Source organism: Moschus berezovskii, chromosome 4 (genome assembly GCF_049115385.1).
Source record: "Moschus berezovskii isolate FMDL1 chromosome 4, NW_MosBer_1.0, whole genome shotgun sequence".
Lineage (NCBI taxonomy): Eukaryota > Metazoa > Chordata > Mammalia > Artiodactyla > Moschidae > Moschus > Moschus berezovskii.
The window spans coordinates 113,489,093-113,561,181 of record NC_142463.1 but is presented as its reverse complement, the minus strand read 5'-3'; the positions used below and the strand labels follow the sequence as shown (position 1 = coordinate 113,561,181).

Genomic DNA, 72,089 nt, shown 5'->3' with positions numbered 1-72,089 from the left:
CTACTCCTCCTGTCTTCACTTTTACCCAGCATAGAAGTCTTTTCCAATGAGTCAGTTCTTCACCTCAGGTGGCCAAAATATTGGAGTGTTAGCTTCAGCATCAGTCCTTCCAGTGACTATTCAGGACTGATTTCCTTTAAGATTGACTGCTTTGATCTCCTTGCTGTCCAAGTGACTCTCAAGAGTCTTCTCCAACAGCACAGTTATAAAGCATCAATTCTTCAGTTCTCAGCTTTCCTTATGGCCCAGCTTTCACATCCATACATGACTACTGGAAAAACCATAGCTCTGATGAGATGGAACATTGTTGGCAAAGTAATGTCTCTGCTTCTTAATATGTCGTCCAGGTTTGTCATAACTTGACTTTCAATGAGTAAGTATCTTTTAATTTCATGGTGCAGTCACCATCTGCAATGATTTTAGAGCCAAAGGAAATAAAGTCTGTCACTGTTTCCTTTGTTTCCCCATCTATTTGGCATGAAGTGATGGAACCAGATTCCATGATCTTAGTTTTTTGAATGTTGAATTTTAAGCCTTTTTTTTTTTTTTTTTACTCTCCTCTTTCACTTTCATCAAGAGGATCCTTAGCTCTTGTTTACTTTCTGCTGTAGGGGTGTTGTCATCTGCATATCTGTTCAGTTTAGGTCAGTTCAGTCATTGAGTCATTTCCAACTCTATGAGACCCATGTACTGCAACACTCCAGGCTTCCCTGTCCATCACCAACTCCCGGAACTTGCTCAAACTTCTGTCCATCGAAACCGTGATGCCATCCAACCATCTCACCGTATGTTGTCCCCTTCTCCTGTGACCCTCAATCTTGTCCAGCATCAGGGTCTTTTCTAATGAGTCAGTTCTTTGCATCAGGTAGCCAAAGTATTGGAGTTTCAACTTCAGCATCAGTTCTTCCAATGAATAGTCAGGACTGATTTCCCCTAGGATTGATGGGTTGGATCTCTTTGCAGTCCAAGGGACTTTCAAGAGTCTTCTCCAACACCACTCAAAAGCATCAATTCTTTGGTGCTAGGCTTTATAGTCCAACTCTCACATCCGTACATGACTACTGGTAAAACCATAGCTTTGACTAGATGGACCTTTGTCAACAAAGTAATATTTCTGCTTTTAACTTAGATGCTGTCTAGATTTGTTATAGCTTTTAATTTAATGGTTGCAATCACCATCTCTAGTGATTTTGGAGCCCCCCAAAATACAGTCTCTCACTGTTTCCATTGTTTCCCCATCTATTTACCACAAAGTGATGGGACTAGATGTCCATGATCTTAGTTTTCTGAAGTTGAGCTTTAGGCCAACATTTTCACTCTCCTCTTTCACTTTAATCAAGAGGCTATTTAGTTCTTCTTCACTTTCTGCCATAAGGGTGGTGTCATCTGCATCTCTGAGGTTATTGATATTGATATTTTGATATTGAAATATTGATATTTCTCCTGGCAATCTTGATTCCAGCTTGTTCTTCATCCAGCCTGGCATTTCACATAATATATTCTGCATATAAGTTAAATAAACAGGGTGACAATATATAGCCGTGACGTACTCTTTTCCTATTTGGAACCAGTCTGTTGTTTCATGTCCAGTTCTAACTGTTGCTTCTTGACCTGCATGCAAATTTCTCAGGAGGCAGATAAGGTGGTCTTTTATTTCTATCTCTTTAAGAAATTTTCACAGTGTGTTGTGACCCATACAGTCAAAGGCTTTAGCATAGTCAATAAAGCAAATGTTTTTCTGGAACTTTCTTGCTATTTTGATGGTTCAGCGAATGTTGGCAATTTGATCTCTGGTTCCTCTGCCTTTTCTAAAAACAGTTTGAACATCTGGAAGTTCACATCTCATGTATTGTTGAAGCCTGGCTTGAAGAATTTTGAGCATTCCTTTCCGACATGTGAGATGAGTGCAACTGTACATTAGTTTAAACATTCTTTGGCATTGCCTTTCTTTGGGATTTGAATGTAAATTGACCTTTTCCAGTCCTGTGGCCATTGCTGAGTTTTCCAAATTAGTTGGCATGTTGAGTGCAGAATTTTCACAGCATCATCTTTTAAGAAATTGCTCAGCTGGAATTCTATCACTTTCACCAGCTTTGTTCATAGTGATGCTTCATAAGGCACACTTGACTTTGCACTCTAGGATGTCTGGCTCTTGGTGATTAGTCACACCATCATGGTTATCTGGGTCATTAAGATGTTTCTTGTATAGTTCTGTGTATTCTTGCCACCTCTTCTTAGTATCTTCAGCTTCTGTTAGGGCCATATTATTTCTGTCCTTTATTGTGTCTATCTTTGCATGACATATTCCCTTGGTATCTCTAATTTTCTTGAAGAGATCTGTAGCCTTTTCCATTCTATTGTTTTCCTCTATTTATTTGCACTGATCACTGATTAAGGCTTTCATATCTCTCCTTGCTATTCTTTGTAACTCTGCATTCAGATGCTTTTATCTTTCCTTTTCTCCTTTGCCTTCACAGCTCTTCTTTTCTCAGCTATTTGTAAGGCCTCCTCAGACAGCCATTTTGACTTTTTAAAAATTTCTTTTTGTTTGGGATGGTATTGGTCATCATCTCCTGTACTTTTGTTCATAGTTCTTCAGGCACTCTGTCTATCAGATCTAATCCCTTGAATCTGTTTGTCTCTGTCGCTGTATAATCTTAAGGGATTTGATTTAGGTCATACCTTAACTGTCTAGTGGTTTTCCCTACTTTCTTCAATTTAAGTCTGAATTTTTCAAAAGAAGTTCATGATCTGTGACAGAGTCAACTCCTGGTTTTGTTTTTGCTGGCTGTATAGAGCTTGTCCATCTTCAGCTGCAGTGAATATGATCAACCTGATTTCAGTATTGAACATCTGTTGATGTCCACAGTACTTTCAAAATTATGTTGAATAATAGTGGTGAGATTGTGTACCCTTGTATTATTCCTTATCTTAGAGGAAATGCTTTAAAGTTTTTCACTGCTGAGAGTAGTGTGTGCTGTGGGTTTGTCATACATGACTTTTACCATATTGATGTATATTTTCTCTACACCCACTTTCTGGGGAGGTTTTTCTTAAAATCATAAATAGGTTTTGAATTTTTTCAAAAGCTTTCTCTGCATCTATTGAGATTATCATATGGCTTTTATCTCTCAATTTATTAATACGAGGTATCACATTGTTTGACTTATATATTGAATAATCTTGACATCCTTAGGATAAAGTCCACTTGATCATCATATTTGATCCTTTTATTGTATGTTGGATTATTTGCAAGAATTTTGTTGAGCATTTTTATGTCTATATTTACCAATGATATTAGCTTTTAATTTTATTTCTTCTTCTTTTTTTTTTTTTGGTGGTATCCTTCTCCAGTTTTGGTGTCAGGGTAATGATGGCCTCATAGAATGGTTTTTGACGTTTATTTCCCTCTGCAAATTTTCTGGAAAGTTTGAACCATATCGGTTTTAGTTCTTAGAATGTATGGTAGAATCGCCTGTGAAGCCATCTGGCCCTGGACACTTTTTGTTGGAAGATTTTGATGACAGTTTCAATTTCAGTGCTTGTGATGGTCTGTTCATATTTTCCATTTCTTCCTGGTTCAGTCTTGAACTGTTATACTTTTCTAAGAATTTGTCCATTTCTTCCAAGTTATTCATTATATTGGCATATAGTTGCTCATAGTAGTCTCTTTTAATCATTTGTATTTCTGTGTTGTCTGCTGAAACTTGTCCTTTTTTATTTCTAATTTTATTGATTTGAGTCTTTTTTTTTTTTTTTTCTTGATGAATCTGGCTAATGGTCTGTCAGTTTGGTTTATCCTCTCAAAAAAAAAAAAAAAACAGCTTTTAGCTTTATTAATTCTTGCTATAGTCTCCTTCACTTCTTTTTCATTTATTACTGTTTTATCATTTCTGAACCCAGGTCTTCTGCACTGCAGGCAGAGCCCTCACTGTCTGAACCTCCAGGGAATAGGGGAAACATCTATAGATATCAATTAGGGCTGGTCCAATTTATCATTTAAAGCTTGTTTTTCCTTGTTAATTTTCTTTCTGGATTATCTATCCATTGGTATGATTGGGATGTTAAAGTCCCCCACTATTGTCATGTTATTGTCAATTTCCCTTTAAATAGTTGTTAGCATTTGCTTTATGTATTGAGGTGCTCCTGTTTTGGGTGCACACATGATTATAATTGCTATATCTTCCTCTTGGATAGATCCCTTGATCATTATGTAGTGTCCTTCCTTGTCTCTTGTAATGGTCTTTTTCAAAAGTCTATTTTATCTGATAGGAATATTGCTACTCCACTTTTTTGATTTCTGCTAGCATCGAATACCTTTATCCAGCCCCTCCTTTTCAGTTTGCGTTTGTCCCTCCGTCTGAAGTGGGGCTTATGTACACAGCATATATAGGGGTCTTGTTTTTGTATTCATTCAGCTAATCTGTGCCTTTTGGCTGGATCATTTAGTCTATTTAAATTTAAGGTAAATTATTGATATGTACATGTGATTACATTGGTTAGTTTTCTGTGATGGTGATTTTCATCCTGTCTTCCCTCTGATTGAGAAGGATAAGAGGCTTATGAAAGCTTCCTGATGGGATATGAAGACCTACAATACATTCTAGAATTAACACACAAAAAAAGATGTCTTTTTCATTTTAGGGGACTGGAATGCAAAAGTAGGAAGTCAAGAAACACCTGGAGTAACAGGTAAATTTGGCCTTGGAGTACAGAATGAAATAGGGCAAAGGCTAATAAAATTCTTCCAAGAGAATGCACTGGTCATAGCAAATACCCACTTCCAACAACACAAGAGAAAACTCTACACATGGCACCAGATGGTCAACACTGAAATCAGATTGATTATATTCTTTGCAACCAAAGGTGGAGAAGCTCTATACAGTCAGCAAAAACAAGACCAGGAGTTGACTGTGGCTCAGATCATGAACTCCTTATTGCCAAATTCAGACTGAAATTGAAGAAAGTAAGGAAAAACATTAGACCATTCAGGTATGACCTACATAAAATCCCTAACGATTATACAGTGAAAGTGAGAAATAGATTTAAGGGACTATATCTGATAGACAGAGTGCCTAATGATCTATGGATGGAGGTCATGCCATTGTGCAGGGAGCAAGACCATCCTCAAGAAAAAGAAATGCAATAAAGCAAAATGGCTTTCTGAGGAGGAGTTATAAGTATCTGTGAAAAGAGGAGAAACCAAAACCAAAGGAGAAAAGGAAAGGTATACACATTTGCATTCAGAGTCCAAAGAATAGCAAGGAGAGATAAGAAAGCCTTCCTCAGTGATCAGTTAGAGGAAATAGAGGAAAACAATAGAATGAGGAGGACTAGAGATCTCTTCAAGAAAATTAGAGATATCAAGGGAACATTTCATGAAAAGATGGTCTCGATAAAGGACAGAAATGGTATGGACCTAACAGAAGCAGAAGACATTAAGAAGAGGTGGCAAGAATACACGAAGAACTATACAAAAAGGATCTTCGCAACCCAGAAAATTCCGATGGTGTTATCACTCACCTACAGTCAGATATCCTGGAATGCAATGTCAAGTGGGCCTTAGGAAGCATCACTACAAATAAAGCTAGTGGAGGTGATGGAATTCCAGTTGAACTATTTCAGATCCTAAAAGATGACGCTGTGAAAAGTGCTACACTCACTATATCAGCAAATCTGAAAAACTCAGCAGTGGCCACAGGACTGGAAAAGGTCAGTTTTCATTCCAATCCTTAAGAAAGACAATACCAAAGAATTTTCCATCTACCACACAATTGCACTCATCTCACATGTTAGCAAAGTAATGCTCAAAATTCTCCAAGCCACACTTCAGCAATACATGAACCATGAACTTCCAGATGTTCAAGCTAGCTTTAGAAAAGGCAGAGGAACCAGAGATCAAATTGCCAACATCCATTCATCATCATAAAAGCAAGACAGTTCCAGAAAAACATCTATTTCTGCTTAATTGACAATGCCAAAGCCTTTGACTCTGTGGATCACAATAAACTGTGGAACATTCTGGAAGAGATGGGAGTGTCGGACCACCTGACCTGCCTCTTGAGAAACCTGTATGCAGGTCAGGAAGCAGCAGTTAGAACTGGACATGAAACAGCAGACAGGTTCCAAATAGGAAAAGGAGTACGTCAAGGCTGTATATTGTCACCCTGCTTATTTAACTTATATGCAGAGTAAATCGTGAGAAATGCTGGGCTGGAGGAAGCACAAGCTGGAATCAAGATTGCTGGGAGAAATATCAATAACCTCAGATATGCAGATGACACCCCCGTTAGTGGCCAAAAGTGAAGAAGAACTAAAGAGCCTCTTGATTAAAGTGAAAGAGGAGAGTAAAAATGTTGGCTTAAAGCTCAACATTCAGAAAACTAAGATCATGGCATCCAGTCCCATCACTTCATGGCAAATATATTGAGAAACAGTGGAAACAGTGTCAGACTTTATTTTTTGGTTCTTCAAAATCACTGGAGATGGTGATTGCAGAAATAAAATGAAAAGATGCTTACTCCTTGGAAGGAAAGTTATGACCAATATAGAGAGCATTTTTAAAAACAAAAACATTACTTTGTCAACAAAGGTCCATCTAGATGACTATGGTTTTTCCAGTAGTCTTGTATGGATATGAGAGTTGGACTATAAAGAAAGCTGAACACCGAAGAATTGATGCTTTTGAACTGTGGTGTTGGAGTAGACCCTTGAAAGTCCCTTGGTTTGCCAGAAGATCCAACCAGTCCATCCTAAAGGAGATCAGTCCTGGGTGTTCATTGGAAGGCCTGATGTTAAAGCTGAAACTCCAATACTTTGGCCATCTGATGTGAAGAGCTGACTCATTTGAAAAAACCTTGATGCTGGGAAAGATTGAAGGCGGGAGGAGAAGGGGACAACAGAGGATGAGATGGTTGGATGGCATCACCAACTCAATGGACAAGAGTTTAAGTAAACTCTGGGAGTTGGTGATGGACAGGGAGGCCTGGCATGCTGCAGTCCATGGGGTCACAAAGAGTCATGCACGACTGAACGACTGAACTGAACTGAACGGATTGATATGTACAGTCCTGTTACCATTTACTTTATCATTTTGGCTTTGTTTTTGCAAGTCTTTTCTTTCTTTTGTGTTTTCTATCTAGAGAAATTACTTTTGTCTGTGTTGTAGTGCTGGTTTTGTGATGGTAAATTCTCTTAGATTTTGTTTATCTGTAAAGCTTTTGATTTCTTCTTTGAATCTGTAAGATATACTTGCTGAATAGAAGAATCTTGGTTGTAGATTTTTTTTTTCTTTCATCACTTTAAGTATATCCTTCTACTCCTTTCTGGACTGCAGAGTTCCTGTTGAAAGATTAGCTGTTAGCCTTATTGGGATCTCCTTATATGTTATTTGTTGCTTTTCCCTTGTTGCTTTCAATACTTTTCCTTTGCTTTTAATTTTTGTTAACTTGGTTAATACATGTTTTGGCATGTTTCCCCTTGGGTTTATCCTGTATGAGACTTTTGGGCTTCCTGGAGCTGAGTAGTTATTTCCTTTCCTATGTTAGAAAATTTTTCAGCTATAATCTCCTCAAATAATTTTTCATACCTTTTCTTTTCCTTTTCTCCTTCTGAGACCACTATAATTTGAATGTTGGAGCACTTAATGTTGTTACAGTGTTAGTTGCTCCATTGTGACTCTTTGTGGTCCCATGAAGTATAGCCCACCAGCTCCTCTGTACAGAGAATTCTCCAGAGATCTCTGAGATTGCCCTAATTTCTTTTCATTCTTTTCTCTTTATTCTGCTCTGCTTAAGTTATTTCCACCATTCTATCTTGCAGCTCAGTTATCCATTCTTCTGTCTCAGTTATTCTGTTATTGCTTCCCTCTAGTGTATTTTTATCTCAGTGATTGTCTAGTCTCTATTTTTTCTAGGTCCTTGTTAAACATTTTTTGTACCTTCTTAATCCTTGCCTCCATTCTATTTATCTGTTCAGTTCAGTTCAGTCGCTCAGTCGTGTCCGACTCTCCGCGACCCCATGAATCACAGCACGCCAGGCCTCCCTGTCGATCACCAACTCCCGGAGTTCACTCAAACTCATGTCCACAGAGTCGGTGATGCCATCCAGCCATCTCATTCTCCGTCGTCCCCTTCTCCTCCCGCCCCCAACCTTTCCCAGCATCAGAGTCTTTTCCAGTGAGTCAACTCGTCGCATGAGGTGGCCAAAGCATTAGAGTTTCAGCTTTAGCATCAGTCCTTCCAATGAACACCCAGGATTGATCTCCCTTAGAATGGACTGGTTGGATCTTCTTGCAGTACAAGGGACTCTCAAGAGTCGTCTCCAACACCACAGTTCAAAAGCATCAATTCTTCGGCGATCAGCTTTCTTCACAGTCCAACTCTCATATCCATACATGACCACGGGAAAAACCATAGCCTTGACTAGACGGACCTTGGTTGGCAAAGTAATGTCTCTGCTTTTTAATATATTATCAAGGTTGGTCATAACTTTCCTTCCAAGGAGTAAGCGTCTTTTAATTTCATGGCTGCAATCAGCATCTGCAGTGATTTTGGAGCCCCCAAAAATAAAGTCTGACACTGTTTCCACTGTTTTTCCATCTATTTCCCATGACGTGATGGGACCAGATACCATGATCTTTGTTTTCTGAATGTTGAGCTTCAAGCCAACCTTTTCACTCTCCTCTTTCACTTTCATCAAGAGGCTTTTGAGTTCCTCTTCACTTTCTGCCATAAGGGTCGTGTCATCTGCATATCTGAGGTTATTGATATTTCTCCCAGCAATCTTGATTCCAGCTTGTGCTTCTTCCAACCCAGCGTTCCTCATGATGTACTCTGCATATCTGTACGTTCATTTTATTTCCAAGATTTTGGATCTTCTTTACTACCATTACTCTGAATTCTTTTCAGGTAGACTGCCTCTGTCTTCTTCATTTATTTGGTCTTGTGGACTTTTGCTATATTCCTTCCTCTGCTGCTTGTTTTTCTGTCTTTTCATTTTGCTTAGATTACTGTATTTGGGGCCCTCTATCTACAAGCTGGAAAGTCATAGTTCCTCTTAATCACGGTGTCTGCCCCTTGTTGGTGGGGTTGCACCAGTACCTTTTGAAGGTTTTCTGGTTGGAAAGACTGGTACCTGTGTTCTGGTGAGTGGACCTGAATCTTGTCTCTCTGAAGGGTAATGCTGCATCCAGTGGTTTGTTTTGGGATGTCTTTGGATTTTGTATGCTTTGGACAGGCTGTCTACTAATGGGAAGGATTGTGTTCCTATTTTACTGATGGTTTGGCATGAGGATTCTAGCAGTGGAGCTTACTGGCCTTTGGATGGGGCCTGGTCTTAGTGTTGAGATGGAGACCTTTGGGAGAGTTCTTGCCAATTAATGTTCCATGGTATTGGGGTTTCTCCATTGGTCCAAAGTCCTGAATTCAGGCATCCCACCTCAGAGGTTCAGGCCCAACCCCTTACCCTAGCAATTAGACTCCAGAAGGCACCCAGCACAGAAGATAAAGAGAAATACATATAGGAGGGGAAAAAGGAAAAAAAAAATCATGTAAACAAACAAAACAGAAAGGAACAGACAGATTAAACCCCAAATCAAATGGTGAAAGCAACACTCATCAGACAAGAACACCCAAAGAGGCTCACACACTCATAAAAAGGAAAGAAGAGAGGAAAAAGAATAAAAACAGAAACCAGAGAAGAAGTGAGCAATCAAACCAATAATCAAACCTATAAGTGAAAGTGAATACTAAAAACTAGGCTAGCAAAAATACAAAATCAAAAACATGGGAAAGTGCAACATAACTAAAGAGTACCTAAAAATAGGAGGGAAAGATAAAATAAATTTTTGCAAAAAGCTTTTTATAAAGGAAAAAGTAAGTTAAAAGTGAAAATGAATGGAATCATAAAAACGAACAGTAGAACAATTAAAAAAAAACATAAACTATATAGAGAGATAGAGTGGTAGTGAGAAGAGTATTCTTCTGTGTCCTCCATTGCGCTAACCACACATTGAGCATAAGCCAATCTGCCTACTCAGGAAGTCCTCTAGTATTTCTAGGAAGGTTTCTGGACCTGCTGTGGGTGTTACGAGGTCAGCTCAGGCTCGTATCTGGCCTTACTCCAGCTTGTACTTGCTTCCAAAGTCCACAGTTGTTCCCAAAGTCCAGAGTGTCAGGCTAACTGAGGGGTAAATTTTCTGTACCTTTTGCTGCAGGAGCAATTTACCCTTTCCTTTGGTCACACAATCTCTGGTGTGACCAGCTTTGATATTTTGCCCTCCCTCTGCTTATAAGCCTCCTCCAAAGTCTGCTCCCTACCCAGACAAGGAAGGGTGAAAGTGACAGCTTATGAGGGTTTATTTGCTCCTTCAGCCTGGGGAGAGGAAGAGATACATTAGACACAATTGGGATGTGCATATGATGCCTGTTGCAGTCAAGGCCTGTGGGAAGTTGCTACAGTTCAAGCTGGTTTGTGTGCTCCCCCAGGGAAGTTGGCCCCAGGTTGTGTGTTCCTCAACAGAGCCAAGCTTCTTAGGCTCCCAGGAATGTGTGAGGAATGACCTGTGCCTGTTAGTGGCTTGGTGGCAGCTACTACTTCTGGGGTTGGAACCACAGAGCCATTTTTTATTCCACCTCTGAAACTTGCCCTGGCTTTGGAAGCGACCAGCTGACCTGCATTTACCCCTCGGGGATCTCACACTGTAATCACAGGTAGTCCAACCTCTGGCATTCATGGCAGCTTTGGCAGTCTACCTCTGAGTTTGCAGTCCACACCATGGCTTATCACACCTACAGCACTTGAAAAGTCAGGGTCCTGTGATCTGTGAGTGTGTGAAGGGACAGGGTCCCTGTGACAATGATCTCTTACCTCTCTGGCAGGCTCAGGCTTTTCTCTGGACTCCCTCAGCTCTGTTAAATTAGCCCCCTCAGAAAATCTTCATGGCAGTCAACCCCAGTCCTCTCCCTGAAGTCCAACCCCTGGAGCCCGAGCCTCAGCATCCAGTCCCTGTTTGCCACGATAGGCTTGCGAACAGCGTCTCAGCTTGGAAATGCTGGTCAACAACAATCCCTGTGATGAATTATCTCCATTTTGCCTTCTGAGCGCCTGTTGTATTCTCCTCAGAGGCTCCAGAGCTTCCCCTTTCCCCACCCATGAGAGGGTTTCCAAGTGTGAGGAAACGTTCCTCCTTCGTGGCTCCCTCTCTGAGGCACAGGCGCTTGTTCCAATTCCTTTGTCTGTTTATTTTCATATATATTTTGCCCTACTTCATTCTGTGGAGATTAGTTTGCCTTTTTGGAAGTCTGGGGTCTTCTGCCAACTTTCAGAAAGTGTTCTGTAGGAGTTGTTTCACATGCAGATGTATTTTTGATGTAACACATTCCCTATGTTATATAAGGAGTAGTTCAAATGGCTGTTCAGAAAAGACATCTAGAGGAGAGGAAACAAGATGGCGGAGGAATAGGACAGCAAGACCACTCTCTCCCCCACAAATTCATCAAGAGAACATTTGAATGCGGAGTAAAGTCCACAAAACAACTTCTGAAGGCTGGCAGAGGACATCAGGCACCCAGAAAAGCAGGCCATTGTCTTCAAAAAGAGGTAGGAAAAAACATAAAAGATAAAAAGAGAGACAAAAGAGGGAGGGACAGAGCTCCGTCCTGGGAAGGGAGGCTTTAAAAAGAAGTTTCTGAACACCAGGAAACACTCTCACTGGCGAGTCTGTGGCAAGCCTTGGAACCTCAGAGGGCCACATAACCAGGAGGAAAAAGAAAGAAATAATTAAAACTGACAGATTACTGGCCAAATGGTAACTCCCAGCAGAGGCAGCGCAGACACCCGCATTCGCCATTAGCAAGCAGGGACTGGGCAGGGAGGAGCCAGCTGAACTGCTTAGAGAAAGGACTGGGCTTGAATGCCGCGAAAGCAATCTGAGAGAACTGGGGATAGCAAAGCATACTGTGGGATAGCTTCCCCGCGAAAAGGCGGAAAGCCCTAACATAAGACTCTGCCAGCCCCACTCACAAAACAAAGGACTGAGAAGAGCGAGCCAGCTGCGGTCGGCCCATCCCCCATCCCCCGCCAAGAAAGGCAGGGAAGCACAGCCAGAGCCGGAAGGGGGCAACCACGGCACCAGAAAGGCATCCAATACCAAACTGCAGGCAGGCTTCATTGCTAATAAAGACTTCTTGGGCTCTGGTCAGTTGATATCGGCCTGAGAAGGTGCGCCAGTTGTAAACCAAGAAAACCGAGTGGCAGAGACCAGGGAGGCGATAAGTCACAGCGACCATGCTCACCAAACACCAGGTCACCTGAGCTGCTTGGACCGGGGAAGGCACAAAACGCAGGCCCAACCAAGTCTGCACCTTTGTGGAGTACCCGAGAACCTGAACTTGAGCCGCTCAGACCTGGGAAGTGCATACAACCCAGCACAGTTCTCGGATAGTGCCCGACAGAGCAACCTAGAGCCTGTGCAGTGTAGACATGGACAGCAAACGTGCTGTGAGTGGGGGCAAACCAAGAGTGGCCAAGGCACTGCGAGGACACCCCACAGACTCCAGAGATATTTGTCTGCAGTGTTCCTCCCTTCCCAGAAAGGACTGAACAACTAAGCCTTAAAAACTGTTCATCACCTCTCCCTAGTATCAGGGCGGAAATTAGACACTGAAGAAACCAGCAAAGAGAAGAAGCTAAAACAGGGAACAACGTTGGAAGTGACAGATAGAGAAGTCTAGAGACTACTCCAAGAATAATACCGAAAACCAGAGGCAAGAGGCTTAAGCCCAAATCCTGAGAACACCAGAGAACTCTTGACACCAGGGAGCATTAATTGATAGGAGCTCATCAAACGCCTCTATACCTACACTAAAACCAAGCACCACCCAAGGGTCAACAAGTTCCAGAGCAAGACATACCATGCAAATTCTCTAGCAAAACAGGAAAATAGCCCTGAACTTCAATATACAGGCTGCCCAAAGTCACTCCAAACCCACTGACATCTCATAACACATTACTGGACACTTCATTGCACTCCAAAGTGAATAAATCCAGCTCCACCCACCAGAACACCGACACAAGCTTCCCTAACCAGGGAACCTTGATAAGTCACCCATCCAACCACACACACAGCGAGGAAACTGCATAATTAAGAGAACTCCACAAATGGCCAGAAAACGGAAAGGCCACCCAAAGCAAAGCAATATAAGCAAGATGAAGAGGCAGAGAAATACCCAGGAAGTAAAGGAACAAGATAAATGTCCACCAACACAAACAAAAGAGGAAGATATAGGGAATCTACCTGATAAAGAATTTCGAATTTTGATGGTGAAAATGATTCAAAATCTTGAAAGCAAAATGGAGGTACAGATAAATAACCTGGAGAAAAGGATTGAGCATATGCAAGAAAGGTTTAATAAGGATTTAGAGGAAATAAAAAGGAGTCAATATACAATGAATAATGCAATAGATGAGATCAGAAACACTCTGGAGGGAACAAAGAGTAGAATAATGGAGTCAGAAGACAGGATAAGCGAGCTAGAAGATAGAATTGTAGAAATAAATGAAACAGAGAGGAAAAAAGAAAAAAGAATTAAAAGAAATGAGGACAATATTAGAGACCTCTGGGACAATGTTAAACGCCCCAACATTCTAATCATAGGAGTCCCAGAAGAAGAAGACAAAAAGAAAGACCATGAGAGAATTCTTGAGGAGATAATAGTTGAAAACTTCCCTAAAATGGGGAAAGAAATAATCCCCCAAGTCCAAGAAACCCAGAGAGTCCCCAACAGGATAAACCCAAGGTGAAATACTCCAAGGCACATATTAATCAAATTAACAAAGATCAAACACAAAGAACAAATATTAAAAGCAATAAGGGAAAAACAACAAATAACACACAAGGGGATTCCCATAAGGATAACAGCTGATCTTTCAACAGAAACTCTTCAGGCCAGGAGGGAATGGCAAGACATACTTAAAGTGATGAAAGAAAATAACCTACAGCCCAGATTATTGCACCCAGCAAGGATCTCATTCAAATATGAAGGAGAAATCAAAAGCTTTACAGAAAAGCAAAAGCTGAGAGAATTTAGCATCACCAAACCAGCTCTCCAACAAATGCTAAAGGATTTTCTCTAGACAGGAAACACAGAAAGGGTGTATAAACTCGAACCCAAAACAATAAAGAAAATGGCAGCAGGATCATACTGATCAATAATTACCTTAAACGTAAATGGGATGAATGCCCCAACCAAAAGTAAAAGACTGGCTGAATGGATACAAAAACAAGACCCCCATATATGTTGTCTACAAGAGACCCACCTCAAAATGAAGGACACACACAGACTGAAACTGAAGGGCTGGAAAAAGATATTCCACGCAAATAGAGACCAAAAGAAAGCAGGAGTAGCAATACTCATATCAGATAAAATATACTTTAAAACAAAGGCTGTGAAAAGAGACAAAGAAGGAAACTACATAATGATCAAAGGATTAATCCCAGAAGAAGATATAACAATTATAAATATTTATGCACCCAACATAGGAGCACCGCAATATGTAAGACAATTACTAGCAAGTATGAAAGGGGAAATTAACAACAACGCAAAAATAGTGGGAGATTTTAATACCCCACTCACACCTATGGATAGATCAACTAAACAGAAAATTAACAAGGAAACACAAACTTTAAATTATACAATAGACGAATTAGACCTAATAGATATCTATAGGACATTTCACTCCAAAACAATGAATTTCACTTTTTTCTCAAGTGCACACAGAACCTTTTCCAGGATAGATCACATCCTGGGCCATAAATCTAGCCTTGGTAAATTCAAAAAAATTGAAATCATTCCAAGCATCTTTTTTGACCACAATGCAGTAAGATTAGATCTCAATTATGGGAGAAAAACTATTAAAAATGCCAACATATGGAGGCTGAACAACATGCTGCTGAATAACGAACAAATCATAGAAGAAATCAAAAGAGAAATCAAAATATGCATAGAAATTAATGAAAATGAAAACACGACAACCCAAAACCTCTGGAACACTGTAAAAGCAGTGCTAAGGGGAAGTTCATAGCAATACAGGCACACCTCAAGAAACAAGAAAAAAGTCAACTAAATAACCTAACTCTACACCTAAAGAAACTAGAAAAGAAAGAAATGAAGAACCCCAGGGTTAGTAGAAGGAAAGAAATCTTAAAAAATAGGGGAGAAATAAATGCAAAAAAAACAAAAGAGACCATAGCAAAAATCAACAAAGCCAAAAGCTGGTTCTTTGAGAGGGTAAATAAAATTGACAAATCACTAGCCAGACTCATCAAGAAACAAAGGGAGAAAAACCAAATCAATAAAATTAGAAATGAAAATGGAGAGACCACAACTGACAACACAGAAATACAAAGGATCATTAGAGAATACTATCAGTAATTATATGGCAATAAAATGGATGACTTGGAAGAAATGGACAAATTCCTAGAAAAGTACAACTTTCCAAAACTGAACCAGGAAGAAATAGAAAATCTGAATAGACCCATCACAAGCATAGAAATAGAAGCTGTAATCAAAAATCTTTGAGCAAGCAAGAGTCCAGGACTAGATGGCTTCACAGCTGAATTCTACCAAAAATTTAGAGAAGAGATAACATCTATTCTACTCAAACTCTTCCAGAAAATTGCTGAGGAAGGAAAACTTCCAAACTCATTCTATGAGGCCACCATCACCCTAATCCCATAACCTGGTAAAGATGCCACACAAAAAAGAAAACTACAGGCCAATATCACTGATCAACATATATGCACAAATCCTTAACAAAATTGTAGCAATCAGAATCCAACAACACATTAAGAAGATCATACATCATGACCAAGTGGGCTTTATCCCAGGAATGCAAGGATTCTACAATATCTGCAAATCAATCAATGTAATACACCACATTAACAAACTGAAAACTAAAAATCATATGATTATCTCAATAGATGCAGAGAAAGCCTTCTACAAAATTCCACATCCATTTATTATCAAAACCCTTCAGAAGGTGGGAATAGAATGACATACCTCAACATAATAAAAGCTATATATGACAAACCCATAGCAAACATTATCCTCAATGGTGAAAAACCGAAAGCATTTCCCCTAAAGTCAGGAACAAGACAAGGGTGCCCACTCTCACCACTACTATTCAACAAAGTTCTGGAAGTTTTGGCCACAGCAATCAGAGCAGAAAAAGACATAAAAGGAATACAAATTGGAAAAGAAGAAGTAAAACTTTTCTGTTCCCTGATGACATGATCTTGTACACAGAAAACCGTAAAGACTCTACCAGAAAACTACTAGAGCTAATCAATGAATACAGTAAAGTTGCAGGATATAAAATCAACACACAGAAATTCCTTGCATTCCTATACACTAATAATGATAAAATAGAAAGAGAAATTAAGGAAACTATTCCATTCACTGTTGCAATGAGAAGAATAAAATACTTAGGAATACATTTACCTAAAGAAACAAAAGACCTGTACATAGAGAAGTACAAAACACTAGTGAAAGTAATCAAAGAGGACACTCATAGATGGAGAAATATACCGTGTTCATGGATTGGAAGAACAAATATTGTGAAAATGAGTATACTAACCAAAGTAATTTATACATTCAATGCAATCCCTATCAAGCTATCAAGCTACCAACGATAATTTTTACAGAGCTAGAACAAATAATCTCACAATTTGTATGGAAATACAAAAAACCTCGATTAGCCAAAGCAATCTTGAGGAAGAAGAATGGAACTGGGGGAATCAACCTGCCGAACTTCAGGCTCTACTACAAAGCCACAGTCATCAAGACAGTATAGTACTGGCATAAAGACAGAAATATAGATCAATGGAACAAAATAGAAAGCCCAGAGATAAACCCATGCACCTATGGGCACCTAATCTTTGACAAAAGAGGCAAGAATATAAAATGGGGAAAATATAGTCTCTTTAACAAGTGGTGCTGGGAAAACTGGTCAGCCACTTGTAAAAGAATGAAACTAGAACACTTCCTAACACCATACACAAAAATAAACTCAAAATGGATTAAAGATCTAAATGTCATACCAGAAACTTTAAAACTCCTAGAGGAGAACATAGGCAAAACACTCTCTGACATAAATCACAGCAGGATCCTCCATGACCCATCTCCCAGAATATTGGAAATAAAAGCAAAAGTAAACAAATGGGCCCTAATCAAAATTAAAAGTTTCTGCACAGCAAAGGAAACTATAAGCAAGGTGAAAAGACAGCCTTCAGAATGGGAGAAAATAATAGTGAATGAAACAACAGACAAAGAATTAATCTCGAAATATACAAGCAGCTCCTGCAGCTCAATTCCAGAAAAACAAACGACCCAATCAAAAAATGGGCCAAAGAACTAAACAGACATTTCTCCAAAGAAGACATACAGATGGTTATCAAACACATGAAATACTGCTCAACATCACTCATAATCAGAGAAATGCAAATCAAAACCACAATGAGATACACTAGATACATTACACACTAGTCAGAATGGCTGCTATCCAAAAGTCTACATGCAATAAATGCTGGAGAGGGTGTGGAGAGAAGGGAACCCTCTTACACTGTTGGTGGGAATGCAAACTAGTACAGCCACTATGGAGAACAGTGTGGAGATTCCTCAAAAAACTGGAAATAGAACTGCCATACAATCCAGCAATCACACTCCTGGGTATACACACCAAGGAAACCAGAATTGAAAGAGACACATGTACTCCAATGTTCATCGTAGCACTGTTTATAATAGCCAGGACCTGGAAGCAACCTAGATGTCCATCTCCAGACGAATGGATAAGAAAGCTTTGGTACATATACACAATGGAGTATTTACTCAGCCATTAAAAATAATGCATTTGAACCAGTTCTAATGAGGTGGATGAAACTGGAGCCTATTATACAGAGTGAAGTAAGCCAGAAAGAAAAACACCAATACAGTATACTAAGTCATATATATGGAATTTAGAAAGATGGAAATGATAACCCTGTATACGAGACAGCAAAAGAGACACAGGCGTATAGAACAGTCTTTGGGACTCTGTGGGAGAGGGTGAGGGTGGGATGATTTGGGAGAATGGCATTGAAACATGTATGTTGTCATATGTGAAACGAATCACCCATTCAGTGTCAATGCATGATACAGGATGCTCGGTGCTGGTGTGCGGGGATGACCCAGAGGGAGGATAAGGAGAGGAGGGAGGTGGGAGGGGGGCTCAGAAAGGGGAACTCATATACAACCGGGGCAGATTCATGTCAATGTATGGCAAAACCAACCAATATAATATTGTAAAATAATTAGCCTCCAATAAAAAAGAAAGAAAGAAAGAAAGAAAAAACGCCTAGAAATATAATTTTTCGAGAATCTGAAAGAAATAGAAGGTCAGTGCAGAGATGTGTAAATTCTTAATTCTTAAGACTTAAAGTCTGACTGACTCTTCAGCCTTAAGAGTCTTAACTTCTATCCAGCTTTGCATCTTACTTATGCTTACTTTCATCTTATCCATTGCTGCTGCTAAGTCACTTCAGTCGTGTCCGACTCTGTGTGACCCCATAGACGGAAGCCCACCAGGCTCCCCCATCCCTGGGATTCTCCAGGCAAGAACACTGGAGTGGGTTGCCATTTCCTTCTCCAATGTGTGAAAGTGAAAAGTGAAAGTGAAGTTTCACTTTCCACTAGATACAAACAAAAACCCTACAAAGGATAAAAGGAAAATTATATTATCCCTATATTCTATATATAAAGTTTAAATTTGGAGAACAACCATAGTTTTCTTAAAGTCATGAGTTAAATAGTTTTCTAACTACTAGTACAGTATCTTTTCCCCCCATCGTGTGTTCCTCCTATATCCACACTCTATTCAGGCCTCAGCAACTCATTTTCAGTTGGGCATAATCTTAAACTAAGGGGACAATCAGAGATTTGTGGCTAGCAAGCCAAACACAGAATAAGAGATAATGGCTGTTAAGGTCCTTTTGAGAACTCTCTCTGGAGGAAGAGTAGGAGTAGGAAAGTTGTCTTTTAGTGACAGTTGCCTTGATGAGGAAACTTTTGCCCTTAATTTGGCAAAAGCCTTGAGATGAACATACAACTAAGTCTGTTTTACATAAGAACACTACAGCCTCACAATGTCAAAAAACTCATCCAAGGACACAGAGTTATACAGATGATTAGACTAGAAACTTTCATGACTTAAACATTAGTGATACATTTGACCCAAAATGTGTGTACTATTGAAAAAGAAATTAATTATAAAGTCTTAACAGAATTATAAAATCTTAACCTAGTCTTCTCAATCATTTTCCTGATAGCCACCTGTACATCTTTGTTCCTGAGGCTATATACCATAGGGTTCAACAGTGGAGTGATGATGGTATAGGTCACTGTCACCAGCCTATCTTTTCCTGATGTATATTTGGCTGAGGGCCGCAGGTAGACAAAGGAAGCACAGCCATAGTGGACAACGACCACAATGAGATGGGAGGCACAGGTGGAGAATGCTTTTCGTTTGCCTTCAGCTGATGAGATCTTCAGGATAGCAGAAGCAATAAATCCATAAGAGATGAAGATGAAGATCAAAGGCACAACAAGGACCAAGACCCCACCAATGAAGATGACCAGTTCATTAATGTAGGTGTCAGCATAAGCGAGGCGGATGACTGGTGAAATGTCACAAAAATAATGGTTGACCTTGTTGGAGCCACAGAAAGGGAGGCTAAAGACCAAAGTTGTTCCCAACAGAGATATTAGGAAACCACTGACAATACAAGTCACTGCCAGCTGCCCACAAACTCTCCAGCTCATGAGAACAGTGTAGTGCAAAGGCTGACAGATGGCAGCATAGCGATCATAGCCCATCACTCCCAGAAGCAGGGAATTGGTGACAGCAAAACCAAGAAAGAAGTACATCTGTGAAGCACAACTCACAAAGGACAGTGTCCTGAGCACAGAGAGCAGATTGATAAGCGTCTTGGGCAGAATGACAATTGTGTAGAAAGTTTCAGAAGTAGAAAGGACGCATAGAAAGAAGTACATGGGTGTGTGGAGGCTGTGATCCAAGCAGATGACTGAGATGATGGTGATGTTTCCACTCAAGATGATCAAATAGAGGCAGAGAAAAATCACAAAGAGGACAAGCTGCAATTCCCCAAGGCTGGAGAAACCCAGCAGGAGGAACTCAGTAACACAGGAGAAATTGGCCATGGAGAGTTGATCCCATAGAATAAAATCAATATGATCAAGTCCAGAGTCCTTTGAAACTAAGAAATCAGGGAGATTTAACCTTCATAAAGTCACCAGTCTAGTATGAAAGAGAAGCAACAAGTATGAGAAAAAAAGAAACCAAGATAAAACAATAAAGCATTTTACAATAAACTAAGAGAAATTTATCCTAAATTAATATGTGCCCACATTGCTAATTTTCTGCCAATGATTTTGGCAGAGAATTTGGGGACAAGTGTTCAAATGAAATGGACAGACATTTTCTAAAATATAGTCTATTCTTCTGGTGCCTAAGAAATATAGTCCCTGCTTGTAGACTTATATAATCTCTGCTTAGTTTGTTGATAATCTAATCCTCAAAAAACCTTTTATCTACATTAATTGTGATTTTAAGTGGTCATAATTTTATCCATATTACTGATACATATATTCCACAAGGAATACCACCAATGTATGAAGATCTACATCCCCCTGATTTAATAGTTTCTTCATCTAGGTCAGTCAGTAATCATTGATTTGTCCTTTTCTTGCTTGTCTTTAAAAAACAGAATTCTCTTTCATTACTAACAACATACCGCATTTCCATGCAGTCATTTGTTGAAATTAATTTGGCTTACAACTTTAGCTACTGTTTTAGAATTAGTGTATGGTTCCTCTACAAACCCTAGCATTAATTTTATTTCAGCATTCACTGTTTTCCCACTTGATTATATATCTTATTCTTTTTTTTTTAATATGAATGTTCACAATTGTAAAGTTTATTAGTGTTGACTGGAGTATATTTTCTGTTTTAAAAATGGTTTCATGGTCCCTACCATTCATCAACAAGTTGCCAAAGCACTCCAGTTCTATTCTGTAAGAAAGAGGCAGCCAGTGTTTTTCAACCTTCCTTCCTTTCTTCCTTCCTTCCATAGCTTGCATTGTTCCTTAGAGGTAGATTTTTATTTTTAAAAAAATTAAAAAGAAATGTATTTGTTTTAATTGGAGGCTAATTATTTCACATTATTGTATTGGTTTTGCCACACATTGACATGAATTTGCCCCGGGTGTACATGGGGAACACATGTATGTCTTATTCTTGATATACCTGACTTGGAAACCCAACAGACTGTTGTTCCCAGGCTCCATCTCTGAATTCTTGAGCAGGGAGGCTCAGATACTTTCCCTGATTACTCTGACACAGTTCTTATTACTGGTACTAGATTATGTCTGTTTATTTAAAACATTCTTATCCTCTCCAACCTATCACCCACATCTGTCTCTTTATCTGAGTTCTGTATCTCAATAAGAAGTTTCCAAAGCTTCTTAGTCATCCAAGCTGTATACTTCTGGGGCATATTTAGATGCACAAAGATTCTCATCCTCCACATCGGATCTGTTTTTTATTGTGTGTGTGTGTAACACTTCTATGATACGGTTTTTGCCCCATTTTTCCAGAAATTAACTGTTAACCTGCATTATTACAAGAGCGTTTTGAAGGACTCCAAGGAGTCTGTCTCTTCCCTTTTTGTCACCTTCATAATAGCAGTAAAGTTGTCTTTTTATAGAGCAAATTCTATCCTATTAACAAAACTAAATGGCCTTCAAATTATTTATAAAGTTAAAATAATTATATTCTGTTTTTCATACTGTTTCCAAACATACCTTTCCTCTCATAACTGTCAATATACATATTTCTTCAAATGAACTTTACCGTAGAGAACATTTGAACAATAATTTCCTTTTGCAAACTACTCCCTACATATGGAAATAGTGCATATTTGAAGTAAAGTTGGTCAGTCGTGTCTGACTCTTTCCTACCCCATGGACTGTAGCCTACCAGACTCCTCCATCCATGGAATTTTCCAGGCAAGAGTACTCGAGTGGGTTGCCATTTCCTTCTCCTGGGGATCTTCCTGACCCAGGGATCAAACTCGGGTCTCACAGACTGCAGGAAGACTCTATCATCTGAGCCACCAAGGAAGTGCCTATTTATTGTCATTTTATTCTTCTTTTAATTGTGCAACCCTCTTTAAATTCTCAAAGTGGCATGTACTCATTGATCCTTCCTAGAACTTTTTAATTTTTCTTCATTATCTTATCTGGGCATCTTTAGCAATCATTAAAATTGTATTGGCTTCGCCATTAGCATTTTAAGCTTCTCTTTGATTCCACAAATTATAACTTACCAGAGACAGAAGTTGCAAACCCACACATGACATACTTTCTAGTATATACTAGTACTCAAAAACTTGTTGAAGAAATAAAGTGACCAATAACAATAACCCCAGTTTCTCTTCTAAATTATTTTGGGAAACTCTCAGGTAAATGGCATTTGATTTCAGGGATTTTCTAAACTTGTTCCCTTGCTATTAATCTAGCATACAATGTTAACCTTCTGCTTCAACATTTCATGATGAAAAATATCTCTAACATTGTTCTCTAAATGCAGAGACAAATGCCTCATTAAAAATTGCTGTCATCCCCCAAACTATAATTAATTCTGCTGTATATTATATATGATGGTTATTAAGAAAGTAAATGGGCTTCCCGGGTGGTGCAATGGTAAAGAATCCACCTGTCAATGCAGTAGATGCAAGAGACGCACATTCGATCTCTGGGTCAGGGAAGATCCCTGGAACAGGAAATGGCTATCCACTCCAGTATTCTTGCCAGAAGAATTCCATGGACTGCAGAGCCTGGTGGGCTACTGCCCATGGGATCACAAAGAGCCAGACACAACAAAGCAACTAGCATGCACACACAAGAAATTAAACCCTAAGAGTTCTCATCACAAGAAAAATATATAATTATTAATATTTTTCTCTAGTTCTTTAAGTTTTTATCTATTTAAGATGATGGGAGTTCATTAAACTTGTGATAATCATTTTAAGATGTATGTAAATCAGATTATTTTGCCACATACCTTATGCTTATATAGTGTCGTATATCAATCATATTTCAGTAAAACTGGAAGAAAAAGTGCTGTTTCTCATTTTCTTTCTGATTATTGGGAAATTTTCTCCATTGTCTCACTAATTAAACTTTTAATTTTAATAGTGCTTTATTATTGGTCAACCCGCTCCAGTATTTTTGCCTGGGAAATCCCATGGACAGAAGAGTCTAAAAGTTTATAGTCCATGGGGTCACAAGAGAGTCAGAAACTACTTCTAACTAAACAACAATAATTGATCTCAAATTACTCTGCTGCTGCTGCTGCTAAGTCTCTTCAGTCGTGTCCGACTCTGTGTGACCCCATAGACAGCAGCCCACCAGGCTCCCCTGTCCCTGGGATTCTCCAGGCAAGAACACTGGAGTGGGTTGCCATTTCCTTCTCCAATGTGTGAAGTGAAAAGGGAAAGTCAAGTCGCTCAGTCATGTCTGACTCATAGCAACCCCATGGACTGCAGCCTACCAGGCTCCTTCATCCACGGGATTTTCTAGGCAAGAGTACTCTACAAACAGCAAAATGTCTACGTTTTTTGTTCTTTTGCTTGGACAAAGGTCTAGTAAAATTTTGAAGTGGGACTTTTGAATTACCTCTTCTGTTGTTTGTTTTTGTTGGTTTTAGTCGTGAAGGCTTATCTCTTTTGCAACCACATAGACTGTAGTTCACCAGGTTCCTCCATCCATGGGATTTCCCATGCAAGCATACTGGCATGGGTTGCCATTTCCTTCTCCAGGGGAACTTCCCAACCTAGGGATAGAACCCACATCTCCTGTATTGACCACCAAGGAAGCCTTATCTGTAAACTTTATAAACAGGAAGCACACACTGTGATTTTGACCAGAACAAATACTTGTGTATTATTCCTCCTGGGATATAATCTCTACTTTTCCAACTTCCTAGTCTCCTTTCTTTAAGTATTTTCTCTTTCATAGAGTCATCCTCAGAAAAAACAGTGACTAGCTATCCAAAGAAAGATGGAGCTTCTGAAAGGAAAGAAAATCCACATTATTCAATGACTATTCCATGACCCTCCCTTCCAACTGCTTCAACATATCACATAATTTTTCAAACTCATCCTCAGAACTTGTGTGGCAACTGAAGTTGGAAAATAAATTTACTTTGGAAAATGTTGGCTGTAATTAACCCAGCCTGGGATACTGGATAAAATATTGATATTTGGTAAATTGAGAAAATGCTTTAAATATAGCTATTGATTTATTCATTTGACAAATACTTATGGAGTTTCTGTAACATGTCAGGTACTATGCTAAGAACTGTGGGTAAACAAAAGAAGAAATGAAAAGTTCCTTGGTTACAAGTAGCTTACAGTCTATTGGAGATTAGAGTAGAACATGAAGCACCGTGAAATGAATATGGGAATTCTGTAGAGGGGAAAGTTTTGTTACTTACAGTCTGAGATCGCTGCATGGCAGAGAGATGACGGTTGAAATGAGTTAGGGAATTTATTTTGAATTTAGATGTGCAGACTTGGATAGGAAAGAAAATAAAGGCGCTTCAGATCACTACATTACATTATATATTTTACAAAAGAAACATAGGGAGGCTGCTGCCACAGTCCTTGGGGTATGCAGGCAAATAAGTGGTATTGCTGGGTTTTGTTTGTAATTTGGAGAGGGGGGTATTTTGTGTTCAAAGAAACCTTGGAAAAAAATGAAAAGATGGAAAAGAACATATAGGATATTTAAACTGCCTTCTCAAAAAGTAGAAAAAGAAAGCTGATTTTTCATTATTTTGTTTCATCACCTACACAGTAAAGCCAATTTCTTAAGTTGATTAAAAAAGCAACTAATTTTATCCTCTATCAACATTTGCAACCTAAATCTTAATAACACAGAACTTGCATTAAAATGCACACAATTTTCCATACATGCTTTTATATTTCAAGACTTCACAGAAAGGGGGAGAGGGAAATCTCAGCCTTGAATATCTTTTAATTTTCATCTGTGACCCACTCATTCTTCATGCTTTTTACAGGCACCAGTTATTGAACTTTCTCTAATCTGTCTAGGGAGAATTTGTTGTTTCTAGTGTAACCAAAGCTTAGTATATTTAGAGGTTGATTCATGTGTCTTTATTTTCTCCTGATTGTCTCTCCAATAGAATAGACAACCTCAAGGATAAATTCCACAACATATGCCATGTGCATCATCAAAACATAATCTATGTTTAAATATATGGAATATGTGAAATACAAAGACTTGATGAATAAATAGTTCATTGATGAATTATTGATAATAATGATCTCAGTTAGTTTACTTTATAACAGCTTGGCCCCCCTTGGTACTATCATGTGTAAAATGATAGTAAAATTACTTTGTGTTTCCATATGTTCCATATTCCATTTAAATTTGTCATCTTTCTTTCTTATATTGCATGAAATATGAAAATTTCATGAAAAATTCAAAACTTATCCTGCAGCCTTACCTTCTTCTTACTGTGGTCTTTATTTTTATTCTTACATTTTTCAGCATCTAATTGCCCTGTTGATAATTTGACCACATTTTCTATTTTCCAATACTAACAACTAGGGGGAAACAGAACAGTAGCTCCATGAAAAACCCTACAGTTTAAAGAGTTTGACATAAAAACAAATGATGAGATTATCACTGCTCTTCTCAATAAGAAAATAAAAGTTCCTAAATAAAAATAAAATGTACATATTATTTCAAATCAGAGTTTAATGACCAGTGACATGCTGATGTCTTTACTTTCAGACACATCTTGGAAAGTCTATGAAATTTTCTGGTGAAATTTCACAAAATTATCTTCCCTATCATAATGTCCCAGGGCTCTTTTTTCATTTTCTACAAACTCTAGACCAGTATAAGAGAGCTATATACGTTGTTCAACCCAAAAATTTCAACTGTGCCTTGGATAGTTTGTGTGTGTCCTCAATGAGAATGACAATGATCTTTCCTTTTAACATCAGCAATGACCTCAATGATTTGTTTGTTATTGAGATCTCTATCTCCATAGGGAGCTAATTAGCACATTCTGTCCAATACTTATCCATAATATCCCCAGTTAGCAAGTAGAACTATAGTAATACACTATGAGAATTAATTGGTCAAAGACAAGGCCCTTTCTAACACATTGTGGAGATTACTTGGTCTCCTCTTAGAAATTCTCTGGGGACTTATTAGACCGTTAAAGGTTTTCTTGGTCTTATTTGTTAAAACATAGCAGAGCTATTTCCTGTGAGTATCCCTACCTAATGGCTAAATTTTTGTACTCAATCTGGCAAAAAGTATTCACTTCATATTCTCTTTTCTGAAAGTTAGAAGGGGAAGAAAGACACAAAGAATAGAGAACATAATATTAGAATATCAGAGGCAACATGAGTCTTTCAGACACATGGGAAACTAATTTTTTCCTGGAATATAATGTGACCATGATTGATATTTGTTCAATAAACAAAGAAAGAAAATTTGGGTTGTAGAGTAAAATGTCACAGTGCCCTGTTACAGGTGTTAGCTGAGACTTCTTCCTTAGTCGGATTACCTTCTAATTTCATATTGCATATTTATTCTCTCTGCCAGTGAGCCCATATACTTTGGGCTAGAAATGGGAAAATAATGTACTAGATACTCAAAGATGTCTCTCTTAGGGACTCATGTGACCTAATCTTGTATAAGTTACATGAGAGATGCTACAGGGATGGAAAAGGAGGAGGAAATTCCAAGGTATTAAATAAGAATTTGATGACTAGGATTTAGTGACTTTACTGTCCTTCAGTTATGTCATAGATTTGGACCATGGCTAGACTTTCAGGAAATCCTTTAGTGAAAAAGTTCATCAGCAGTCTATACCCTTCCACTGAATCTGGGTAGGCCAAATGACTACTTAAATCAATAGACTATAGCAAACGTGATGGTATAGTGGTTTACAAACTTTGATCTCTAGAATTTGCCAGTTTCTACTTCCTAACTCAGAATATCAACTTTTGTTCCCTGGACAGCACTTTTTAAATGAAACATAGCTGATATTAGGCTAGTTTCAAGTATACAACATAGTGATTCAATTTTGTCATGGATTATACTCTCTTTACGATTATTGTAAAATATTGGCTATATTCCTTCTGTTTACAGTATATATTGGTGGCTCAGATGGTAAAGAATCTGCCCACAATGCAGGAGACCTGGGTTTGATCCCTGGGTCAGGAAGATCCCCTGGAGAAGTGAATGTCAACTCACTCCAGTATTTTTGCCTGGATAATTTAATGGACAGAGTAGCCTAGCAGGCTGCAGACCATGGGAAAGCAGAGTTGGACACAACTGAGAGACTAACTCACACGCACACAACATATATATATATACTGGCAGTTCATTTGTTTTATACATAGTAAATTGTATCTCTTAATCTTCTATCTCCATCTTTCCCATTCCACCTTCCCTCCTCCATTGGTATCTACTGGATTGTTCACTATATCTGTGAATTCTTTTTTTTTTTTCAGACTCTGCATATAAATGCAGCATACAATATTTGTCTTTGTCTGTCTAATTTCATTAAGAATAATGCCTTCCAAGTTCATTCAAATTATTGCAAATGGCAAAATTTCATGCTTTCCATGCCTGAGTAACATTCCATTGTATATGTGTGTATATATATGTGTATATATATACACACACTCACTAACACTATATATTCACTCACTAACAGTGAGTCTAGAGAGAAAGAGACAGAGAGAGAGAGAGATTCTGTACCTTGGCTATTATAAATAAAGCTACTATGAACATTAGGGTACATGTATCTTTTTAAATTACTGTTAAAAAATCATTTACTTTAGATATAAGTTGAGTGGAATTACTAGATCATGTGGTAGTTCTATTTTAAGGTTTTTTGATTAAACACAATGGTGTTTTCCATAGTGGCTGTACCAGTTTAGATTCTCATAAACAGTGTGCTAGGTTTCTCTTTTTCCCTTATACTTGCCAACATTTGTTATTCATAGACTTTTTGATGATAGTAATTCTGACATTGTGGTTTAGATTTGCATTTATCTGTTAGTGATATTGAGCATACTTTCATGTGTCTCTCATCTGTATGTCTTCTTTGGAAAACCGTCTATTCAGATCTTCTACTCATTTTTTAATCTTTTTTATATTGAGTTGTATGAGCTATTTATATATTTTGAATACTAGCCCCTTACCAGTCACATCATTTGCATATATTTTCTCCTATTCAGCAGGAAAAACATTTTGTCACTGGTTTCCCTTTGTTTAATTGGGTCCATTTGCTTATTTTTGCTTTTGTTCCATATGGGGTAGGAGACATTAAAAAAATTGTTATGATTTCTGTCAAAGCATATTCTGCTTATATTTTTTTTTATTTTTTATTAATTAGAGGATAATTGCTTTTCAGTATTGTGTTGGCCTCTGCCACCCGTCAACATGAATCATCCACAGGAATAAGTATGTTCTCTCCCTCCTGAAACCCCTCCTCTTTCCCACCACATCCCACCCCTCTAGCTTGTCACAGAGCACTGAGCTGAGATCACCATGTTACACAGCAAATTCCCATTTGCTATCTATTTTACATATGGTAATGTATATGTTTCCATGGTATCCTCTCAATTTGTCCCACATTTTCCTTCCCCCACTGTGCCCACAAGTCTGTTATCTATGTCTGCATCTCCATTACTGCCCTGCAAATAGGTTCATCAATACTATCTTTTTAGATTCTATACACATGTGCTAATATGCTATATTTGTCTTTCTCCTTCTGACTCATTTCATTTTCTATAATAGACTCAGGTTCATCCACCTCATTAGGACTGATTCAAATGCATTTGTCTTATTGCTGGGCAATATTCCATTGTATATGTGTACCACAGTTTCTGTATCCATTCACTGTTGATGGATGTGTCTCTTTCAATTATGGTTTTCTCATGTTATATGCCCAGTAGTGGGACTACTGAGTCATATGGTAGTTCTGTTTATTTAATTTATAGGCAGAGTACATCATGCAAAATGTGGGACTAGATGAAACACAAACTGGAGTCAGGATTGCTGGGAAAAATATCAACAACCTCAGATATGCAGATGATACCACATTAAGAGCAGAAAGCAAAGAGAAATTAAAGAGCCTCCTGATGAAGGTGAAAGAGGAGAGTGAAAAAACCGGCTTAAAACTCAGCATTTAAAAAGCTAAGATAGTAGCATCTGGTCCCATCACTTCATGACAAATGGATGAGAAAGCAATAGAAACAGTGACAGATTTCATTTTCTTGGTTAAGTCACTACAGACAGTGACTGAAGCCATGGAATTAAAAGACACTTGCTCCTTGAAAGAAAAGATATGAAAACCTATACAGCATATTACAAAAAAATAGAGACATCACTTTGCTAACAGAAGTCTGTATGGTTAAAGCTATGGCTTTTCCAGTAGTCATGTATGGACATGAGAACTGCACCATAAAGAAGGCTGAGTGCTGAATAATTGATACTTTCAAATTGTGGTGCTGGAAAATACTCTTGAGAGTCCTTTAGACAGCAAGGAGATCAACCCAGTCAATCCTAAAAGAAATTCAGTTCAGTTCAGTTCAGTTCAGTTCAGTCGCTCAGTAGTGTCCAACTATCTGCGACCCCATGAATCACAGCATGCCAGGCCTCCCTGTCCATCACCAACTCCCGGAGTTCACTCAAACTCATGTCCATAGAGTCGGTGATGCCATCCAGCCATCTCATTCTCCGTCGTCCCCTTCTCCTCCCGCCCCCAACCTTTCCCAGCATCAGAGTCTTTTCCAGTGAGTCAACTCGTCCCATGAGGTGGTCAAGGTATTGCAGTTTCAGCTTTAGCATCAGTCCTTCCAATGAACACCCAGGATTGATCTCCTTTAGAATGAACTGGTTGAATCTCCTTGCAGTCCAAGGGACTCTCAAGGGTCTTCTCCAGCACCACAGTTCAAAAGCATCAATTCTTTGGCGATCAGCTTTCTTCACAGTCCAACTCTCACATCCATACATGATCACGGGAAAAACCATAGCCTTGATTATCCTGAATATTCATTGGAAGGACTGATGCTGAAGCTAAAGCTCCAATACTTTGGCCATCTGATGGGAAGAAGTGACTCATTGGAAAAGACCCAGATGCTGGGAAATATTGAGAGCAAGAGGAGAAGGGGACAAAGAGAATGAGATGGTTGGATGGCATCACTGACTCAATGGGCATGAGTTTGGGCAAACTCAGGAAGATAGTGAAGGACAGGGAAGCCTGTCATGCTACAGTTCATAGGGTCACAAAGAGTCAGACACGACTTAGTGACTGAACAAAAACAAATGGTAGTTCTATTCCTAGATTTTTGAAGACTGTCCATACTGTTCTCCATAGTGGCTGTATCAATTTACATTCCCATCAACAGTGCAAGAGGGTTTGCTTTTCTCCATACCCTCTCCAGCATTTGTTGTTTGTAGCTTTTTTAAATGATGGCCATTCTGACCAGTGTGAAGTGATACTTCATTGCAGTTTTTATTTGTATCTAATAATGAGCCATGTTGAGCATCTTCTCATGTGTTTGCTGGTCATATATCTGTCTTCTTTGGAGAAATGTCTTGTTTAGATCTTCCAACCATTTCTTAATTGGGTTGTTAGTTTTTCAACCCAATTAATGAGCTCAAGTAGCTCACTGATAGGCATAAGTTACTTGAATATTTTGAAGATTAATCCTGTCAGTTGTTTCAGTTCAGTTCAGTTCAGTTCAGTCGCTCAGTCGTGTCCGACTCTCCGCGACCCCATGAATCACAGCACGCCAGGCCTCCCTGTCCATCACCAACTCCCGGAGTACACTCAAACTCATGTCCACAGAGTCAGTGATGCCATCCAGCCATCTCATTCTCCGTCGTCCCCTTCTCCTCCCGCCCCCAACCTTTCCCAGCATCAGAGTCTTTTCCAGTGAGTCAACGCGTCGCATGAGGTGGCCAAAGTATTGCAGTTTCAACTTCAGCATCAGTCCTTCCAATGAGCACCCAGGATTGATCTCCTTTAGAATGGACTGGTTGGATCTCCTTGAAGTCCAAGGGACTCTCAAGAGTCTTCTCCAACACCACAGTTCAAAAGCATCAATTCTTTGGCTATCAGCTTTCTTCAGAGTCCAACTCTCACATCCATACATGACCACGGGAAAAACCATAGCCTTGACTAGACGGACCTTTCTTGGCAAAGTAATGTCTCTGCTTTTCAATATACTATCAAGGTTGGTCATAACTTTCCTTCCAAGGAGCAAGCGTCTTTTAATTTCATGGCTGCAATCAGCATCTGCAGTGATTTTGGAGCCCCCCAAAATAAAGTCTGACACTGTTTCCACTGTTTTTCCATCTATTTCCCATGAAGTGATGGGACCAGATACCATGATCTTTGTTCTCTGAATGTTGAGCTTCAAGCCAACCTTTTCACTCTCCTCTTTCACTTTCATCAAGAGGCTTTTGAGTTCCTCTTCACTTTCTACCATAACGGTAGTGTCATCTGCATATCTGAGGTTATTGATATTTCTCCCAGCAATCTTGATTCCAGCTTGTGCTTCTTCCAGCCCAGCGTTCCTCATGATGTACTCTGCCTATAAGTTAAATAAGCAGGGTGACAATATACAGCCTTGACGTACTCCTTTTCCTATTTGGAACTAGTCTGTTGTTCCATGTCCAGTTCTGACTGTTGCTTCCTGACTTGCATACAGGTTTCTCAAGAGGCAGGTCAGGTGGTCTGGTATTCCCATCTCTTTCAGAATCTTCCACAGTTTGTTGTGATCCACACAGTCAAAGGCTTTGGCATAGTCAATGAAGCAGAAACAGATGTTTTTCTGGAACTCTCTTGCTTTCTCCATGATCCAGCTGATGTGGCAATGTGATCTCTGGTTCCTCTGCCTTTTCTAAAACCTTCTTGAACATCTGGAAGTTCACGGTTCACATACTGCTGAAGCCTGGCTTGTAGAATTTTGAGCATGACTTTACTAGCGTGTGAGATGAGTGCAATTGTGCGGTCGTTTGAGCATTCTTTGGCATTGCCTTTCTTTGGGATTGGAATGAAGACTGACCTTTTCCAGTCCTGTGGCCACTGCTGAGTTTTCCAAATTTGCTGGCATATTGAGTGTAGCGCTTTCACAGCATCATCTTTCAGGAATTGAAATAGCTCAACTGGAATTCCATCACCTCCACTAGCTTTGTTCGTACTGATGCTTTCTAAGGCCCACTTGACTTCACATTCCAAGATGTCTGGCTCTAGGTCACTGATCACGTTATCGTGACTATCTTGGTCGTGAAGATCTCTTTTGTACAGTTCTTCTGTGTATTCTTGCCACCTCTTCTTAATCTCTTCTGCTTTTGTTAGGTCGATACCATTTCTGTCCTTTATCGAGCCCATCTTTGCATGAAATGTTCCCTTGGAATCTCTAATTTTCTTGAAGAGATCTCTTGTTTTTCCTATTCTGTTGTTTTCCTCTATTTCTTTGCATTGATCACTGAGGAAGGCTGTCTTATCTCTCCTTGCTATTCTTTGGAACTCTGCATTCAGATGTTTAGTGGTTTAGTTTGCAATTATTTTTCCCATTCTGAGAGTTGTCTTTTAATCTTGTTTATTTTTTCCTTTGCTTTGTGAAAGTTTTACATTTGATTAAGTCTCATTTGTTTACTTTTGGTTTTATTTCCATTACTCTAGAAGGGGAGTCAAAGAGGATCTTGCTGTGATGTACTGGCTATGCTTTCCCCTACGAGCTCTATAGTCTGGCCTTACATTTAAAGCTTTAATCCATTTTGAATTTATTTTTGTGTATGGTGTCAGAAAGCGTTCTGGTTTCATTGTTTTACATTTTCCCTTTTGTTCCCTATGGAACAGGGAGACATAAAAAGACAAAAATTGTTATGATTTCTGTCAAAGTATGTCCTGATTTTTTTTTTCTAGACGTTTTATAGCTTCCAGTCTTGCATTTAGATTTTTAATAAATTTTGAATTTATTTTCATATGGTGTAAGAAAATGTTTTAATCTTTTTCCTTAACATGTAGCTAGTTTTCCACTTTTCTCAAAACTATTAATTGAAGAGACTCTCTTTTCTCCAGTGCATATTCTTGCTTTGTTTGTTATAGATTAACTGATCATAGGTATATGGGTATATTTCAAAACAGCACATACTGTTTTAATGACTATAATTTTGTAATATGATTTAAAGTCAGGAGTGTGATACCTCCAGCTTTGTTCTTTCATCTCAAAATTGCTTTGGCTATTGAGGGTCTTATATGGGTTAACATAAATTTTAGGATTATTTCTTCTACTTCTGTGAAAATATTTTGCTAAGAGTTGTACTGACTCTATATAATGCTTTCAGTAGTAAGGACATTTTAACAATATTGATTCTTCTAATCTATAAAAACAGGATATATTTTCATTTTTTTGTATCATCTTCAATTCCCTTCATTGTTTACAGTATTCAGAGTACAGGTCTTTCACATTTTGGTTAAATTTATTTCTAGGTATTTTATTCTTTTTGATATGATTTTAAATAGAATTGTTTTCTTGCTTTTCCCTTCTGACAGTTCATTATTGGTGTATATAAAAACAACAGATTTCAGTGAATTAATCTTGCATCCTGCACCTTTACTAAATTTATTTATTAAATCTAATATTTTTATGGAAACTTTAGCATTTCCTATTGGACAAGGAAATGGCAACCCACTCCAGTGTTCTTGCCGGGAGAATCCCAGGGATGGGGGAGCCTGGTGGGCTTCCGTCTATGGGGTCACACAGAGTCGGACACAACTGAAGTGACTTAGCAGTAGCAGCATTTCCTATATTTAGTATCATGTCAACTGCAAATAGTGACAATTTACCTCTTATCTCCTAATTTGGATGACTTATATTTCTTGTTATTATTTGCTGTGGCTACAACTTTCAACATTATGTAAACAGAAGTGTTAAGAATGGATATCCTGGTCTTGTTCCTGATTTTAGAGGAAAAGATTTTAGCTTTTCACCACTGAGTATCATGTTAGCTGTGGTTTTGTCATAAATGGGGTTTATTATGTTAAGATATACTCTCTCTATACCAATGTTGATGAGAGTTTTTATCATGAATAAATATTAAATTTTTTCCACCCCTTTTGCTGCATCTACCGAGATCATCATGCAGTTTTTGTCCTTTAGTTTTGTTAATATACTGTGTAACATTGATGAATTTGCAGATATTGAACCATCCTGTAAATCCCACTTGATCATGGTGTACGAGTCAGTTTATATATTTTTGAATTAGGTTTACTAAATTTTGTTGGGGATTTTTGTCTCTACCTTCATCAGAAATATTGGATTATAATTTTATTTCTGGTTTTGGTATCAGGATAAGGGGGGTCTTGAATAATATATAAAATTGGGGGTATTTCCACCTTTTCAATTTGGGGGAATAATTTGATAATAAACATCAGTTCTTCTTATTGTGTTTGATAGAATTTGCCCTGTGAATTTATGCTGTCCTGGACTTCTGTTTGCTGGGAGGTTTTCTTTCTTTTTAAAATTACAAATTTAATTTTACTTCTAATGATAAGTTTGTTTAGACTGTATATTTCTTTCTGAATCAGTATTAAGAAATGTATATTTTGAGCCCCTAGCTTCTTGCAGGGATGGAGCCGGAAGAGGGGACACCCTTGTGGCGGCTGCAGAAGCTTCCCGCAGATCGGGGCTTGCAGCTTCTTCACAAAATAATTGATGGCATTTGTGGCCGAACTTATCCTCTCTACCAGGATTATCACAGTGTTTGGGATTCAGCAGAATGGATGCACGTTCTAGAAGACATTACCACCTTTTTCAAAGCTGTAGTTGGTAAAAATTTATCTGATGAAGAGATATCTCAACAGTTGAAACAGTTGAATTCATCTCATCAAGAAGCTATCATGAAATGCTTAAAAAGTAGGAAATATGAAATCAAGAAGACTCTGTTGGAAGAAATAGTTGATATTTCCTCTGCACAACTACAGGATTTTGATTGGCAGATAAAGCTTTCACTTTCTAGTGACAAGATTGCTTCATTACAAATGCCACTTTTAAACCTTCATCTAGATGTAAAAGAAAATGGTGAAGTCAAGCCATATTCTGTTGAAATGAGTAAAGAAGAGCTGCAGAATCTAATAGATTCCTTGGAAGCAGCTAATAAGGTGGTTCTGCAGTTGAAATAACTGGAAGTGATGAATACCAACATTATCAGATTCCACTGGTACAACTGATGCACAGAGAGAATACCATGTGTTCAGAAAATCTGAGTGGCCAGCTGAGAAAGCAGCAGTGTTGAGATTAGAAAGACAACCGTTTATCAGCATCCCTAAAGAAAAGGAAATTATATGGTTGACAGGAAATGCATAAAAACATGAAAAATGAAAAGGCTGTAAACACAGTTTATATTTTCATAATGACTGTTTTGCTTCATTTATTAAATATTTGAAAAGGCTTTATAGATACAGTTTTATGGTAAGCTAAAAATAGACTCTAAAGTAATGTAAACATACAAGCAAAAATATACTTGAATATTGCTTAAAGAACTATGTGAATAGCAACGTTTATTATGGATATATTTGGTGGTTCACTTGTGATTTTTTTTAAAATAATTTTTAAAGAATGTATAAGCTGCATCTAACTCAGGAGATTCCATGCTTTTCTCATATTTCAAAGGAAAAGTTATAAAATGTAAAATTTTATAGAGAAGCTCTCCAGACTTGAACTGGAAGGAAAAAAAAAAACTAAATCTGGGTGAACAATTTTGTATTGTAAATTCTAGGAACTAAAATATTATATTCGAGCATAGATAGAAACAACACTGTTACTTACTTTTGCATTTCTGTCTGTTCAGGAAACTATGCTCTGATAAAAAGAATATGTGTCACTGTATAGTGTATACCTTATTATTCCAATATCTGCTAAGACTATATAGGTCCCTGTTTATTGTAAATTCTTAATTTGTTGTAAACTTAATGAAGTTCTGGATGTTAACAGCTTCATTGGAAAGCAAACCATTTTTAATTTCAGTGACCTTTAGAAACAAGCATTCTGAGCAAATAAAAATATATTATCTTTGAAAAAATAAAAAAAAAAGAAATGTATATTTTTAGAAATTCATACAGTTCTTCTAGGTTAGCACATTTGATGGCATATAATTTTTTGTAGTAGTCTCATGATTTTCTTTTTTTCATATCTCTGTACTATTGGTTGCTATTTCTCTTATTCCATCTTTGATTTTGTTTATTTTGATCTTATCTCTTTTAAGTTATTGAGCTTGGTGTATGAATTTTTTTGTAATCTTTTTAAAAAAAAGTTTTTGTTTCATTTATCTTTTTTATTGTTTGTTGATCTCTAATTTATTTTCTCTCTTCTCTTTATTTTCCCTCATTCTAATATGGCTTTGCTTGTTCTTCTTTTTCTAATTCCTTTAAATAGTGTGTTACATAGTTTATTTGATATTTATATTCTTTCTTGAGGTAGGCCTGTATCACTATAAACTTTCTTCTTAAAATTGCTATTGTTACATCTCTTTTTGGAAGGTATGCTTTATTTTCATTTGTCTTGAGATATTTCTGATTTCTTATTTGAAGAAAAAATATTTTTTTTTCATTGACCTATTGGTTTTCAGTAACTTGTTTTGTCTCTAAATGTTTTTTTTTTTTTCTCATTTTTCTTACCATAATTTATATCTAGTATCATACTGTTATGACAAGAAAAAAATTCTTGGTATAATTTCTGTTCCCTTAAATTTGTTAAGACTTTTTTTGTGGTAGCATTTTATCTATCCTGGAAAATGTTCCCTGTGCACTTGGGGGGAGGGAAATATATATATATATATATATATATATATATATATATATATATATACACTGATGTTTTTGGATAGAACAGCCTGTATACTTCTAGAATATTCCATTGATTTGGCATTAATAAGGGCATGGGCTGATAAGCACCAGTCAGAATTCTGGACCACTTCTAACCTTCGGCTCCCATGGATGCCAATAATGGCTGCCAGCACTCAGTTTGAATGTTGTGCTTATCTGAGCAGACTCTGTCTCCTGAAACTGGACTCTCCCCAGCTGCAGCACCTTCACCCTAGTGTGGAGCTGTGTCACAGAGAAAGAGGGACCAGAAAGGGGATAGAGTGAGCACTGGGATGCTTGTGGAAATCTGGCCACAGTTCTGGGCAGTTTCAATCTGTTTCTTCCACTTTGTTTGGTGTGTAAGAAAGCATGTGCGTGTGCTTCATGAATAGGGCCTAGGTTCTACAACCCTGATGTCAGTCCCACTGCTTTTCAAACCAGCTAATGACCTAGACTTTCTGGTGTCAGATCTCAGGAAAGTGGCAAGCAACATATGGTTTCAACTGCTTGCTCTAAGTCTGTGTAATTTCCCTCCTTTCCTCTGTCCCCTCTCAGAGGTGCATGGCCCAACCTGATCATTCTCTTCCCTTCCAACCCAACCCTGTATGGTTCTTCCTTATAGTCTTATTTATGTAAGAGTCTTTCCACTAGTCTACAGTTTGTTTTCACTAAGAATTGTTCCACAGGAACCTGTATTTTTAATGCATGGGTGGAGCAAAGTGAACTTTTTTCCCTCCTACTCTGTCATCTCCTTTATAATTTTTATTTATTCATTTAATTTTTAATTGGATGATAATTGTACAATGTTCTGTTGGTTTCTGCCATAAAACATGAATCAGTCATAACTATATATATATATAGTTATGCACATATATAACCCCTTCCTCTTCAGCCTCCCTCTCACTTCCCCATCCCACCCCTCTAGGTCAACACAGAGTGCCAAGTTTGGCTCCCTGTGTTATACAGCAGCTTCTCAGATGGCTCAGATGGCAAAGAATCTGCTTGCAATGCAGGAGACCTGGGTTCAGTCCCTGGGTCAAGAAGGTCCCCAGAGAAGAGAATGGATACCCAGTCCAGTATTCTTGCCTCAAGAATTCCGTGGAGAGAAGACCCTGGTGGGCTATGGTCCATGGGGTCCATGACTGAACGACTAACATATTAGTTATCTATTTTATGCATGGTGGTGTATATATTTCAAAGCTACTTTCTCAGTTCATCCCACCCTCTTCTTGCCCCTCTGTGTCCAAGTCTATTCTCTTTGTCTGTGTATCCATTCTTTCCCTACAATTAGGTTTATCAATACCATTTTTTAAGGTTTCATATATATACTATATTTGTTTTCTTTGACTTACTTCACTCTGTGTAACAGACTTTAGGTTCATCTACCTCACTACCAATGACTGAAATCCACTCCTTTTTATGGCTAATATTGTGTTGTATAAATGTACCATAACTTTGTCATCTCTTCATTTGTCTATGGACTTCTAGGTTATTTCCATGTCCTGGCTATTGTAAATAGTGCTGTGATGAACACTGGGGTAATTGTGTCTTTTTCAATTATGGTTTCTCAAGGTATATGCCCCGTAGTGGGCTTGCTGGGTCATACAGTAGTAGCTTTAATCTTAGTTTTTTAAGGAATCTCCATATTGTTCTCCATAGTGGCTCTATCACTAGACATTCCCATGAACAATGCAGGAGGGTTCCTTTTTATTCAAATCCTCTCCAAAAATTATTGTTTGCAGATTTTTTGATGATGGCCATCCCTGGGTGGGGAAGATCCCCTGGAGGAGGGAATGACAACCCACTCCAGTATTCTTGCCTGGAGAATCCCATGGACGGAGGAACCCAGTGGGCTATAGTCTACAGGGTTACAAAGAGTCAGACACAACTTAATTGACTTACCATGGCACATTCTGACTGGTATAGGTGGTACCTCACTATAGTTTTAATTTACAGTTCTCTAATAATTAGTAATGCTGAGCATCTTTTCATGTGTTTTTTTTTTTTTTGGCCATCGGGGCGGGAGGAGAAGGGGACGACGGAGAATGAGATGGCTGGATGGCATCACCGACTCTGTGGACATGAATTTGAGTGTACTCCGGGGGTTGGTGATGGACAGGGAGGCCTGGCGTGCTGTGATTCATGGGGTCGCGGAGAGTCAGACACGACTGAGCGACTGAACTGAACTGAACTGAATGCCCTCTTTGAAGAAATATCATTTTAGGTCTTCTGCCCATTTTTTGATTGGGTTATTTGCTTTTCTGATATTGAGTTGCATGAGCTGCTTATATATTTTAGAGATTAATCCTTGGTAAGTTTCTTTGTTTGCAATTATTTTCTCCCATTCTGAGGGTTGTCTTTTCATCTTGTTTATTGTTTCCTTTGCTGTACAAAAGCTTTGAATTTTAATTAGGTCCTATTTGTTCATTTTTATTTCCATTACTCCTGGAATTGGGTCAAAGAGGATCTTGCTGAGATTTATTTCAAAAAGCGTACTGTCCATGTTTTCCTCTAAGATCTTTATAGTTTCTGGCCTTACATTTAGCTCTTTAATCCATTTTGAGTTTATTTTTGTGTATAGTGTTAGGAAGTGTTCTAATTTCAGTCTTTCACACTTAGCAGTCCATTTTTCTCAGCACCACTTATTGAAGAGGCTCTTCATTGTAAACTCTTGCCTCCTTTGTTAAAGTTTCTTATAAGTGCACGGGTTTACCTCTGGGCTTTCTATTACTCTGCTATCTTGATGTCCTTTTCTAGGTACCATGTTTTCAGCAAGCCCAAGCAGCCTTATAAAATCCTTGTAGTAAGAAACCAAGACTGAACAGCCCCAGATTTCCACACAATCAGCATTTAATATGAACTAACCAGCCACATGGACGGAGGTTCGTGACATTGTACAGGAGACAGGGACCAAGACCATCCCCATGGAAAAGAAATGCAAAAGAGCAAAATGGCTGTCTGAGGAGGCCTTACAAATAGCTGTAAAAAGAAGAGAGGCGAAAAGCAAAGGAGAAAAGGAAAGATATAAGCATCTGAATGCAGAGTTCCAAAGAATAGCAAGGAGAGATAAGAAAGCCTTCCTCAGTGATCAATGCAAAGAAATAGAGGAAAACAAGAGACCTCTTCAAGAAAATTAGAGATTCCAAGGGAACATTTCATGCAAAGATGGGCTCGATAAAGGACAGAAATGGTATGGACCTAACAGAAGCAGAAGATATTAAGAAGAGGTGGCAGGAATACACAGAAGAACTGTACAAAAAAGATCTTCACGACCAAGATAGTCACGATAATGTGATCACTGACCTAGAGCCAGACATCTTGGAATGTGAAGTCAAGTGGGCCTTAGAAAGCATCATTAGGAACAAAGCTAGTGGAGGTGATGGAATTCCAGTTGAGCTATTTCAAGTCTTGAAAGATGATGCTGTGAAAGTGCTGCACTCAATATGCCAGCAGATTTGGAAAACTCAGCAGTGGCCACAGGACTGGAAGAGGTCAGTCTTCATTCCAATCCCAAAGAAAGGCAATGCCAAAGAATGCTCAAACTACCACACAATTGCACTCATCTCACACGCTAGTAAAGTCATGCTCAAAATTCTCCAAGCCAGGCTTCAGCAGTATGTAAACCGTGAACTCCCAGATGTTCAAGCAGGTTTTAGAAAAGGCAGAGGCACCAGAGATCAAATTGCCAACATCTGCTGGATCATGGAGAAAGCAAGAGCATTCCAGAAAAACATCTATTTCTGCTTCATTGACTATGCCAAAGCCTTTGACTGTGTGGATCACAATAAACTGTGGAACATTCTGAAAGAGATGGGAATCCCAGACCACCTGACCTGCCTCTTGAGAAACCTGTATGCAGGTCAGGAAGCAACAGTTAGAACCAGTCATGGAACAACAGACTGGTTCCAAATAGGAAAAGGTGTACGTCAAGGTTGTATATTGTCACCTTGCTTATTTAACTTATATGCAGAGTACATCATGAGGAACGCTGGGCTGGAAGAAGCACAAGCTGGAATCAAGATTGCTGGGAGAAATATCAATAACCTCAGATATGCAGATGACACTACCCTTATGGCAGAAAGTGAAGAGGAACTCAAAAGCCTCTTGATGAAAGTGAAAGAGGAGAGTGAAAAGGTTGGCTTGAAGCTCAACATTCAGAAAACAAAGATCATGGCATCTGGTCCCATCACTTCATGGGAAATAGATGGAAAAACAGTGGAAAGAGTGTCAGACTTTGTTTTTTTGGGCTCCAAAATCACTGCAGATGCTGATTGCAGCCATGAAATTAAAAGACGCTTGCTCCTTGGAAGGAAAGTTATGACCAACCTTGATAGTATATTGAAAAGCAGAGACATTACTTTGCCGACCAAGGTCCGTCTAGTCAAGGCAATGGTTTTTCCCGTGGTCATGTATGGATGTGAGAGTTGGACTGTGAAGAAAGCTGATCGCCGAAGAATCGATGCTTTTGAACTGTGGTGTTGGAGAAGACTCTTGAGAGTCCCTTATACTGCAAGGAGATCCAACCAGTCCATTCTAAAGGAGATCAATCCTGGATGTTCATTGGAGGGACTGATGCTAAAGCTGAAACTCCAATACTTTGGCCACCTCATGAGACGAGTTGACTCACTGGAAAAGACTCTGATGCTGGGAAAGGTTGGGGGCGGGAGGAGAAGGGGACGACGGAGAATGAGATGGCTGGATGGCATCACCGATTCTGTGGACATGAGTTTGAGTGTACTCCAGGAGTTGGTGATGGACAGGGAGGCCTGGCGTGCTGTGATTCATGGGGTCGCGGAGAGTCGGACACGACTGAGCGACTGAACTGAACTGAACTGAACTGAACCAGCCACATAAGTGAGCAATTTTGTAAATGACCCTTCAGCCATAGTTGGGCCAACCAAGGTGACCTCACAAAGAGTAGATACAAGTTGTCACATGAAGGCCTGCCAAAACTGTGGATTTGTGTGTAAAATAAGTAACTGTTGTTATCTTAGCTAAACTTCTGGCTAGTTTGCTAAATGGTAATAAATAGCTAAAACAGAATCTGGTATCTAAAGTCAAGGTGATATTATAACTTAAAAATATGGCATTGAGTTTGTAGTTGATGGTAGGAAAATCTGTAATTGCTTTAGGTATCTATCACTGAAAAGTGTTAAGAACCTTGAGGCAACTGATGGCAAGCAGTTGAAGGACAGAGGAAGTGGTTATATAGTTTGGGACAAAAGGGGCTTTTCCGGTGGCTCAGTGATACATGCCAAGCAGGAGACACAGATTTGATCCCTGTGTCATAAAGATTCCCTGGAGAGGAAATGGTAACCTACACCAGTATTCTTGCCTGGGATATCCCATGGACAGAGGAGCTTGGAAGGCTCAGTCCATGGGGTTGCAAAGAGTCAGAAAAACAACAACAATCAAATAAAAAAACGGGGGGCATTTATGTGCTTTCTTTGTATTGTTATAGCTTGGAATACAGAAAAAAAAAATTATTAAACTCATGAGAAATTTCTAGGAAGGTGAAAGAAAATACCAGGCTTGAAAATAAAACTTTTCCTCATGCTATCCCTAATCTCTCCAGCAAAGATTCTGAAATTAAGAAATGGCTTCAAGGGAAAGATCAGATTCAAGGTACTTCAGGAAACTATTGCCTCAGAGTAAAGACCTCAAGATTGTCCCTGTAACACTGTAAGATTTCCTGTTAGAGTTGAGAAATACTTAAGTCTATGCCCAGTTAGTTTTTACTTTTAATCCCACATTATCTGAAATAGAAATTTGTAATAATTTCCTTTTTCATAGGAATCCAAATGTATGGTTTATTCTTTGAGTAATGTTATTCATATTAAGAATAAGTTTATGCATATGTCTTCATGTTACCTTATTCCATCCCTTTGTGAACAAAGGCATAATTTGCTGTAATGACCAAAAAAATGTGGTCGAGGAGTCTATTGAACAGGGCTAAGCAAAATTACTCCTATGAAAATAAAATAGAATTCTGAGATCTTGTTGGCTTAGATTTTCCACCCTTCTACTGAAGGAAAAAATCCTTTATATTTCATCTCAGAATCATTTCAATGAAAGAATATTGAAGAAAACCAAACAGTGTTGACAATGTTGTATTTATATAAAATCTGTGGCCTTCAGAAATTTCAGATTCATTATATTAAACATGACCTTGTCTACACTGTTCCCCATATAATGCCTGGAACCAAAGGGATGTTTGTAGAATACCTGGCCTGTTTTACCATCTTTTGCTGCCAAAATTGCTCAGCTTCCTTCTTGTCCCATCTTGGTGAATGTCACCTTATCCACACAGGCAGCCATGTACTTAAACATGGTTCTATCACTCCTTTTTAATATTATTCCAAGAAGAAGCAGCACATGAGAAACCATAGCAGAACACAGAATAGTGTCACTTTGAGGACCAGTAAATAATACACTAACTTCAAAGTTCATGATGAGGCACATCTGAGAAATGGATAGTAATAATGTTAGAAATAATAATGCCACAGAAGCAGTCAGGGATTAGGTGATAAATCCTTGCTAACAGGGAATTCTTGACATCATCCTCTATGGAAAGTGGAGTCACTGAAGGAATTTTCCATGCATTTTCTGGTCATTAGAAAACTCATGCTCTTCACCCTATTATTAACTTAACTCCTTTGTTTAGATTACTTGAGATACTTCATCAATTATTCAGTGTTAGTAGCTGCCTTGAAGAGAATAAATAGGTATAGCATTCAGGGTATAAATTTGGGGGCTATGACAGGATAACATTAAAATAGCATAAACATACAAAGGAAGGAAACTCCACAATAAGGTTCCAATCTCAAACAAGGAAAGGACAGAACAACCCCAAGTAAAGGCAAAGCCATTTCAATATGTAGATTGAGCTGGGAGTGGAAGAATCAGGAAACAAAAAGTTTGTCTTAGAAAGAAAGGGACCAAAGTTACCTATTGTCTTCAGGAAAGGGAGAACTGATAACAGGAGGGGTAAGAATAGATAGTTATCTTTTCTGCTGTTCTTTGAACTAGATAGCTTGGGTGCATCTTTGCTCTCATTAACTGATATATTTGTTTTTGAATGATTAATCCTTACAGGAGTGAAATAAAATGAAATTTATCCTAGAAATGAATTATATTTTCATGTCTGCATGGCCTTCTTAGAGTATTACTCATGGCAGATAGTCAGAATATCTTAACTTCTTTGAGTCCCATTCTTTTCATATGAAAAATGTCATTTAAATAAAAAAATATTTCAAAGCACATTTTACTTGGCGCATAAAAGACTTACAATTAACTGAACAGTTAAAAAACTAGCTCTTTAATTGACAGGATATGAAGTCTGAACCATTGCTCTTCGAAGAGCTGATTTGAATTCCTTATTTCTCAGACTGTAAATCATTGGATTAAACAATGGTGTGAGGATGGTATAAGACACAGATATTAGAGTGTCTTGACTTGAAGAGTAATTGGATTTGGGCCTTAAGTAGATGAAAGAGGCACAACCATAATGAACAGTTACCACAATGAGATGGGAGGCACAGGTAGAGAAGGCCTTGTATCTTCCAACAGAGGATGGGATTTTTAGAATGGCAGAGATGATGCGGATGTAGGAGACCAGGATAAGTAACAGGGGAATAACCAAGACAAACACACCAAGCACAAAGATGACCAACTGACTGAGACGAGAGTGGTGAGACGCCAGCTTGAGGACCGGAGACACGTCACAGAAGAAGTGATGGAGCTGGTTGGAGGAGTGGAAGGGCAGGTGAAATACCAGAGAGGTGGTGACCAGTGAGACAGTGAAGCCACAGGCACAGGCAGCGGCCACTAGTCCCACGCACACCCCATGCCCCATGAGCACTGTGTAGCGCAGAGGGTCACAGATGGCCACGTAGCGGTCATAACCCATGGCTGCCAGCAGGAAGGAGTGAGAGCAACCTAGAAAGAGGAAGGAAAACATCTGGATGGCACAGCCCAGAAAAGAAATGGTCTTCTTCTGGACCAGCAGATCAACCAGCATCTTAGGTACAATGATGAAGGTATAACAAGTCTCAAAACAGGAAAGGACACCAAGGAAGAAGTACATGGGGGTGTGGAGGGCCCTGTCCAGCACAATGGTGGAGATGATGATGACATTGGTGCCCAGGGTGAACAGGTAGACCAACAAGAAGACAGCAAAGAGCAGCTGCTGCAGCCTAGCCAGAGATGAGAAGCCAAGGAAGACAAATTCTCTCACCAAGGTCTCATTGACCCACCCCATCGTCATTGCAATACAGGAGAGCCAGAGCCCAAGGCCAGAATTCAGAGATGGAGACGTGCTAGGGGAACTGAGCACAAAGTCTTCAGGTGGCAGGCATCTCCAGATATTTGATGGAACTCATTGATTCCCTCCAAAAAATACCTGCCAAATAAGAATTAAGACTAACTGTGGAACAGAATAACTGACAACCAATTAACAGACTTTTTGCCAAGACCAAAAACATGTTATCTGTCTAGCTAAGGATTAAGGAATTATCTGAAATTATTTTTCCCTTGCACTTTACTTATGAATTACTGTGATTTTCTTGCTCACTACAAGTCAAAGGAAAGCAGCTCTCCAAAAGGGAAAAACATGTTGAACTTCAGCTATCTGAGCTTGATCAGAAAGTAGAATAAAGAATGAGATGTTTAGACATAGTATGTGAACTTTAGATAACCAACCACAAAATGGGAAGGGACAGGAAAAATTAGATGATCTCTGAGCAAAAGTGTGGGGGGATTTGTGTCATTGACAGCTCGTTATGAGATATGTGGTAAGACTGTCATATACCTTATGTCAGTTACTCATTATGACAATTTTATGTCAAATTTTATGACAATAGACAAAACAATATGAAAAAGAAAAAAATAAAAAGTTTTCAGACCAATTAGGAACATTGCCGGAAGTTCCACAAACTAGAGCACTGAGACAAAAGTGGAACAGAAAATAACATGAATTTAAAGAAAAGTTTCTCCTTTTTTTAGGAAAAGAATCATTAGACTGTTAAAAAGAATCTCATGTACTTTGTGGCATTTTAAACACACTTCACTTTCCCCATTCGGAGATGCCTCAGAAAAATAGAGCTTTGCAAAAATGTCATACAGAGTGACAGAGAATGAAACAATTGGACAGTTTTCCAGGATTACAACTCCTAATCAAATCATAAGCTTTATATATTTTTCATATTGGTATGACAATAAGATTCCTTTTTAATATTCTGCTACTACATCCAGTTTGCAAACTTCTCTTTTAAAGTTATTTTTAGGGCTTATATCAGATAATTTTATCATGGGTGTATTTCCCAACTGTCAAAGCCTAAGAAGCAAATAAAATGCTTTTTGGGTACAAAATAATTTAGGATTTATTGGTTGTACCAGCCTTCATTTATGCACTTTTCAGTATATTTAAACTTTTACATCATTTTGCATTGAGGAATTACTTGGATCTACTACCAGAAATTTTTGTTTTTGCATTTTTTATGACAATAGCAAATCTTGACTTTTAGACCTCAAGTTAGGTAATCAGAAATTTCTGAAAAGATAAGTTTTTTTTCTTTCTTAATTACTATAAATTGATCATAAAATTAGCAGATATAATTACTTGAAGTTAATATTAAGATATATATGCTGATTTAAAAGTTCTTTAACACAAATGACAGGGATTTTTTTTCATTCTGTAACTATAGAGGTATTTTTATTACATATAAATATAAAGAATGTAAATATCATGTATATCGCCATGATATACATATATATATGTATGTGTATACTTAAATATAATATATATATATATATATATATATATGTTTTCTACAAGAAGAAATTGCAAACCAATGAGGCAGTTTCTCTGTATAATATCTCTATCTGGGTAAAGGGATTTCTGTCTCTTTCAAAACACTGAGAGAAATCTCAATTTATGATCATTGCTTATTCCTTTTCTTACCATTTTCTCAACATTTTTCTGGATCTACTGTCAACTAATCCGTATCTAATTCTCACTATATTCTCATGCCACTGAGTATAAATTGTAGAGTATACTACAGAAGTTAAAATTATCTGATACTGAAGGAGCACCTGTATCTATCCAATACCAAAAAAATAAAAACTATAACATTTATCACTCAGACTCATATAAGGGCAGCTGATTTCAATTAGGTGACGTTTTTTATACTATTAATATAAACCCACAGTCTAAATGAGTTATGTGATTGATATATTTGCCCTTTTCATGATGTATGGAAATCCACTGGCAAAGTATATCTGAGAAGGCAGACCCCTCTGCCCAAGAAAACATCAAAGACTGTGTTATATCAGTACTAGGGATAGAAAGATATAATAGTAGAAGATTAAAAAGATCTTCCAGACAAAAACTCACAGGCTGTAAAATTAAGGTTAAAGATGCCTCAATTGGAGAAGATCTATATTTCAGGCATAGCTTTGTGTGACTTTGTCAAAGTACTTAACATGTATATTCAGTTTCTTTATTTTTAAAATTAAATGTAACCAGGCAATAACTGTAATAAACAGAAATTACTTAACCAGAGGCTCTTAAAATAATATTCTGTAGAAGTTTTGACTTAAGCTAAGAGTTGATTACTGATCCTTAAGAGACATTTCAACTGAGAAAGTCCAAAACTCTCTAGTTAGATGATCCCTAAACTCTGTTCATGATATTTTAGAACCTAGGGGTGGAATTCAGGTTATGATCCTTAGAAATGACATTTCTGCACTTATTTTTGTAACTCTTTAGATGCTTCAAGGAATTTTATATAATTTAGAATTAAATACTCAGCCAATAATCTAAGTTACTGGGTACCTCAAAAAGGGGCAAATGTATAATTTTTCAGATGCAAAAATTTGATATTTTCAAATACTTATGGAAAACATTAATCAATCAATTAATCAAAAGAAATCATGTACACAGCCTCAGATATTAAAGAAGTGGAATTTTTGTTTTCTTAGATACACATGAAAATCCTGAATTGCCTTACTAAAATGGAGCTTAAGTATCAGGTTTCAATTATAGCTAAAAACATATCCATAAGTACACAGCAAGTAGAGAAGTGCAGATTCAGTAAGTATGTGTTTCACTTAGTTCATGAGGCTACCATTAAAAAAAAAAAAGAAGAAGAAGAAAAGAAAAAGAGATCTAGCTGGGAGCAAAACTGACCCAGTCTGATCATTAAGGAAAAATTGAAGAACTATATGAACCAACTCCAGACACTCAGTACCTGGAGTTAAAAGCACACCCTGGTTTTTCTTCTTAATCCTGTCACTTACCAGAATTGCAATGTGAGGAGGTGTTGACAATACTACCACTCACCAAGGTTTAGACCCCACAAAGCCCCAGACTAACTAGATCAATATTTCTCAATGCTCAGCAAATACCTATATTGCTCTTGTCCTTTCTAGGATTCTCCTCCTTTCTTGTCTAGGATCCCTTGACAAGTAAATATTAAACCAAAGATCAGAACTTGAAGAAATATCAGCAGAAGAGTGTGAATCTTCCTTGAGACAGAAGCTCTCCTCTGTATCAACAAAGGCAGCTTCCCCTGTTCATAAGAACTCGCAGCATTTCCAGGCAAAGTCATCATATTTAGAAATTCTGGTGACCAACGTGGGGTGTGGTTATTAGAAGTATATGCTGAGATTGTTGGACTCCTGAGGCTTGATCTATTGCCTTGGAGACATTGTCCTGTGGTTTATTAGAAGTTAAGGTCATTATGGAAAAATAATGTCACCAAGTAGCTTTAGTTGAGGAATCTGGGGAGTAGGAGTCATAAGGATAATTGGCCCATGTCTTCACTGGAAGTTGAGTCCATCTGTTAAGGATTCTGAAGGAGAAATCACCACAATTAAGACTATAATTCAAAGACCAAGTGGAAATGTTTCATTGAATTTTAAGTCAGGAAAAGATTATGTTTGTCCAGTGAGTCTCAGCTTTATTTATGAGTCAAAAGAGGGCATAATTGCAAATTTATCTTCTCAGATCTTTGTTCATAGAAATTCTAAGTAGGAACACAGGAGTGTTCTGCAAAAATCTGAATTTTTGACAAATGTCTTGTTAAAATCTAGTTGAGCATTATCATTAAATTTCTTGTTATTTTACAAATTTTTACTAGAATAACTAGATATATATAGTTGTCAATTTTATTCAAGCTAATCCAAAATCAATATAATTCTAATTCCAACTCCAGCATAAATTGTGAAAGCAACCTAACAATACAAATTTATGAAGTTTACATGGAATAATAAGACACTTTTGAAAAAGGAAAAGTGATATAGAGGTTCACTTTCCCCAACAGTCAGATGCCTTAGTGATAAAAAGAGCTTGCTTCTAGAATAGGAAGACTTAAATATTACAAAGAGGCAGAAAGGAGATCTCTGAAATTGATCTATATATATTTGGAAAATTTGTCTTTGACTAATTACCTCACAAATCAGTAAGACCATTGTAATTAGTAAATAATACTGAGAAACCAGGCTCTCTCTATGTATCCATCACTTAGAAGTAGGTGTCATAATATAAAATTAAATGGCTTACTGAAGGCTCAGGCAAAGCACCACCTATGTGACAACACATGATGGAACCCCATAGGTCTACTCAAAGCAGTGTATACTCTGAGCTAGCAAACAATTTATTGTGCCTATTCTCCAACAACAAGAATATATTCGGTCTGGGAACCAATGTAATGGGCGGAGCGGGGGAAATGATTCTTTTTATTAATACCTCTAATGACTTACATAATAGTGGGCTTCACAGCTCAGAGGTGCTATTTTTCGAAGGAGTGTTGCTTCTATCAGGAAACACAAAAACAGAAGTTGAAACTTGCCCTTGGTTACTTGAGTCTATTTTGTTCTATTTTCAAATCATCCACAGATGGAAAGGAGATTTTTACACTAGTTAGGATATTGATCCTACTTTTTATAATTACTATATAATTGCTTTTACTTTTCTAAAAATATTTCACTTAATACAAAAATTTAAATGTAAATTACAGACCTGCAAGTTATATATAGACCATAAATGGATGGATTTAGTTCTGTGCTTTCTATTCAATTCCTTTGGTCTGTGTGTTTGATTTTGTCAATGGCATACCATTTTGAATACTGTAGCTTTGTAATATATTTTTAAATCTTAAAGAGTGAGGCTTTAAAGCTTTGTTCTTCAATATTGCTTTGGCTATTCAATGTCCTTTGTGGTTCTATATTTAATTTCAGGTTTTTTTTTTTCCTATTTTTAAAAAAAATGTCAATAGGATTTTCATAGGAATTGAACTTTGTTGATCACATTGGGTAGTATAGACATTTTAACAATATCAATTCTTTCAGCCTGTTGATCACATTGGGTAGTATAGACATTTTAACAATATCAATTCTTTCAGCCTGTAAATGCTGCCTGTCTTTCCATTTATCTGTTAGTTAGATGTCTTTTCTTTCATGTTTCTTCATTCACTTCCTTCTTCAGTATTTTACAACTACCAGTGTACAAGTTTTTCACCTCTTTGGCTAAGTTAATTCCTAAATATTTTTTTCTGTCTGTTGCTATTACGAATGAAGTTATTTTCTTAATTTCCTTTTTGGATAATTTATTGACAGTGTATAGAAACATACCTGGTTTTCTGTTGATTCTGTATCTTGCTACTTTACTAAATTTGTTTGTTAGTTTGAATACACATTTTCTGATTGAATTGTTAGAGTTTTCTATGTTTGCATCATCTGCAAATAGAAATACTTTTACTTTTCTCATTCTGATTTTTATTTCTTTTCCTTGTCTAATTGTTCTGACTAGGACTTCTAGTACAATGCTGAATAGGCGTGACAAAAGTGGGAATCTTTCCACTGTACCCAATCTTAGATAACAAACTTTACATTTTCTTTCATTGATTATGATTTAGCTGTGGGCTTTTTATATACCAGCTTTACTTTGTTAATGTTCTATAACTATTTGGAGAGAGTTTTAATCATGATTGGATGTTGAACTTTGTCAAATACTTTTTCTCCATGTATTTATTTGATGATGTTTTTTATTTCATTAATGTGGTACAGCACATTGATTGATTTGTATATCTTCAACCACCCTTGTATCGTTAAGAATAAAATATAATAAATGTAATGTTCTCTTGTATTTAGTTTCCTAGTATTTGGTTGAGGATTTTTCCATCTATGCTCTTTGGGGATGTTGGCTTGTAGTTTTCATGTTGTCTTTACCTGGTATTGGTATCAGGATGATGTTAGCTTCATTATTTAAATTTGAAAGTGTTCCTTCCTCATCTATTTTTTGGAAGCATTTAATAAGGTGTGTGTCAATTCTTTTTTGTAAGCTTGGTAAAATTAGCTCACAAAACCATCTGATCTTGGATTTTTCTTTATTGGGAGATTTTTGATTACTGATTAATATCTTTAACTGTTATTTGTCTACTTAAACTTTCTGTTTCTTCTTGATACAGTTTTGGTAGATTAATGGTTCTATAAATGTATTCATTTCTTCAAAATTACCCAATTTAGAGGTAGTTAATTGGTGATAATATTCCTTTATTGCTCTTTTAACATTCTGAAGCATACATTATAATGCCTCCTCTTTTGTTTCTTTTATTTTACTTGAGTCTTCTCTTTTTTCCTACTTAATTTAGCTGACTTTGTAAATTTTATTTTTCTTTAAGAAAAAGCTTTTAGTTTTATTGATTCTTATGTCTTTTTCCTTAGTCTATGTTTGATTGATTTCCTCTCAAAGTTCATTATTTTACTCCTTTCATTAACTTTGGGTTAACATGTCAATTAAGTAAATCATTTTCTTCTTCCATAAAATGGCAGGATTGGATGAGATGAGCTTAAAATCACTTATTGATTTAATGTGCTTTGTATGAATCTTCTGTACAACCATAAAACAAAGAATGAGAACAACTTACAGAAATAAACTTATTCAGATATGATTGACTTGGAATTTTTTAAAACTTATGTCACTGCTTCTCATGCCTTCTGCTTTCCCCTCCTTCCTTGATTAGTGTGCTTAAATTGTTACTAATTTTTTTTCATATCAGTATCATTAGCTTTGTACAGAAATGCATCTGTGGTTTCCATGGAAGAACCTCACTTTTGCCATATTCTTTCTGTTCTGGATGTAAGGATGTCTGAGTTTGATTCCCAGTGCCTATTGGTGAGGTAGAACCAGAATATGACCTCCAAGTCCATTCTTACAGGCTTCTCAAAGCTGGGGCATCTGCATATCCTTCTCTTCTTCTTTTCCTCCTGGTCTACCTGACCACTCTAATGGCCAATCCTACCATCATGGCTGTCATTCCTTTTGGATCAGGATTTGTACACTCCTATGTACTTCTTTTTCTTTGTCTTCTCCTGCTCTGAAACCTGTTGCATCTTGCTCATTGTACCAAAATGATGACCAGCTGTTTTCCACAATACTATTTCTTTCTCAGAATATAGTTACTTCCCTGTTCTATTTCTTTGTGGGCTTGGCATGCACCAACTCTTTTCTAAATGCTGTGGTGGGCTATGATCACTATACTGTCATCTGCAACCTTCTCAATGACACACTCACTGTAAGCTGTGCCACCTGCATGCTGGGTTCAGCCTCAAGCCTCTGTGGTTTCCTGATCTCTGTGGTTGTCAACGCCTTGGTATTTAGTGTACTCTTCTGTACCTCCAGTCAGATCAACCATTTCTTCTGTAGCATTCCCCCAGTTATAAAACTGGGCTGCACAGACACCAGTCTGAAGGAGATGGTTATCTTCTTCCTCAGCATTCTGGTGTTGCTGGTTCCCTTAGTGCTGATCTTCATCTCATACGCCTTCATTGTTTCCACCATCCTCAAGATCTCTCTGTAAGGAAGTATAAAGGGTTTACCACCTGGTCTTCCCACCTCATAGTGGTCATTGTCCACTATGGCTGTGCTTCATTTATCTATTGAGGTTCACATCCCTGGGCTCCTCATACACCAGCTTGTGGCAGTGACCCACACAGTGATCACCTCTCTACTCAAACAATTTGCCTACACATTGAGGAATAAGGAAGTGAAGACTGCTCTTGAAAAGTTTTTTACTAGTACTCATTTCCCAAAATTATGTGTGTGAGTTGATAAGTTGGCAAAGTTATATTCATGAAAGTGTCCTGGATGGAACTTCAATTTGAGAGACAAATAAATCTTTTTTGTCAAAAAAGAAAGATAGAAAGAAAGACTTAAAGCTACCTGAGTCTTTTTTATTTTAAAGTCATTATGAGTGGATTGGACAAGATGGGGGAGTAGGAAGACTCTGAACTTAACTCCTTCCATGGACACACCAAAATTACAGTATTTATAATCTCATCAGTTACAACTATTGATGAGAAAGACTGGAAAGCTAGCAGAAAAGATATTCTACAACTAAAGACATACAGAAGGAACCACAACCACAAGAAGAATCGCAGCTGATGATCTCAGTGGGCAACTCACAGACAGACTATTATCACTATCACAGAGATTCTCTGTCAGAAGTAAGAAGCCTGAGCTGAGCCCCAAATCGGGGGCCTTATGACAGAATGATGACCTCAAAAAAGTTTGGCTTTGAAAGCCAGCAGAGTTTGCTTTCAGGAAAGTCAGAGGGTTGTACAAAATAGAGACTCCACTCTTAAATCCACAGTGATGGTTCATATAAACCAGGGATCTGAGTGGGCTGAGACTACATGAGCTTACACTTTTCATTTAGGCTATTAGACTGATATTTAAATGTATGATGTGGTCACACTGTTTTGTAGAACTTTTATTCTGCCTGGATTTCTAATGATTATTTATGACTTAATCAATATGATCAATACTTCTGTTTGAAGTACTACTGGAAATCACATCCTTTAGATGTTTTATATCTGAGAACAATAAGACTCAATTATGTATGCTTTGAATTAGCTAGTATGAACCTTGTTGTTTAATTTTAAGATTACATTTAATACATATGTTTGTTCGCTGTACACATTTCTATGTAATGGCTCCTCCCAAATTCACCTTATTAAGATATCATTATTCACCTTTGTTCTAATTTCTTACATTTTTACATAATAATGCTTGCCTTAATAAGACATACTTTAAGTCATCTTCAATCTGTCATGGAATGAAATCAGGTCTTATAATTTAAGATTCTTTGGGCTGCAAATAAAAGATAATCCAACTCAAACAGGCATTAACAAAAAAATATAACGTGGTTTATGTAAGCTTGAAAAGTCCAGTGCAACTGTGGTTCTGGCACCACATTTGATACAGAGTTCAAACAGTTATCTGGATGCATCTCATAGATCTGCTTCTTCAGTCTTGGTTCCATTTTTTTAGCCTAAACTCAGCAGTCTCTGACAACTTTAGCTTACGAAATCTAGTCCAGAGGAAGAAATCATTCACATCCTTGGATGTAAAAACAAAAGTTGGGAGACTGAATTTTGTTGATCCTGATTGAACAGATTTAGATCACATGCTCATCTTGAATCAAACACTACAGAAAAAAAAATCCAATATCCTGACTGACTTAGTAAACATTACCTGCTCCTCCTGAAATTTCAGGATGAAGCAATTCGATGAACATGAGAACAAAATTTAAAATATAATAAAATTGAGATATTACTCCAAGTAGTGGGTGTGTCCATCTGTATTTCTTTCTGGAAAAATCTCTACTCAGCTTCTTTACCCAATTTTAAACAAAATTTTTGTTTTTGTTTTTTTGCTATTAAATTGTATGAGTTCCTTATATTTTTGGGTATTAGTCTTTTACCAGATACATTGCTTGCAAAACTATTTTTGTATTTCACAGATTGTCTTTTTAATTTGTTGATTGTTTCTTTGCTGTGCAGAAGTTGTTTGACATAATTCTACTTACTTATTTTTGCTTTTGTTATGTGTACTTTGAGGGGCATATTAAAAACCCTGCAATGGCAAATGTTAAGAAGCTTTTTCTCTATTTTTTACTAAGAATTTTATAGTGTCAGGCTTTATGTTTAAGTTTTTAATCCATTTTGAGTTCATCTTTATGTATGCTGTAGCAAAAGGGAACTGTTTTATTATTTTGAATGTTGCTATCCAGTGTTTCCTAGAACCATTAATAGAGGCTATGCTTTCCCCAATTTGAAAACAAAACAAATAATCAAAGGTAGATACACAATACTCAAAATCATTAATCATCAGGGATATGCAAACTATAACCATAGTGAGATATCATCTCACATCTGTTAGAATGACCTTTATCAATGAAAAGATAATACATTGGCAAGCGTGTGGAGAAAGGGGAATTCTGGTACACTGTTGGTTGAAATACAGATTGATACAGCCATTAGGAAAAACAGCTTGGAAGTTCTTTTAAAATTCAAAATAAAACTACCATATGATCTAGGTATCCCACTTTTGGGGCACTTATTGAAAGGAATTGAAATTAGAATCACAAAGCAATACTTGCATCCCCGTGTTAATTGAAGCACCATTCACAATATCAAAGATATGAAAACAACCTAATGGTATGTATAAAAGAAAATAGATAAAGAAAAAAATGTGGTATATATATATATATATATAGAGAGAGAGAGAGAGAGAGAGCACAATATTATTCAGCCTTAAAAAAAAAAAGGAAAGCCTAACATTTGCCACAGATTGGGTGAATTTCAAGAGCGTTACGCTAAGAGAAATAAGCCAGACACAAAAAGACAAATACTGCATGATCGCCTTATGTGTGAAATCTGTGAAATAGTTAAACTAGTAGAAGAAGACAATAGGATAATGGGAATAAAGGAAATGTGGAGATGTAGGTTAAAGGGTACAAAATTTCAGTTAGCAAGATAACTGGAGATGTACTATACAGTATGGTACTTTGAGATAACAATAGTGTATTGTATACTTAAATTTTGCTTAGAAGACAGGCCGTACGTCTTCTTATCACAATTTATAAAAAATGATAATAAAGGTAGCTGGAGAAAATTTTGGGAGGTCATGAATATGTCTATGGTTTTGATGGTGGTGATTGTTTCATGGATATGTATTGTTGTTCATTGCTCAGTTGTGTCAGACTCTTTGTGACCCCATGGACTTTAGCACGCCAGGCTTCCCTGTCCTTCATCATCTCCTGGAGCTTGCTCAAACTCAGGTCCATTGAGTCAGTGATGCCATTCAACCATCTCATCCTCTGTCATCCCCTTCTCCTGCCTCCAATCTTTCCAGGGATTAGGGTCTTTTCTAATGAGTCAGTGCTTCCGATCAGGTGGGAAAAGCTTTGGAGCTTCGAGTTAAGCATCAATCCCACCAATGAATATTCAGGATTGATTTCCTTTAGGATTGATTGGCTTGCTCTCCTTGTAGTCCAAGGGACTCTCAAGAGTCTTCTCCAACACTGCAGTTCAAAAACATCAATTCTTTGGTGCTCAGCCTTCTTTATGTTCCAACTCTCACATCCATACATGACTACTGGGAAAACCATAGCTTTGACTAGACAGATATTTGTCAGCAAAGTAATGTCTCTGCTTTTTAATATGCTGTCTAGGTAGGTCATAACTTTTCTTCCAAGGAGCAAGCATCTTTTAATTTCATGGCTGCAGTCAACATCTGCAGTGATTTGGGAACTGAAAAAAATTGTCTGCCACTATTTCCATTGTTTCCCCTTCTATTTGCCATGAAGTGATGGGACTGGATGCCATGATCTTCAGTTTTTGAATGTTGAGTTTAAAGCCAACTTTTTCACTCTCCTCTTTCACTTTCATCAAGAGTCTTTTAGTTCTTCGCTTTTTGCCATAAGGGTGGTTTCATTTGCATATCAGAAGTTATTGATATTTCTCCCAGCAATCTTATTCCAGCTTGTGTTTCATCCAGCCCGGCATTTCGCGTGATTTACTCTGCATATAAGTTAAATAGGTGACAATATACAGCCTTGACATATTATTTTCCCAATTTGAAACCAGTACTTTTTTCCATGTCTGGTTCTAATGGTTGCTTCTTGTCTTGCATACAGTTTTCTCAGGAGGCAGGTAAGGTTGTCTGGTCATGGAAATATACCTATATCAAATTCATCTAGTTGTATCATCAAATATGTACAGCTTTTCCCATCTCTATCATACCTTAATTTAAAAAAGCTTTAAAAAATTAAAAAACAAAACAAAACATGCATTTGGAGTAAATGATGGACACCAATAACAACAACAAAAACGCTTGGCATTCAGAATCAGATATCTAAAATTTCACTTTTCTTATTCCTTTTGGGACATTATTTCTCCATCTCACTTATTTTTTGTTATTCCTTTGTTTTCACGTTTGTTCTCAATATCATTATTTCTCAACTTATCAGATAGTTGATGAGTTCTAACTATGCATCAAGCCATTGTTAGGGAACTTTAACATTTATTGACATTGCTTTTGAAATCAATCATTTCTAGCTTAGCCACAGGCAAATGGAAACCAGAAATTTTGGAAACTGGAAAATAAATGATATTTTTGTTTAAACGAAGAGGTCATTGATATAATTGGGATAATGCTGCCTGTGACCATTTATTCACCCAACATTCAGCACACCTTTAGTGTCTCCTATGTGTAACAGTATGCTATATTAGTTTCTGGATAATGGAATAAAGAGGGAGAAAAAATGAACTCAGTGGTTAATGGTGAAATCAATCTCCTTTCAACTTTTCCTGACCTGGGCCTTTACTGTAAAAGCAACATTGCTCAGTTGGTTCTCTCAGCCTGACAGAAAGATATATTCCCAATTATAAGTGCAAAAGCACATTTTATGCTGAACAAACATGCTTTATAATGTACCCATCATCATGAATTACACCTTTTCAATCCTTTGGTAACATAAAATTGAGAAATCAATTCAAAAGTGTCAATTTTTGAAAATTGCTGCATCTGAAAGTGGCTTAGAGCCTTCCACTCCCAAAGCCCTAATATTTGAGTACAATTTGGAGCAATTTGGCATTTGATAACTTGCCTCTACTTTCCACAATCAATTCAGCTATTTAATTAAACCCAGTGCAACGTCTCCATGGCAATGACTGTGGCATCAGGAGACCCAAAGAGAAACCTCCCACTACCAATAAATGCAATGAAAGTGCCAACACTTCTGTGGTCATTATTACATATGACTTGTGGTCTTTGATCAGTTGGCACAAAATGTCAAGAAGAAACTAGTTACACTTGATTTGGGTCTGGGTCGAAGTCCCCAGACCATCGTCATATCTCTACCCCTGAGTAGAGATCGGTAGCCTCTGCCTTGTTTTGATCTTTTCCCATTGTCCATTTCAACTGGGTTCTAGCTCCTGTAGTCACTGTGCCTCTGGCTTTTCTTAGGGAGAGGGAGAGTCTGATGGGGGCCCATCTATGAGTAACAGACAGCATGTTGGACTCAGCACCTACAGCAATGAGCACCTGGATGGTGGACAGGGACAAGAGCAAGCATCTATCCCCAGCAGGACCTGTGCTTTCTCAGCTGAGGTAAGAGACAGAGAAGGGTAAGGGGCCCACACTGGTGTAGTGACAGTGAAAGAGAGAGACAGCCATACCTAAGAATGAGGACACCAAATAATGTTAATCAAGATTAATGAAATTTTAAAATGAACTTTTATAGAACTATACATGTACGTTTTATACATACTTTAAATTAATTGTCTCATTGCTCTTCCTAAATTTACATGGACACAGTCTTGGTTCTGATTTAATTCAAAAATACACTCAACAACACTTTATTCACAAAACTTTTGTTTCATTTTAGTAAGAACAACAAACATGAGATCTACCCTCTTAGTAAATATTTAAGTATACAATAACAAAATGTTAGCTATAGATACAATATTATACAACAGATCTCTAGAAAACATTCATCTCACATAACTGAAACTTAACACCAATGAACAGCCACTCTCTCTTCCTTTCCCCAAGTCCTGGCAGTCACTATTTGACTTTCTCTTTCTGTGAATTTGACTATTTTAGATAACGTTTGCAAAATGGAATTTGTTCTTCTGTGTCTGGCTTATTTCACTTAGCATGGCACTAGTGGTAAAGAACCTGTCTGCCAATGCAGGAGACATAAGAGACATGAATCGGATATGATCCTTGGGTCAAGAAGGTCCCCTGGAGGAGGAAATGGCAACCCACTCCAATATTCTTGCCTGGAGAATTCCACGGACAGAGGGAGACTGACGGGGCCACAGTCCATTGTGTCACAAAGAGTCAGACATGAATGACAAATTTTCACTTTGTCACAGCTATACATAACATTTATGACCCCAGTTTTCTGGAGATCCCCTTGAATAAGAAACAAGGACAAAAATGCAATATGCCTTCCTCAGTCCTGGGAACGGCAATCATCTTTATCTTATATACTCTTCCTGAAATCAATGGAGTATACCAAGCAGTATGACAGAAATATTCTCAAAATTGTCTTCCCTTTCAACTCTAAATTACAACTACAGAACTAATATTTGTGTGATATTTAAGCTTTGCAATGATATTCTCTTGTTCATTTTGAACAAACCTTGAATATTAGGTTAGCTGGTATCAGAATGAACCCTATTATAAGGAAGAGGAGAGTACTTCAGACATGTTGAAGTCCTATAGCTAATACACAGTGGGGTTGGGACTTGAGCCTGTAACAAAATTGTAACAAGAATCCTTTTTTCCTTTCTTCTTTTTTTTTTTTTAATGCTACACATTTATTAAAAACATCAAAAGTTTAGAAAGACTGAACATATTGGTAAGCATGTGGAAGAACTGGAAGTCCCAAACTCTCTGGTAGGAATACAAAAAGGAAACAACTATTTTAGATCACAGTATGTGCCGATGTGCTCAGTCGTGGCCAACTCTTTGAGACCCCATGAACTTTAGCTCACCAGGCTCCTCTGTCCATGGAATTTTCCAGGCAAGAATACAGAAGCGGGTTGCCATTTCCTTCTCTAGGGAGGAATCCTTTTGTTAAAATACCATCCTATGTAAGGAGGTGACAGAATACTATTTTTCCTTTCTCACCAATACACACGCACACACACACACACATTTTACTTCTATGCCAGTCAGAATATTCATAGTTTTGTGCTTGTTCCACTAACTGTGTGAATTTGAAAGGAGTCTCCAAACACTTTGATTCTCAAATTATTCTCTGTTACAGTGAAAAAGTCAAAAGTAATACCTACTCATGAGATCATGATGAGGACCAAATGAGAGACCAAATATAACAGTATTTTCACACCATCTGCATTATGAAAAACATGATAAATAATGCTTTATTTTATATTTCTATACAATGCATCTAAATTTTTGTTGATAAGCTGATACCAAAATTATATCCTACTTTTTCTTCCTGGAAACTTTAAAATCAATACAGATGGACTAATATTTGGGATGATGATCCCCAAATAAGTCAACTGAATTGGGCTTTTTGGTGGTTTTTGAGTTTGTGACCTCAATGTGGCAGTTTTGGTAAAGAAAGAAAAGGAAGAAAAAGAGAAGAAAGGAGTGTCTCTCAGTTCACAGAATTATGTAAATTTTGTTATTTCCTTTGTAAAAAAAGATGTATCTTTATGCTTGACAACAAAACGACAGGTATTTGTTCCATTCTGAAGGGCTAATCAACATTAAGGAAAATTAGTCATCTACATCACAAGGTTTACATAAAGAGTGACACTGACACTCAGTCCATATTTTTATCAAAATGTTTATAGCTGACAGTCAAATGGCATTTGCTCTTCAAAGATTTCCATGAAGTTGCTTGTTTTTTCCTCAAGATTTTCAAGATTTTGCTTGTTCCTTTATGATATTTATGATGCATGTCTTTATTTATGATGACATTTATGATGTATGTATTTATTTATGTATGTCTTACAATATGGCTAGCTATTTAATTATAGCTTCCATAAGAAAGGAAAAATTATTTTATTATTCATATATATAACTGTAATGCTTAAAATATAATAAAAACAATGAAGTTATAAAATATGGATATTATTAAGTAATCTAATCTAATCTTTCAATTCAGTTCAGTTCAGTTGCTCAGGCATGTCTGACTCTTTGTGACCCCATGGACTGCGGCACACCAGGCCTCCCTGTCCGTCACCAATTCCTGGAATTTATTCAAACTCATGTTCATTGAGTCAGTAATGACATCCATCCATCTCATCCTCTGTCATCCCCTTCTCCTCCTGCTTTCAATCTTTCCCAGCATCAGGGTCTTTTCAAATGAGTCAGCTCTTCGCATCACGTGGCCAAAATATTGGAGTTTCAGCGTCAGCATCAGTCCTTCTAATAAATATTCAGGACTGATTTCCTTTAGGATGGACTGGTTGGATCTCCTTGCAAACCAAGAGACTCTCAAGAGTCTTCTCCAATACCATGGTTCAAAAGCATCCATTTTTCAGCACTCAGATTTCTTTATATTTCAACTCTCACATACATACAAGACTACTGGAAAAACCATAGCTTTGACTAGATAGACCTTTGTTGGCAAAGCAATGTCTCTGCTTTTTAATAAGCTGACTAGGTTGTTATAACTTTCCTTCCAAGGAGCAAGTGCCTTTTAATTTCATGACTGCAGGCACCATCTGCAGTGATTTTGGAGCCCCAAAAATAAATTTTGTCTGTCTCCACTGTTTCCCCATCCATTTGCCATAAAGTGATGGGATCAGATGATTTGGTCTTCATTTTCTGAATGCTGAGTTTTAAGCCAAATTTTTCACTCTCCTCTTTCATTAAGAGGCTCTTCAGTTCCTCCTCACTTTCTGCCATAAGGGTGATGTCATCTGCATATCTGAGGCTATTGATATTTCTCCCAGCAATCTTGATTCCAGCTTATGCTTCATCTCTAATTTTTAAGAACTCAATAAAGGACTTTCCTGATGTATCAGATGGTAAAGAATCTGCCTGCAATGCAGGAGACCTGGGTTCAGTATCTAGGTTAGGAAGATCCCCTGGAGAAGGGAACTGCTACCCACTCCAGCCTCCTTGCCTGGAGAATGTCATAGACAGAGATTCCTGGTGGGCTACAGTCCATAGGGTCTCAAAGAGTCAGACACAACTGAGCGACTAACAGTTTCATGTTTTCATTTTCAAAGAGCTGATGTTGATTTCTATATATGTAGACTAAAACATACATAAAGTGTGCATCATTGATTTATAGAGCATCCAAAATGATAAACTTCTAAATTGTTATTCGTATGTGACTAAATCTGACTATGCAATACTATTTTATCTTCTAAACTTATCCTATATACCCCCACACTCCAAAATAGGAATTTTGGGAAACCTCCTTTGCTCTCTGCAAGGCGTAGATAACCTGCCTGGGTGACTCAGACTACATAGAACCAAATACCAAAGAACTTGCTTGGAACTTCAAGATCAGTCAACTTGCCTCCCTTCCAGTGCAGAACAGGACTCCAGTAAGACCAAGTTACTTTTAATCAAGCTTGGAGAACTCAGAGGAATGATAATCTCTTTTAAATCCCCTTTGCACCCCTGAGAAAGTTCAGAAAGGCAGTTTCAGCAACTTGCCATGTGTTCAATAAATGCTCATTATATCCTTGATGAAAATATTTCTAATTCCCGAAGAACAACAAAAAAGTGATTAGATGGAATTCTTTATTAAGCACTAGGTATTGAATGTCTCTTTTGTAATACATGGTTCCAATTAATTTACTGTATAACCCTAGAAGGCAAGAATTACTTTTCTCATCATACAAATGAGAAAGTGGGACTTAGAGAATTTGTGATCTTACCACAAGAACATGCCGGAGTCAGGATTAAAGCTTATATCTATCTAAATTCAAAATTCATTTTATTCCTACAGCACTCAATTTTACATATGTTTGCAAGGATAAAATTTAAGATTATATTTGTATAAATGTATTCATAGTCCTAAGAATTGAGGAACTTGGAATTAGAAAGATGGTAGCAATTATTTAGTAATAAATGTACCTTCTAAGCAATAAAAATCATCATGTTAGGCACTGAACAAAGAATCAGGGGGATAAATGGAGGAAGAAAAGATGTGTGCATTTCATAAGGTTTGAGTTGGGGAGATGGAATGGTATAACTATAGAAGCAGAAAACATCAGGGTCAACACAACACTTTTCTCCAGAAATCAGGATATGTCACTGGTTTCCTGAAATCTTTATACAACTGTATAAAAGAAATGTCAAGAAAGTTTTCCTATGATGTTAAAAATATTGGGGAAACTCAAAGTTGGATGCAAGCTTTGAATACTTTTAGATGCTTCTTTATGTCTTACAAAAACCAGGAAGGGGAATAATGAATAAACTCAAAACCTGAGAATACATGTTCTATGATCACCAGTTTCTTGGGATTCTTCTATTTTTCAGAGATTATTCTTGCCACTGTCTTCTTTCTCAGATTGTCTTCTGATGATGCGTCTTCCATGGAGTGTGTCAATGAGACCTTGGTGAGAGAGTTTGTCTTCCTTGGCTTCTCATCTCTGGCTGGGCTGCAGTGGCTGCTCTTTGCTATCTTCCTGCTGGTCTACCTGTTCACCCTGGGCACCAATGCCATCATCATTTCCACCATTGTGCTGGACAGGGCCCTCCACACCCCCATGTACTTCTTCCTTGGTGTCCTCTCCTGTTTTGAGACTTGTTACACCTTCGTCATTGTACCCAAGATGCTGGTTGACCTGCTGGTCCAGAAGAAGACCATCTCCTTCCTGGGCTGTGCCATCCAGATGTTTTCCTTCCTCTTTCTAGGTTGCTCTCACTCCTTCCTGCTGGCAGCCATGGGCTATGATCGCTATGTGGCCATCTGTGACCCTCTGCGCTACACAGTGCTCATGGGGCATGGGGTGTGCATGGGACTAGTGGCTGCTGCCTGTGCCTGTGGCTTTATTGTTGCCCAGATCATCACATCCTTGGTATTTCACCTGCCCTTTCACTCCTCCAACCAACTACACCACTTCTTCTGTGACATCTCTCCTGTTCTCAAGGTAGCATCTTACCATACCCATTTTAGTCAGATTGTCATTATCATGCTCTGCACATTGGTCCTGATGATTCCCCTGCTGTTGATTTTGGTATCCTATATTCACATCATCTCTGCTATACTCCAATTTCCTTCCACATTAGGCAGGTACAAAGCTTTTTCCACCTGCGCTTCTCACCTCATTATTGTCATTGTCCATTATGGCTGTGCCTCCTTTATCTACTTAAGGCTTAAATCCAACTATTCCTCAAGCCAGGATGCTCTCATATCAGTATCCTACACAATCCTAACGCCATTGTTCAATCCTATGGTTTACAGTTTGAGAAATAAAGAGTTCAAATCAGCTCTTCAAAGAGTTGTGGGAAGAACAATTTGTTTATCATGACGTTAATCTAGATTCTGCATTTTTAAGTACGTGGCTAAAAATTTCCTGAGTAAAAATGAACAAGCAAGGAGCAGTGTTCAAGAACAGATATACTTCTCAGTTATTTCTGAATACAAAAATTAAAAAAAAATAGTATCTTGTCATGGTCACATAAATTATTGTCTACTGAAGTCCTCTTGATTGACAGAAAAATACTGGATAGCTACTGTAGGAAAATATATACAGATTCAGAATACTATACTTTTGCAAACACTATTATCCAATCTCAGACAGATTGTAACCGTACAAAATACTGTACAACATTAACTCTCTGGTTTAGCAACCCAGAAATCTCCCTCTCTTTATTGCTCCCTTTTCTGGATGTTAGTATAGTCGGATCACAATTTGTATTATTTTATCATTTTTTCCAAATCTTAATTTTTTATTCCATTCTCCAATAACTATTAACTTATAGATGGAAAACATTATTTGTATTTATAAAGCAGACTGAGTAGACAAAATCATCAAATAATATTCAGTCTTTATAAAGAGCAAATACCCTTCAACATCTTTGGTTTGGCTTAGGACACACTTTTTGAATGAGATGGCATTTGTAAAGTTACAATTTTTGGTACATACATCATATCCAATGTTCAAATAAGAATATTATGCAAAAAGTTATCCATTTCTATGTTTCTAGTGTATTGAGAACTGTTTATTTTTTAATTTATTTTGTTATGCACCAGTACAAATCTAAATTTAGTTAGAATTCCTTAAAGATATTCACAAGGACATTGATTAAAGAGAGGACCTAGAATCACACAGACTGGGCAAGAAAAGCAGACTAAGTTTAACCATTACATTAAGTAGAAAAGTCTGCATAAAGAGTAAACAGCATCTGTCTCATGAAGCTTGGGGATCTTCATGTGCACTTCAAGCCATATTTTGAGTTGAACATTTTACTTATGTTCCTACAGAAGTGAGAGCAAACAAGGAGCTCCTTGGAGAAAGCTGCCTCCTGGTTTTATATATTTTTTCCAAGATTGACTTGTTAATAAAGGTCTTCTGACAGAATCATTCCATTTTTTATTATTTCTTCTACAGGTTTCCTCATCAATGTTATACACTCTCAGGGATTGCAGGAAGAGGGTAGAAACTGGAATGTTTTATTCACAAACCCTGGTATAATGTGGAATGATGAGCTTGTTTGCAAAGAATGCAAGCCTACTGCATTTCTCTGAATCTTGAAACTTCCTGAAGGAGGGGCCTGAAGATCATAGTGCATGCCAAGTCACTTCAGTCATGTTCGAATCTTTGTGATGGCATGGACTGTAGCACATCAGGCTCCTCTGTCCATGGGATTCTTCAGACAAGAATACTGGAGGGGGTTGTCATTTCCTCCTCCAGGGGATCTTCCCAACCCAGGGATCAAAATCTCCTAAATTGACCAGCAGGTTCTTTACCACTAGTGCCACCTATGAAACCCCAGAGACCAAAGCAAATTTAATTTGCCCATCAAGTCATCTTTTCTTTAGTCCCATTGCTCAGCCCAGACCTACAGCCTATCAAGTTGTCTCATGAAAAGAAAATAAACTGATAACCTCTCATGTGAATCAGTTTAATGTGTTAATTGTCCAATTTGTACTTATGTGCTTCTGTTTAAAAATGTCACCTTACTTGAACATTAGAGCAGACCTAGGAAGTATATATTATAATCTACTTTTTATAGATCAGAAAACTGACTCTCAGAAAATTAAAATGCCTTTCCTGTTAGTGAGTAGAATTAATATTGATCCCACAAAACTCACTTCCTGTTTTAATGTTCCTACAATGCTCTTGCATGACCCTTTGTGAAGAGTATGACTTTCTTATTAGAGTTTAGAATGCATAAGTATTCATCTTCAGATTTTAAAAAACATAAAAAACTGTAGACTCACTAACATCCGTGTAAAAAATATACTGATAAGTATGATGTAAATGGCCTTTATATCATATGGTGTAGTTAATCCCTATCCTGCTGCAATATGTTGTTGAAGGAGGAGGGACAAGAAATCCTTTTTTGCTTTGTTCTTTTCCAAGACTTATGGATACCATCATATTGAGTCAGATAGCATAACACAAGTGGGAAGGATCACTGTGTGTGACGAGGTCATGTATATTAGAATGATTCTCCTTTTGGCAGTTTATTCTTCCTCTTTTTTTTCCCTATATGACCATAACATTAATTTGGCTTTGAGCCTGTGCTCATGGTTAGAACTAAACATCTTGCCCTCCTCCCTCTTTTCATGGACACACAAACAAAGTCTCTCTCTCTCTCTCACACACCCTTGGCCCATGGTTAATTTTAGCTCCCCTCTTTATTCATATAACTTGTAGGAAAGAGATAAGATCTTTGAATTTGGGATTGGCTTGAGTGAGAAAGGAAAGCCCCTTCACCCTCCAAACTAGGTCATGTATTTCAGCTGAGTTTACAGAGAAATCTGCACTTAAGTTTCAGGTATAAATTCAGCCAATAATAATAAATTGGTTTGTTTATTCTCTCCGCCTGTGACTGGCCCAATGGACATAGCTGTGACACAGCAGTAATTCTGCTATTATTTAGGGGGAGCTCATATATGCATAACACACAAAGTAGCCCATGACCAAGCGAGTACCTCGTGGCATGCATTCCCAATGCTACAAGAGAGCTTAGCTGCTACATAAACCTTGCGATGCGCATACGCAGTGCTATAAGTGATCTCAACTATTACATTACAAAACATGGGGCAAGAGTGAGAGGCCATGGGGTGAGAGAGCCTGGCCAGACCATCTTGGTTAATTTGCTCTTTCCCTACACTCCACCCCTTCAGGATCTCTCAACCCACAATGCAGGTTCCACCCTTTGCAGCATCCTCCCAGAGCACAATGCTGCCACCTGAACCCACATCCTGCAATGACAGTAGAGACTAAAACAGTCACATCCCCAACACAAAGAAAAACCCAACACCAGGGATCACCTGGGGCTCATGTCACAATCTCTGCCCTCACGGTGCCAGAAGAGACACCCACTGCATGTGGAGTGCCCTTATATCCATGGCCAACTCCAGTCCACCATCTATTCCTGCAACTCTAACAGGGGCAACTCCAACCCTGGGGAGTTTTTATTATTAAGGACCCACAAAACCCCCATAGGCACCGGGCCCACCCCTTCAAGGAGGGGATTTTTGTGGCATTCACAGCCTACCCACAGATACCAAATGCTTTCATATTGTTCTAAATCTGCAAGAGAATCAGAGGTTAGTAGCACAGCAAGGGACACAGCTTTTACAGCACACTTTTCTACTAAACCTGCATCACAGGACACAGCCGTTACAGTATACTGTTCCACTAAACCCACATCACAGGACACAGCCATTACAGCACACTGTTCTACTAGACCTGCATCACAGGACACAGCCGTTACAGCTGTTACAGTACACTGTTCTACTAAACCTGCATCACAGGACACAGGCTTTACAGCACACAGTTCTACTAAATCTGTATTACAGGACACAGGCTTTACGGTACACTGTTCTACTAAACCTACAGTCAGGACACAGCCTTTACAGCACACTGTTCTACTAAACCTACATCACAGGACACAGCCTTTAGAGTACACTGTTCTAAACTTACATCAGAGGACACAGTCTAAATCTTCATCAACTAAATCTACATCACGGGACACAGCATTTACAGTGCATTGTTCTAAACCTACATCAGAGGACACAGCCTAAATCTACATCACAGGACACAGCATTTACAGTACAATGTTCTGCATAGGACCCAGCCTTTGTAGTTTATCTCTAAACAGATCAGCCTGCATTTGCATCCTCATAACCCAAATGGTACCCCTGCCTGCTCAGGTCCCCTTTGGGGTCTTCACACTTTCAAAATGTTCTTGCATTCCATCCTTCTACTTCTCTCAGTAAAGACCCACAAAACCCTCAACAGGTGCCAGGCCCACCCCTATGTCCCAGAGTTGCAAAGCCAAGATGCCAAGGTTTTACCTTGCATTTGCCGAAATTTCTTACCCAACTCAACCAATTTCACCTGAGTATATGGTCAATTCATTGTGAACTCAGTCACATCGGGGACCCCTGGAGGATGCCCCCCTGGCTATAGGCTGCTCATGCTTCATTTTCCACTGTACCATAGGCCTTGCTGCCAAGCAGGAACCCACATTCTCATAAAGTTCATCATCACTGTCACTTACTGCCTCACTGTTAGAGATGCTGGGTTCTTCAGGCCCATGGGGTTCTTGCTCTAATGACAGGATAGAGAGAGGAGAGAGAGAGAAGTTACTCAGTCATGTCCGACTCTTTGTGACTCCATGGACTATAGCCTACCAGGCTCCATCCATGGGATTTTCCAGGCAAGAGTACTGGAGTGGGTTGCCAACTCCTCCAGGGGATCTTCCCAACCCAGGATCAAACCCAGGTCTCTCACGTTGCAGGCAAACCCTTTACCATCTGAGCCACCAAGGAAGCTTTCTATGCGATGATACGTTGCTGTAGTTCTTCCAAGCATCTCTGCACATTTCTCCCTGGCATGGCATTATGTAGAGCACTATCCATATTCTCCTCCAGGGCAGTCGAAAAAATCCACCCCACAGTGCCAGCAGCAGTTCATGCTGTCTTGTTTGGGAAATGGGAACTCACCACTTCTAACGCCTTTTCAGTATTATCCGGTAACCTGTCAACTGCCTCCCAATCTTCCAATTGAACCCACAACTAGAGGATTACAGCCACAAGGTACTACATACTCTGTGTGGCCAGTGGCTTCCTCCTTCCAGCAGAACCTCAGGCTTCCTTACCTGCTGCGTATCCTGCCAACTACACCAGTTGTATTGCTGATCCTGTTTGTGAAACCAATTGTCTCTTTGTATCTCACCATGCACGCTGTTTGCTGAACCCAGGGTAGGCAAGGCTCAAGCTAAGAAACTGGAAGAAAGCTTGAGGAGCCATAGGAACTGCAGACACATTTATTCTCTCCTGGCAACAGACATAGCATAACCTAACCCAACAACCTCTCTTCTGGCTGGCACAGCAGCCATAACAGAATTCTCTCCTGGCTGATGCAGAAACTGTAGCAGTAGACACTATATTCTCTCCTCTTGTGACTGACCCAATGGACACAGCCATGACACAGCAGTAATTACACCGCTGTTTAGGTGAAACTTGTATACACATACCACACCAATTAGCCCATGACCAAGCGAGTGCCTTGTGGCACACACGTGCTGTGCTATAAGTGATCTAAGCTGTTACATTACAAGACATGGGGCAAGAGCAAGAGGTTGTGGAGTGAGAGAGCCTGACCACACCATCATGGCTAATTTGCTCTTTTCCCACATATCTTATATATATATATATATATATCTCGTTTGAATACACTGCAGGAAAATCCTAAATCGAGGATGAATTAGGGAATTTTTATGATCTTGGCCAGATTATAATATGCATGCATGTGTGCTAAGTCACTTCATTTGTGTCCGACTATCTGCAACCCCATGGACTGCAGTCCAACAGACTCCTCTGTCCATGAATTCTCCAGGCAAGAATGCTGGAGTGGATTGCCATGCCCTCCTCCAGAAGATCTTCCAGATCCAGGGATCAAATCTACGTCTCCTAGGCCTCCTGTGTTGGCAAGTGCGTTCTTTACAACTAGCACCACCTAGACAACCACATGATATAGTTGCATATAAATTGGATTTGTAGCTTATCAGGCTGGCCTTGTATGCTAGAACTGATTTTCTAAAACACTTTTAACCATTGAACTGATGAATCAATTATCATTAAATAAAATGTAATTGAAAAGATATTACCCTAAGTTATACATAGAGGAGTGAATTACAGTTGAGAGCAGTTAAATAATACCACATAGACATTTACATTGAGAAGGATAAATAAGCTTGTGCCTAGCAAACACAATGATTCTCCTGCCTTGAGGATGTATACTCCGTATGTCAGTGAAAGACATACAGATTTTGTTTCCCTAATCAGTGATATAAAACAAACTTAAATGGGAAGGTATTTTGGGGGAGAATGGATACATGTATATGTATGATTGAATCCCTTTACTGTCCACCTGAAACTACCACAGCATTGTTAATCGGCTATACTCCTATACAAAATAAAAAGTTTTTAAAAAATAAAACAAACTTAGCTTTCACAAAAATTGAAAATTGATTGGTTGGTTGGGTAGAAATATTCAGAGAGCAAATTTCAATGTATTAATTTTTTTCTAAATTCCTGACTGCCTTTTTCCTTTCCTGATGAGTTTAATAAACTGTGGAACATTCTGAAAGAGATGGGAATACCAGACCACCTGACTTGCCTCTTGAGAAACCTGTATGCAGGTCAGGAAGCAACAGTCAGAACTGGACATGGAATAACAGATTGGTTCCAAATAGGAAAAAGAGTACGTCAAGGTTGTATATTGTCACCCTGATTATTTAACTTATATGCAGAGTACATCATGAGGAATGCTGGGCTGGAAGAAGGCACAGGCTGGAATCAAGATTGCCAGGAGAAATTTCAATAACCTCAGATATGCAGATGACACCACCCTTATGGCAGAAAGTGAAGAGGAACTCAAAAGCCTCTTGATGAAAGTGAAAGAGGAGAGTGAAAAGGTTGGCTTGAAGCTCAACATTCAGAAAACAAAGATCATGGCATCTGGTCCCATCACTTCATGAGAAATAGATGGGGAAACAGTGGAAACAGTGTCAGACTTTATTTTGGGGGGCTCCAAAATCACTGTGGATGCTGATTGCAGCCATGAAATTAAAAGATGCTTACTCCTTGGAAGGAAAGTTATGACCAACCTAGATAGCATATAAAAAGCAGAGACATTACTTTGTCAACAAAGGTCCGTCTAGTCAAGGCTATAGTTTTTCCCGTGGTCATGTATGGATGTGAGAGTTGGACTGTGAAGAAAGCTGATTGCCAAAGAATTGATGCTTTTGAATTGTGGTGCTGGAGAAGACTCTTGAGAGTCCCTTGGACTGCAAGAAGATCCAACCAGTCCATTCTAAAGGAGATCAATCCTGGGTGTTCATTGGAAGGGCTGATGCTTAAGCTGAAACTCTAATACTTTGGCCACCTCATGCGTCGAGTTGACTCACTGGAAAAGAGTCTGATGCTGGGAAGGATTGGGGGTGGGAGGAGTCGGGGCCGACAGAGAATGAGATGGCTGGATGGCATCACCTACTCGATGGACATGAGTTTGAGTGAACTCCAGGAGTTGGTGATGGACAGGGAGGCCTGGTGTGCTGTGATTCTTGCAGTCGCAAAGAGTCGGACACGACTGAGTGACTGAACTGAGCTGAACTGAACTGATGAGTTTAATGAGCTACTAAGAGTTTCACACATTTTGAGAAAACCAGCCATTGTAAATAAAAGATTAATTCTACTTGAACTAGCTTAGTTATGTACATTTCTTCCAGACATCCTCCATTTGAGAAGATAATTCTTTAGAAAAGCACACATGTACATTTTTATATGTGTAGAGCTATCCTCTTCCTACTCTCCTTGTAATTAAGATGTGACTGTGGCATAACAGGGCATTGAGACAAGTGACCAGAAATACAGTCAGTAAAAGAGCTTCCCAGGTGGCGCTAGTGGTAAAGAACCTGCCTGACAGTTCAGGAGAGGGAAGAGGAGTCAGCAGTTCGATCCCTGAGTCAGGAAGACCCCCTGGAGGAGGGGCACAGCAAT

The 72,089-nt window shown here is 38.1% G+C and overlaps 3 protein-coding genes and 1 pseudogene across 3 annotated transcripts; 2 read left to right on the top strand and 2 right to left on the bottom strand.

The window, feature by feature from the left end:
- Positions 1–19,301: 19,301 nt before the first annotated feature.
- Positions 19,302–20,258, bottom strand: LOC129541475 (olfactory receptor 10R2-like). The gene has a single exon (XM_055403397.2). It carries the CDS (start codon positions 20,253–20,255, stop codon positions 19,302–19,304), a length of 954 nt encoding a protein of 317 aa, XP_055259372.2. The 5' UTR covers positions 20,256–20,258.
- A 14,560-nt stretch (positions 20,259–34,818) lies between these two features.
- LOC148778221 (COMM domain-containing protein 8 pseudogene) lies at positions 34,819–36,210 on the top strand (annotated as a pseudogene).
- Positions 36,211–44,368: 8,158 nt separating this feature from the next.
- LOC129541201 (olfactory receptor 10K1) lies at positions 44,369–45,310 on the bottom strand. The gene has a single exon (XM_055402934.2). The coding sequence runs from the start codon at positions 45,308–45,310 to the stop codon at positions 44,369–44,371; it is 942 nt and encodes a 313-aa protein (XP_055258909.2).
- An 18,125-nt stretch (positions 45,311–63,435) lies between these two features.
- On the top strand, positions 63,436–64,374 carry LOC129541397 (olfactory receptor 10K2). The gene has a single exon (XM_055403276.2). It carries the CDS (start codon positions 63,436–63,438, stop codon positions 64,372–64,374), a length of 939 nt encoding a protein of 312 aa, XP_055259251.2.
- The last annotated feature ends 7,715 nt before the right edge of the window (positions 64,375–72,089 follow it).

What these genes read in the sequence shown, in the direction of transcription:
- LOC129541201 (XM_055402934.2), bottom strand. Translation starts at nt 45,310, where the DNA reads ATGGGGTGGGTCAATGAGACCTTGGTGAGAGAATTTGTCTTCCTTGGC.
- LOC129541397 (XM_055403276.2), top strand. Translation starts at nt 63,436, where the DNA reads ATGGAGTGTGTCAATGAGACCTTGGTGAGAGAGTTTGTCTTCCTTGGC.
- LOC129541475 (XM_055403397.2), bottom strand. Translation starts at nt 20,255, where the DNA reads ATGGCCAATTTCTCCTGTGTTACTGAGTTCCTCCTGCTGGGTTTCTCC.